This window comes from Petromyzon marinus, chromosome 5, assembly GCF_048934315.1.
Source record: "Petromyzon marinus isolate PM22_M1 ecotype Great Lakes invasive population chromosome 5, UKy_Petmar_22M1.pri1.0, whole genome shotgun sequence".
NCBI lineage: Eukaryota > Metazoa > Chordata > Hyperoartia > Petromyzontiformes > Petromyzontidae > Petromyzon > Petromyzon marinus.
This window is the reverse complement of record NC_133671.1, coordinates 21,962,052-22,022,999: the sequence shown is the minus strand read 5'-3', so window position 1 is coordinate 22,022,999 and position 60,948 is coordinate 21,962,052. Positions and strand designations below refer to the sequence as shown.

The 60,948-nt window shown below is 52.1% G+C and overlaps 1 protein-coding gene across 2 annotated transcripts; it reads right to left on the bottom strand.

Moving 5' to 3' along the window:
• Positions 1 to 2,943: 2,943 nt before the first annotated feature.
• LOC116939262 (sarcoplasmic/endoplasmic reticulum calcium ATPase 2) lies at positions 2,944 to 42,120 on the bottom strand. Of its 2 annotated transcripts, none has more exons than XM_032947459.2 (23): positions 41,345 to 42,120; positions 36,130 to 36,147; positions 34,895 to 34,977; positions 31,828 to 31,932; positions 29,662 to 29,800; positions 24,269 to 24,349; positions 22,341 to 22,426; positions 20,993 to 21,148; positions 19,856 to 20,164; positions 18,610 to 18,698; positions 17,894 to 17,996; positions 16,942 to 17,073; positions 16,260 to 16,385; positions 15,641 to 15,859; positions 14,739 to 14,861; positions 14,164 to 14,376; positions 13,573 to 13,793; positions 12,713 to 12,915; positions 11,058 to 11,143; positions 10,159 to 10,292; positions 9,089 to 9,206; positions 6,200 to 8,623; positions 2,944 to 5,024 (listed from the first exon to the last, which is right to left on the bottom strand). In XM_032947459.2, exons 1-22 carry the CDS (start codon positions 41,460 to 41,462, stop codon positions 8,342 to 8,344), a joined length of 3,144 nt encoding a protein of 1,047 aa, XP_032803350.1. In that variant the 5' UTR covers positions 41,463 to 42,120; the 3' UTR covers positions 2,944 to 5,024; positions 6,200 to 8,341. The 2 variants fall into 2 exon arrangements, with proteins under 2 accessions (XP_032803350.1, XP_032803351.1); XM_032947460.2 differs by having other exon boundaries at positions 8,506 to 8,623.
• Between the last annotated feature and the right edge of the window lie 18,828 nt (positions 42,121 to 60,948).

The following is a 60,948-nucleotide window of genomic DNA, read 5'->3' as shown; positions in this document are numbered from 1 at the left end:
GAGAGCAGAAAAAAGGGTTTAATAGAAAGTTCGGAAGGAGCAGCTGACGGCAGGTGCAGCAAAAACATCGTGATCTATTTCTGTTCTCAATTGAGGTTGCCGCCGTGACCAGCGTGAAGTTTGGTCAAATAACCCCCACGATCTGCGTACAGCGTGGGGAGGGAGACGCGTTCATCCAAAGGTTGCAGTCTTCTTTCGCACGGCTGATGGAGATCCACTTCCATGGTGGAGAAAGATGGCAAGCTACCATTCTTGGATGTTCTGTTTGAGAGGAGACCTGATGGCTCATTGGGGCATTGTCTACAGGAAACCCATCCACAGATTCCTACTTGAAGCCTGATTCCCACCACCACCCAGCTCAAAAGAATTCTTTCATCAAAACGTTATACCACAGGGCTCATTGCATTTCGGACCAACACCACCTGACCAGTGAATTAAAACATGTACACCTGGCCCTCAAGAGAAACGGATACTCTGACCGTACCATTCGCCAAGCTGTTTCTCCCTCCATACAGAAACAACCACTTGATACTCCGGTCAAAACCATCACACTACCATATATAGCAGGCGTTACTAAAAAGATCTCCAAAATTCTAAACAAACAAGATCCTGATCCGGTTCAATACAGTACACAAAATCCGTGACCTGATCCCATCCGTGAAGGATGTCATCCCTGACTTACAGTACCCCGGAGTTTACAAATTGAGTTGTACCTGCGGTGATTGTTATATCGGGGAGACGAAACGACATATCTCCGACCGAATTCGCGAGCACAAATCAGATCTGAAACACGGTAGAACGAATTCATCTGCTGTGGCTGATCATTGTTACAACGCTATGGGTGATCATGAGATTGTCTTCTCCGATACCAAGGTTCTCTGTAAACCTACAGGTTATCACCAGAGATTTGTCCACGAAGCCATTCAGATATACAAACACAGACATAACTTCAACCGAGAGGATGGTTTCAAATTAAGCAACCATTGGAAAGACGTTTTAAATCATACCAAACGTCAACTAATTTCTAACAGCAATTTCAAGTAATGGTATACCAAGCATATTCCTTCCGAACTTTCTATTAAACCCTTTTTTCTACTCTCCCCTGACAGCACATTCTTGCCGATCTTTAACTTTTTCCATTTCTATTGCACACACACAGTGACCCATCCTCCGCACCCTCTACACAAAAACATGCTAATCCCCCAGCTAATTTTCTGACTGTAACACCCTGCTGCTTCAACACTTTAACACTGCTATTTTTGATATGTAAACTCATTTGTCAAGGCGCCCTGCTCCTCCCACCGAGCTTAAAAGACGCTGCGAATCTTAGCAGCGGTCAATGAAGTGCTGTCGTCCCGACAGTTCTGTTCCTTCACCTGAAGGCCACTTGTGTTGTGGCCGAAACGTCGTGATTTTTGTTGTTTTATGTTTTACCTACGCGACTTTACCGAATAGAACCAAAGAGTACGTTTCTGTGCTTAAAGTAAACTGATTAATAAAATGGCGAAGCATTTCAATAGAGGACCGTCCTAAACTAGTCTTGAGACTGAGGATTTATTTTTTAACAAAGGGGATCATTGTAGGACAATCGATGGGCTGCAGTAATTGCCTTGCAACAGCTGTTTTCACAGTAGGGTCGCTTACCAAATCAACACAATCTCGCAAGCTAAGCAACGTTGAGCCTGGATAGTGCTTGCCTGCGTGATTATCACAGACAGCTTATCACGGGGACGCAAGGGCTACGTTGCAGCTGACGGCAGGTGCAGCAAAAACATCGTGATCTATTTCTGTTCTCAATTGAGGTTGCCGCCGTGACCAGCGTGAAGTTTGGTCAAATAACCCCCACGATCTGCGTACAGCGTGGGGAGGGAGACGCGTTCATCCAAAGGTTGCATTTTTCTTTCGCACGGCTGATGGAGATCCACAGCAACAGCTACAATTTCACATTCAGTTGGTGGAGCCAGACAACCTCGTCAGGAGCAGCGGCGTCCTGTATCGCTGTGATGATGTCTCCTTCGTAATCGTTGCGTTGACAAAACGTTTCTGGCCGGGAAGTGACATTTAATTTTTGAGAGTCCTTCGATATTGAGTTTATTTCGCTCGAAGACGATCGATTTCTGGCCCATGAGAGACTTGGTTGGGTATTTAGCTCTCTCCGTCACATCTCGATTCGAGTTCACGTCCCCTTGTCCCAGGTGACGGTGGTGGTCGTGTTCATGGTAACACGAACAGCGTGACACGTGGAGCCGCTGCGACAAGGAACGACCAATAGCGTCAATCCGAACATCGCGCCTCGACTTCAATGCGCTTTACAACAATTATACAATTGTCCACACGCTAATCGCGGCCGAGGTCATGAAGTGTGGTTGTTGTTAAAAGTGGTGTAGCTATGTTGACGGGGATGACAGGTCAGAGTCGTCGAGGGGATGGGAAATTAAAATTGAAGACGAGAGCAGTTTGTGGCCATGCAACCCGAACCTGTGGACTAACGCAGTCTGCGCTCCTTCGACGGAGGAACACCACGACACGACCCCTCGTGAAGCCCTCTCGCCGTGGCCAGCAGCAGACCTTGTTCGAAAAAAAACGAAAAGCTGTGGGCTTTATATGGTTAGATTTTTTTTAAAGTTCCGTTTAATTCGTATATATTTTAAGTGCCTTACTGACCTTTCCGAAACTTTGCGCTCCTATCGTGTATCGTTTGTTGTTGCGACCTGCCCCTTACTGAAGATATGTTTAAAAGAGCTTTATAGCTCATCGGATTCCTCCTCCAGTGTAAAGATTCTGAGATTTATCTCCCGAAACCCAATGCTGCCTTGCCCCCACCCCCAATGTCATCACCACGGACTGGGGCGGTGGCCCACGAGGGCTGGGGGCGAGCCTCTCGCACAAAGGGGGCGCGCGCCGCGCAAACGAAACCCGAAAACACGAGCGGGAGACCATCTCTTGTTTTAACAGTCAGAGGACTGGCGCTTTTATTAATGGTTGTGCGAGTTACAAAACCCAGCATCATCATGAGCAGCAGCAAGCAGCAGGAAGAGGAGGCGGCTCGCAGGAAGAGACACGCGTCTCTCCTTCCCTCCCACCTCGCACAAGGAGGAAACACGTGCTCGCTACTGTACGATACAGTGCCCGGACGCGCACACGTGGACGCGCACGACTTTTAAATCCGCTCGCGACGACGACGACACGCGTGCCGCGTTCAGACGCCTCTTACGAGATCTGCTCTCTGCGATCCCTGCGACTGCGGGAGAACCTGTTACACCTCCCCCGTCGTCCGTGCATTCATCCAGACAACAACCTTTAATCCGTCCATCGCTTCCCCCTCCACCACTGCTCATCGTCAACGCCAACATCTCCTGGGTCACGGGGTTATAAGTTAATCTTCTTATCTGGCGCTTGCATTTTTCTCACCAGAAGGAGTACCAGTCACATAAGGCATGCTGTAATATTACAATATTATTTTATATTATTAATGTTATTTTAAACAAAGATGGAAATTCCATTAAAGTACTGTATACACGCAATGTCTCGACGTCTTTGTAACCAAGGTTGGTGGGCCTGTACACGTGGAGGCGGGGGGGGGAGGAGGTTGGGGGGGGCGCTGCTGCTGAAAACCCGAGGGGGGAGGGGGGGCTCCATCCGAAAAGGACCCCCACCCCTGGTTGGCTCTGCCCCCCAGGATATCCCCCCCCAATGTTGCAGTAGTACCGCTCTCAATATCCATCGCGAAATGGGGCTATGGGTGAACATACAGTATATATAGGGCGGCGTTATGGGACGCCGATTGCGAACGCTGATCATCAACGTTAGACGCCACAAACTCGTTCGTTTGTACACGGGGGGGGGTTACAAATGCGACTGTGTTTGGTAGAGGGGGGGCGCGTTGGTGTGGGGCTGGTGCGGTCGATGGATTCCAAATCAACAGCCAGACGTCTCAACCCACGCAGAACCGCGTTCTCGCCGGAGGGAGAGAAACTACAAATTAAACCACAACACGATTAAACTTAAACCCGAAGCCCCGGGGGGTCCCCGGGTTGTCTCTCCCCTCCCATGTCCCTCGGCGTCGTTCACCGTTGTCGAGTTTCAGCCTCGACGCAGGATCGAGGTGGGGGTGGGGGGCGAAAAATTAGCGCGCCGAATGGTCCTAGAAGCCAATTGTTTATCACCGTTACAGCAAATCACTTTTAGGGGTGCTTTTGTTCTTAAAAATGAAAGTCATGACGATACAATTACGGCACCGCACGGGACTGCAGCGCGTTCGTCGGACTCGATTAGAGCCGCCAGCACCAGCACCAGCGCGACCACCGCCACGTTGAATGGGCTCCTCCTGGTCTGGACGGAGAGGAACAAGCGGTGACGAGCGGCGGCGTCGTCGGTGGTGGTGATGATGATGGTGGAGTTCGACTGATCACACACCCAACGTGGCCACGGCGGTTAAACTCGGGTTTTACGGGGCCCGGGAAGGCGATGGGGTAGTAAGGGGATGCGTGCAGGTGACGCACAGATCGCATGCAGCTTGGGGTTGACGAGGCCATCCGCTCAACCCCCCCCACCTAACCTCGGGGTATTCGCTTCTTTAATAAAATAAAATTCACGCGACCCCACGGGGAATTTGGGGCATTGGCGGCGGCACGAACGGGGAGAGGCCGTGGGGGGGGGGGGCAACGCTACGGTAAGGTCCGTGCACAGTCGAGGGGGGGGGGGTCACGTACTCCGCCCCAGACAGGAGTCTCACACCAACCTACACACCCCCGCCTGTCACGGGACACTCACCTCTACGCCACAAACACGTGGACTCGGCACACCGTCCTACATTGGTCTACCCACTCTCCCGAGACGCACACGGACACGGGACACGCGCGGCTGATATCTTGTTGCGAGGTTCCGCCGCTTTGGTTTTGTGTTTGTTCTTCTAGAACATGCAAGACGCTCGTGACGCGCCTCTCCCCCGCTTTGTTTTACGTACTACTGTTCAAGAGACTGAAGGGCGGACAGGAGAGAGGCCTAAACGTTCGTGTTCATTCCTAGAGAGAGAGAAAGGAACAGAAGGGAGCGGCGTTAGCGACGACGGAGAGCGCGGCTCGGGGCTCCGTGCCCCCGGGGCGCGCGAGCTGCCACGCAGCCCCCTGCCGCTCCGTAAGCCACCGACTACGGCGAATTTAATGCACCGTAACACAACTTCACCACCACTGATGTACGTGCCAATTTTACCCGTGTTTTGTATCACTCTTGTGCAATGCACATTGCATTACTGCGCACGAGACGGGCGATTCTGCCCCAGAGTTCGTAATTTGGCAAGTCACAAGCATGCCCTTCACAGACCCGCACTGGCCATTCGTGGTTGGCGGCATGGTGACATTAACGTGCCAATTTTACCCGTGTTTTGTATCACTCGTGTACAATGCACATTGCATTACTGCGCACGAGACGGGCGATTCTGCCCCAGAGTTCGTAATTTGGCAAGAGTCACAAGCATGCCCTTCACAGACCCGCACTGGCCATTCGTGGTTGGCGGCATGGTGACATTAACCTACCCTCCCCAAACAACCGCGCGCACGCACGGCGTCGCGAGGGCTCTGTATCCAGCAGTGGATTAACGAAAGTTGTTGTGGGGTGCATGTGTGTGTGCGCGTGTGTAAATATGAAAATATATAAACACGCGGCACATTTTAGTAAATGCGTCGCAGAGCACCGACTCGTTTCAGCCACCGCGCCTTGTGCACCCCACCCACGTGCTCCCACCCCATGCCGTGGTGCAGCGTGCTCAGCAGCAGAATAAATAAAAGCGACGTGAGCCCCGGTGCCGCATTCATTACACATCACCGGGATGTGCGTGCAGTGAAACATGCCAGGTACTTTCGCGTTGACGGATTTAATCAAGAAAGTGGTGCTTCTTTGAAAGCGCTTAAGAAAACGAGAGGAGAGAGGCTGTTGCGGAAACTCAAGGCAGCGACGTATTGGGTAAGATTAACATTTTAGAGTCAAATGCAGTTACTGCAAATCATCGGGCCCGGGGTTAAGACCATTCACAAGTCCGCAGGCAAATAGGCCATTAATTATATCTGCAGGTAAAAAAAAACAGAAAAAATCATTCACGGAGGAGAAACCTGTCTGCCAGCGACATGGAATGCATTAGTTAGTGGTGAGAGTGCGCGCGCGCGTCAAGGCTATATAAATAATGTAAAGTAGTTATACTCACTCGTAAAACCCCGGAGAGGGCAGGCGTGAAAACATTAACAGGCAACATGAGGACACACCGCAGGTGATTAATAAAAAGACACGGCAAACGGGGAAACACACGCACACACACACGCACAACGCGTGCGCGGTCGGGCATAGTGGCATGCACGACCCGTACATGTCCGCTACTTACTCTGCCCACCGACGCATCACTTTTACACTGTTAACGCTGTCAAAGTGACACAAGTTTTACACAGAATTAAGAGCGAGCCCACGACTACCATAGCCCATCCCCCTTCCCCCAGGGATGTGGTGGTAGCGGCAGGGGCCCGTGGAATAAGACTGCCTCGGATCACCGCACACACACACGTGGCAAGCAAAACAGGTCGTCGTTCACCAACTGGAATGACTACATCGTGACACGTGGCAAGGCGCCTCTCGCAGCGGCAGGTAACCGTCAAAAAGGTTTAAAAAGAAAAAGAATCCCACCTTAAAAGCAACAAATACACAATGGAGTTTAAATAAAAGGGGAACTGCGTTGCATGCCCACTGAGAGCACTTGGTCCTAACGCGTTAGTGGCGGTGGGTGGTAGTGGTGGTGTTACCTACAACGGGAATGCAGACCGCAAAACAAGGAGAGTAAACTTGAACAAGCACTGGTTTGTAGGTGTGACTGTACATTTACAAGTTTTATTTATTCATTAAACAATATCTGGATCGTTAATCCTGCAACAGCATTTGCGTTATAAACTTTTTTACGGACCAATTCTAAGTTGTCTGCTCAGACAATAAAAAATACATCCGTGTTTTTGTTTTTCAAATAAATACCTTCGTTTTAAAAATCCGTGGAAGAAGTGTGGTTAGAGAGGCAAGGGGGTAAAGGAGAGGGGGGGGACAGCAGCACGAGACGAGAACAAAACACGAACTCTGTGGAGGTGGGGGGCCTTTTTCTGCACACGAAGGTAGATTTTGAGTTTGGGCGGTCGGAGGAGTCTGCTCTTCATCCTCAGCTTTGTAAACGAACACGAGGGAATGAATTCAAGCGAGAGGGGATTACGAGACAGCCAGGACACCACTCTTAGCATGTGCAGGAGAAAACCCCCCTCCGCCCCCTTGTATTAATATATGCGTGCGTGTGTCCACGCGCGCGTGTGCTGGAACGTATGTACGCACACGTGCGTCGCACACACGCACAAACACGCAAACACAACTGATGCTTGGTTTCAAGACTACACTTTTAGCACGTCAAGTCAAACAGTGAACAACACGAGCAGTTAATTGATCAAGCACCTTCACACCATGCAAGATTGGTTCGTTACCTCAATGTCTTTTATAGTTTATGGCATCACAAAAAACGTACAAGCGTTGCCACTTTGAGGCAATGCCAACATGTATTCTAACCGTCTTTCCACTAATTTAGTTTTTTTGTTTAAGATTTAAAATTCACTTAGAATTCTAATAACCTAACTATGAAATTTTCAAAAAAAGGTAAAAACAACTAGGGGCAGTTACGCAAAAAAACCCCTTCCAATGATAATTACACAAACGTGTGCCGGGCCAAAAGGACTGCCGCTGCAAAAAACAAATCATCAAGAATAATGCAATCAATAAACAGGACGTCCCGCGGTTGTGCTCGCAGGCGCTCGTGGGTGGTTCGAGTGGCATTGGTTGGAATTTCTTAAAATGAAAAAAAATATAGACCACGAGTCAACAGAGCTTCGAGAGTTTCTCGAAGGCAGGCGAAGAGGTGCCCGCGGCGCATGGGGGGGGGGGGGGGGGACGCTCCAAGGACGGCGGCTACGGAACGCTGCAATGGAAGGATACCTTCTCCCTCCAGCGCGCAAACTCTCGCGTGACAAATTAGAACCAATAAAGACGTATTTGCATCGTCTCAACACAACCGCCATCGGTGCAGATTCCTCTCTACGTACTCGCACGGGCTTGGGGAGACGGTACAAATCAACGACGCAACCTTGTTTGTCTGCTTGGAGTTGGCAAAACATAAGAATAAACAATTATTTCTTCCAAATCAAAACGATAAACAAGGAAGGGTTTGGCGTGGGAGGGTGGGTGGTCTGGAAATACAGGAAGTGTGCGGCGGCGTGGGGGTGGTGGTGGTGGTTTTAGGTGGGGGGGGGGGGGGGACAAAAACGACGGTAAATCACGCCCAGAACATGCGGTTGATGTTAGTGTCGACGCTGTACAGCCAGACAATGAGTGGTGTAAATATGAGCAGGAACGGCCAGGAGATGCCGTGCGCGTGTGAGCCCAGGTAGACGGGCCCGCCCGCCTTGCCAGGGAAGTGCGGAGACTCGAGCTCTTTACCCTCCAGGTAGTTGCGGGCGATGAACTTGAGTGTCTCGTCAAGCAGGATGACGGGCAGCGAGATCTTCAGCACCACCAGCCACTGCTCCAGATTCAGCGGCGTAATCTGGAAGATGATCTGCGCGCGGAACAAAAAAATGGCACGGGCGTCGGTTGGGTGGCGGCGGGCGGTTGACTGGGCGACGGCTTCCGGTTCGGCACCAATTCAAGTCCCACACTCGACCACAGTGGGAGGGAGGGTGGCTGTCGAGCGTGCAGACGGTCTCACTAGGGTTGCTACCGGTCCTGGTTTTGACAGGATTTGTACTCTACTTGAGGTAGCATGACTGGGAAACCTGCAAGTCTTTTTGGAGCATTAAAATTGCCCGTGTCTGTCAGTTTCTGGCATTGCAAGATATTCTTATTCCCATGAGATGCTGTCAACTCCCTGCCGCTGCTCAATACCTTCCTATTTACTTTGGCCTATAACCGACCGCCTCGATAAAATAAAATATTCTCGAACGTTTCCATGCAGCTGTATAAATCCACATGGTATTACAGTCTCCTGTCGGCGCCGTTAGTGCCAGGGCACGCGAGTACGCACGGGCAGTGGCTCCACGTAGAGGATGAGGAAGTGCAGGGACATGGAGAGGCAGATGGCGCCCAGCAGCCAGATGTTATCCCACGGCGGCATGCGCAGAAGAGACTGGTTCTCCGACAGGCTGCAGGACAAAGAACCCATCATTGGCTTGGTGGGTAAAAAAAACATTTTGGGGGGATATTCGAGCACGCTTTGCCATACTCATCAATGTGCGTTGGTTAAGGCGGGCAGCATACACATTGAAAGGACAGCATAGTACAGTACAACACTGGATTGAGCTGCCCTGGCCCCTGCTGACAACATAGCCCTGGGGCAAAAAAAAACAGGGACAACGAGCACAATTACCACAGTCAATTACTTTTGAAGCTCAGTATGGCCAGTCGTCACACCATGGCGGCTCCGAATATGTAATATATAATTAATAACTTACACATTCCAAGTCATTTCCTGCTTAAGCGAGCAGAGGTGGCGCTAATCTCCCGTTCACAGCCCCGAGCCAGCGGTGGAAGTTCCACATCCCCCACGAGGGCGGGAGAGGGGCAACCATCTCCGTAGGACAACCACTGGCGACTTGCCCACAGTGGCAATGGATGTGAAATGCACGCAATGTCCAACCGCGATGTAGCATGCAGCAAATATATTACACCATTACGCTTGTCCACACAGGAAAGCCTCAGGGTCTCAAGCTTCTTTCAGGAGGATCCTGCCAAGTATTTGCAGTGGGGAGGGGAAGAGGGTGTTGGCGGTGTTGCTTGTGTGTGTGATCCCAATTCAGTGATTTTCAGGTAATTTTTTTCGAGCATTGGGATGTGGTTTGGGCCAATACCGGTTTACTATTGTGTGGTTTGCGTTGAGCTATAGGAGAGGATGAAACTTGAGAGGCCGGAGGTAACACATGGTGCCCAACAGGAGGAGAACATACAAACATTGGGCTTGTTTGACCAATACAAGTTAGTGTGGTTTTTTCTTACATATTTTGATATTAAAACGCAATAGAATGTTATTGGGTAATTTTTCCCAGAACCGGTCTCACACCGCTCCCAACACCGATGGAGACATGCGGCGAGCCCCACCTGTTGAGAGCGTTGCACATCTCGATGGTGACGAGCACGGACAGGGCCATGGTCATGGGGTACGGAGACTCGAACACGTGGCAGTCCAGGCCCTCAAAGTCGGGGTGTTCCGGGGTGCACTGCATGAAGTGGCTCTGCAGGAGAAACAAAAATGAACGTCAAACTTCGTCACTGCGCCAGCGCAGTGTCCGCTGACTCTCGTCGACAGGACAAGTGGCGATCAGGGAGGTCTTGTACACATGACGAACACCTTGAAGCCCAACACAGCACATGGCTAGACTGTACTGAGGAGTTCTCAATCGAGATGAAGCCGTTGTAACGTTGTTTCATTGCGCTGCAATGTGCCTATGGTCACAAGTGTGCCGTTTGCTGCATCAGTCGCCTTTTGCACAATGTTAGCGTTGCAAAATCGTCCTTTCTGCCTCTTATGCTAACGGGTAAAGTGCTGTTCGTGAGCACCTATTAAAGCCAGCGCAGCACATCAGGGTGTGATGCAGCCAGTACCATACCCGGCAGCAACCTTTCCCCAATATTAATGTTTCACACCCACCAGATAATTGACAGCCGAGTTGACCGACAGGAGACCCAGAACAGGTTTAGGTACCAATTGCTAAATGACATTACCTGTGGTTGGGAAATCCAACGCAGGTTGCAGCGTGTACGACTCTGTGATTTACTACACCGCCACTCTCCACACAAACACTCACAGTTCAACGGATCAGGTAGGTAGATGACCTTGATAAATAAGCAGGCTAGATTCCACTAAGACGGGCCCCAATGTAATTTCAAAGGGCAACCTGGGTTTAAATAAACACCTCGACGAATGACACCATGACAAGCAGAACCTCATTGGAACGACCCGACGGAGGGGTGGAAGTTCCGGCTGTGCCTCCCCTTACCAGCTGGTAGAACGTCACACCAGGTCCGTCATCGGCCGCCATGAACCACCAGGCGGCGGCACCGACCGTGGCAGCGCCCACGTAGCCTGAGAGTGGCAGCAATGACACGTGACAGTTGAGGAGTCATTGCAACAGCCTCCCTCCCCCTCCCTTCTTCAGACTCAATAAGTAAACAACAAATTACGACTGCAAGGATTCTTGTCGTGGACCATGTAAGGTTTCGTTGTCGGGCCGTATGGTTCCCCACGTGTTTTCTGGTTGGACAGCGTTGCGTTAAACACAACGTCCGAATCCACGGTACAACCTGTATGCACATCAGGCAAGATCCGAGTTCTGGCCGTGAGATGTGACCAAACATTACGAGTAGGGATCATCTGAAAGTGGTGGTTAAAGGGACCCTGATCACGTGTTGTTGAACACTCGGCACAGTGCATCTGCTCAAGGCAGCGAGGGCTCCAGGAGATTAGTCTTTCTCTTGTGTGTGATGCATGGACAGCAATCTATGAGTCTACATTCAGATTTAACACATAATTTGGTGATACTGCTGTGCTGGCAGTGATGCAAAAGCACAAATAACGAACTTACATTCGCCAATAACACTGTGGGCTGAAAATTACAATATTTAATTGGGGCAATTGCCCATCTTCACAGCACACAGATGTAGAGCAATTATTTAGCAAGAAAATTGATTCAAAGAATGGTGGATTGTACAGAATGCCTGTAAAACTTTCCGATTACACAGCAGTTCACTACACTGTGGTCCATGGTTCGGTCTGTGTTTCCGCAATCATGTGCCATGCTCTCGTTGAATTTCCACTTGTGAAGGTGGTGCTAGAGGTAGATTAAAAGTTGGTGGCTGTTTGGTGGGATCTGGGACTCGTGCCTTGTGGTAACCATCGGAACGTTGGGAGGAGAGAGTGCCTGCTGCTCAGTGCTATGGCCACAGACCTTGATACCGCAAAGGTTGGGTTTCAAATGAACAATATCTACAGGATCCAGCAAGAGGAAGCGATTCCGAGACTGGGATTAAGTGGAATAACCAGCGTGACTGCAATGACCTCTTAAACCCAACTTGCGGCATTTTGGGGAAAATCGATTTTACGATTCACAAACATGCCGAGGCATATTTTGACCTGCGACTAACGAATCCACACACGCAACAACCATTTCACATGGACTGGCGCATTGTTTGTAAGGGTGGTTGAAAGTAATTAAACTAAAGAGAACGCATCAAATACAGAACCCAGAAAATATCTTGTATATACAAACCTGGGTCGATTTCGAGAGGAATGCCAATCTGAGCATACCGAGTGGCCGAGCCAACACCACCCGAGATCCAGGATTCAAATCAAAGCAGCTGCCGCCTGCAATTAAACTGGCTTCTCAAATCGAGCGAGACAGTGGTCTTCGCCCGGATGCCAAGCACTGGGAAAGGTGCTGCCATCTCTACTACGTGGATCGGTGGCAACTGGAATGGATCTCATGGGAGGAAGCGTCTGCCATCTCCACACACGCGAGCCGTCCTCCAACACAACGGGTTGCACTGCTCTGGGAGACAGCCCCAACGGATACTTTGGTCTCGTGGCACGGACAGCCCGTTCATCGAGAGGGAAAAAAAAAATCCTTTTTTTTTTTACAAAACAAGTGCAACGTACATCCGATGGCGAGGTAACGGAAGAAGAGCCAGCCGCTGATGAGGGGCTCCTTGGGGTTGCGGGGAGGCCTCTCCATGATGTCCAGGTCGGGGGGGTTGAATCCGAGTGCGGTGGCCGGGAGCCCGTCCGTCACCAGGTTCACCCACAGCAGCTGCACGGGAATCAGAGCCTCGGGGAAGCCCAGGGCGGCCGTCAGGAAGATGCTAGGGTTATGGGAGGGGAGGGGGTCATCGGTGAGAGGAGGAGTTTAATCTAAAACACTGCACACATTCGCCTTAACCAATGTGCTCGGTGTAGAGTGTACAGGAGAGTCGGAATGATTCCCCACCGCAGCGATGCGACAAAACGTCCTAATTCAGGGTCGCAATTTGATTTAAGAACAATTTTTTTTTAAACAATGTGGAATGTGGCAACTCCTCTAGTGGAGGCAGGTGTGAGGAGAAAACATTGCAACAAAACATGAATTACAAAACAGCGATTCGTTAAAACACATAAAATTGACGCACGTGTTATATTTAATAGGCAATAGCTACAAATCAAAGTTGATTTTGCGCCGTTCCAACGCGAGTTTCAAATGACACTTAAAACTCAAGGTTTCCCTTGCATGATAATTGTTGGGATTGGGCCAGTATTTTTACGAGCATTTCAGCACGTTGCTAAATATCCAGTAGGTGTGTGTGGGTAGCCACGATGTGTGGCGAGCTAGCAAATGTGTGCTGGTAGCCGGTAGGCGAGTAGCCAGCGGTTGTAATTCTGTGAGAAGCCAGTAGCCAGTAGCTGTGAGACCAGCCAGTAGGTGCACCAGTACGCGGTACGCGATACGGAAGTCGGCAGACGTGTGTGGAGGGTGGGTCGCTCACCACACCACCTCGCCCACGTTGGAGGAGATGAGGTAGCGGATGAACTGCTTCATGTTGTTGTAGATGGCGCGCCCCTCTTCCACGGCCGCCACGATGGACGAGAAGTTGTCGTCGGCGAGCACCATCTCGGACGCAGACTTGGCCACGGCCGTGCCGGAGCCCATGGCGATACCGATCTCGGCTTTCTTGAGCGCCGGGGCATCGTTCACGCCGTCGCCAGTCTGGGGACATGAAAAAAAGAGAGCAGACGAACGTTGAAACTTTCGCTTGCAACTCTCGCCAGCGGCGACTGCTGTCCGTAAGGGATGACCACGGTCGCTGGAGGCGCACCCAGGGATGGCGGTGGGAGCTCCCGATCATTCCACCCCTCCCGATGTCCCGGCATCAACAAGTGACCACGATGACTCTTGACCTGGCAGGAATGCAAAATACTCACCACTGCCTCAGGGTCACACCAACATGGACGAATGTCGTGCCCCATTGCTCATTCGAGCAGGGAACAGCTTTAGAAATCCCATCGACAATCTCTGCAATTAGCGAGGTTTCCCAATCAAAAAGGAGGCCCTGGCGCGGAGGGACAGCGCGACTCACCATGGCGGTGATCTCGTCGCAGCTCTGCAGGAACTCCACGATCTTGGACTTGTGCGAGGGCTCAACGCGGGCGAAGCAGCGTGCGCGCTGACAAGCCAACCTCTGCTCCTCCAGTGGGAGGTCATCGAACTCACGGCCCGTGTACGCCTTGTCCTTCACGTCCTCGTCCTCGCCAAAGATACCGATGCGTCTGCAGATCGCCACGGCCGTGCCCTGCACGACGGCCCCACCCCCAATCACATCGCTTAGAGCTCCGTACATGGATATAGTTATTCTGCAGGTTCATAACATGTCAAAAGAAATTCCTCAACTACTTATGCGACTCAAAAGTACACGTTTGTTATTGGCAAGTTACTCAAGACACAATCACACACTTGTTGCAGCCGATGGCAGTTGTTCAATTTATGAATTTCCAAAGAGGCAATGCTGTTTCACGCCTCTCAATTGTTTTGTTTCACCTCCTCGTTAAATAAAACGATTCAACAACTAGAACCAACTTGTTGAGACGATTAACCGCAAGCACCTCGCAGGACAAAAAAACCCAAACCCCGACCCCCGGGTGGTGTTGCCGTCACCTTGTTGTCTCCGGTGATCATGATGACGCGGATTCCGGCCTCGCGGCACAGGATGATGGAGCTGGAAACCTCCTTGCGGGGAGGGTCCAGCATTCCCACGCAGCCCACGAATGTCAGGTCGACCTGCGAGGTGGGAGGGGAACCACGGAAGTGGGGGGGCGGGGGGGCATTGCTTTAATTTCCTTCTAGTAGGTAATATTCCTGGTTACGAGCAAACTGGAGTCGGCCCACGTAATCGGTAGTCACAGCAAGAACGAGGAGGTATACTGGACGTGGTGTGCACCCGGTGTGAAAATATTCTGCCAGTGACCGACCTGGTCAGAGCGTCTGGAAATTAAGGCCTGGCCATGGGCGAATTAAATGGCTCGGCCCAAAAGGCACGCCACAAAGGAGAATGCTACCTTCAGAAACCAACCCCAATCGACAAACTGCAAGCTTCATTGGCGTGACCCCTCAATGCCAATTCCTGTTTTTTTCCCCATTCTTCACCACTGCCAATATCAATCAAGTTTATCTTTTTACAAATTAATATTCTAATTACACTTAAATAATTCCACTTACAATCCATTTGTTTGCTAAGATAAATACACGACAACACGGACACCCCCTCTGTCTGAACCAACCCATTTCTTTCAGCCTCACCCCCCCCATACGCACCATTCTCCCGAATCGACAAAGAGCTTGAAATGGTTAATCGATTTGTCAACTAAACCACCAACCACCCCCCGCCTCCCACCCAACGGCACATGTGGCCAACAGAAGCGAGACTTTATGCGCCTGACTATATTCACGTTCGAATAAATTGAACCAATAAAATCGGTGGAGCGATCGATCATTTGACTGAAAATCAGATGACAGTGCAGCCGCGGGTGTGAACCCCCCCCCCCACCACCACCGCTCACCTCGTAGGAGGCAAACTTGGTGGAGTCGATGAGGTTCATGTCCTCCCTGCGGGGCGGCATGTCGCGCGTCGCCAGCGCCAGGCAGCGCAGGGTGTCGCGGCCCGTGCCGTACTCGCGGATCGTCGCCAGGATCTTCTCCTTCATGCCGGCCGTCATGGGCAGCTTGGTGGTGCCCACGCGCACGTGCGAGCAGCGGTCGATCACTCCCTCGGGGGCACCCTGACGCATGCGCCCCATCGCATCCAGTCAACAACCCTCGCCTTTTCCCTCCGATTCTATTTACACAATTGATTATGCTTCATTATTTACGCGCCTATTTATGCGCTTTGCTAGGCGTTGCGTTTATCGCGTGAACGCATAATGTAGACGTAGATGTAAAATGTTTGTATACGTGTCATTACGCGTTTACTATTGTATGTCCCTGGCCATCCTTGTAAATTAGATGCTCCATTATCAAGGTGAAATAATTTGAATACTAATATCAGAACAATGTAACTTGCCACCTTTGTAAACGGGCCAAAACATTTTTTTATTGCCTTTACGATGGTTACATGGGTGCCTCTTAGGTCGACTTGGCAAACGAACACCATGGTCACTTCGTGACCAGCGCAACAATCACCTTCACAAACATCTTGTTGCCAACGGAGGAGCGCGAGGGCTTGACGGGCGTGCAGTACACAGACATGGACTTGCGGTCGCGGGAGAACTCCAGGGTGAATTCCTTCTTCATCAGTTGCTTGATCACCTGCAGTGGCAGCGTGGGCAGACAGGGAAGGCACAGGGAAGTGGGGGCTCAACCACTGCAGTTGTACGGATGTAGAACTTCTTTCGTACCGTACGTAGCCAAACGTGCTCATCGGAGGTGCGGGGGAAGGACAAACTAAGCACAAAAAGCAGGTCTAAATAAATACATTTTCAGCAGTGGTTCCGTGTGCAGATTGTCAACTGCCACTGGGGGGCACAAAGCTCCGTAGCCTTCTGGCCCCGACGGAGATGTCCACCAATTATGCATTCCTATGGCAGGGATTACTTATTGCATAGGACAATCACGGTTGGCTTCCCCCTACAAAGTGGTACTCCTTTTATCAACCCCAGGAGAAACAATGAGCCGAGTCAACTCCCAACCACGATTTTCTTCCGATTGAGAGCCAAGCCACTTGCTCTTCCACCAAGCCACCAAGAAGTGCAATTAAACAAATCCTCTCCCCCCTCAAGTGGACAACTTGGAGGTGCGTGAAGTATCAATAGGAGGAGCTATCAAAGGGTGGTGGGTGGGGTCCGGAGGAGACGGTGCCACTCACATTGTTGCATGCGTTGGCCCTCTCCACCTTGGACAGGCCGACCAAGTGGGTGTCGAACACGTTCATCTTCTCCACCTGGCAGGTGAGGGCAGTCTCCGTGGCCTCGCCCACCTTCTCGTACACCCCCTTAGCCTGCGGACGCGCACACACACACACACACGTGACATCCCGCCCTCGTCTATCACCATTAAACGCTAGTCGCAATTAACAAGCGTTGTTCTTCCCGCGAAAGCAAAAGCACCGGCGTGGGTGGATCTACGGTCCCCGCGGTTTGGGCCACAGACCGTGGTTTCATCTTACACGGCCAGTGGCCACGCACGAGGCCTCCCACATTCTAAACAGCCACCATGTAATATTTATCCATCACTGAAAGCATCTTCGCCGCATGTCTACTTTGGAACTGCGACCCGACACCAAGGTCGCGTCAGCAAGGGGAAAGCGGGCACATGCCATCGCATCAGTACGGTGCGTGTTAATGCGTGGCATCAATACGGTGCGTGTTAATGTGTGGCATCAGTACAGTGCGTGTTAATGCGTGGCATCAGTATGGTGCGTGTTAATGTGTGGTCCGCCAAATGGTATTTTGAAATTCCCATTCACTCATCGGTAAGGAAAAGGCTACCCCCACCCCTGTAATAGAAAAACACCCAATCTGACATTTTAATAAAGTTGTGTTGCACAATTAAGTGAAGCGAGCAATCCATCAAATTACGCTTCATCCGTCCTCACCATCTAATAAACTGTGGAGAAACTCTTGAGTGGAGTCAATACCAGGTTCAATTAAATCGTGGCTCTACACAAACAGAAGCTATTAATGCCCTAGTTGTGTCAAAAATACACAATACATGGGGGGGGGGGAAAACATTAATGAAATCATTCATTCAACATCGATGCTTTCGGACCCCCGCCTTGAGATGGCGTGCATGTGCGCGCTGCCAGAGGATGCAAGCACCTCGTTGAAGTCGAGCGAGGAGTCGTTGCAGAGCGCGCAGATTGTGGCCAGCTCTATCAGCCCGTCGTACTCTCCGCAGCGGACGAGCTTATCATTCTTATACCTGCAAAACCACCCGTCCGCCACCGGGGACATTAAAGCAAAACCGACCGTCAAAACGAAAACGTTGTGTACGTTTTTTAAAGACAAAGGTTCCATGCGAACAAATACCTAATCTCCGGTTCGGGCAATTTGCCCAACACTCATCGCAGAACCAAGCTTATTAATAAAAAAAAAATCTATTTTAAAAAAAGTATCTATAAGAATATGTTTTAAAACACCGAGGAATTCTAAGCCGCCCACAATCTCAACAACATGTATTATTTTTAATAAATAAACACCCCGCCACTTCTGGGTTAGCCGGTGCGGTCCCACAAAGAACATTGTGTATTTTCTGAGTACACGTGTAATATTTGCAATTGAAATATTGGCATGCTACAAGAATGCTGTAACCGTCGATGAATGGAGGCTGACGTTATCTCAAACCACATCACAATAGAAAACAATTGCAGCCAGGTAGCCAAGTGGATTGAGTTAACCGTGGGTAGCCTGGATACGCCATGGCTACCCAATTAAATCTTGGCAGCCTGTGTTAACTAAGGAGACCCGTGTTAACCGTGGTGGGCCAGGTCATCCGTGGCAAGGTCAGGTCAGCGGTGAGGAGTTGGGGCACCTACACTTCTCCCTCTGGTGCGTAGGTGGAGCCCGTGATGGTGAACTCGTTGAGGCTGCAGTTCTCGCCATCTGCCCGGTCGATGATGAACATCTGCAACGCAATGTTTACACACAGGCCCGGCGGTGAGCGAGGCAGCTCGCGGACCTCGCATCACAAAAACAAGACGGCACAGCCACAATTTCACATTTGTTGCAGTGTGACGTAAGGTTTTCATATTACATTTTCAACCGATTACTCGAGTAGATATACAGAGTTTAATTTAAAAGGTCGAAATTACTTAATAAAATCTATCAAATTTAAGTGGCCTTCTAGCATGGTTGGCTATGTATGGTGCGACAGAAGTTCAACATACGTACGTTAAAGACTTCCAAAAATGTTATCATTTCTCCTTAACAGCATTAGTGTGCTCTGTATATAGTGTATACACACTGTACATGTACAGTATGTACATGTACAGTGTGTATAAACAGTGTTGACAGCTGTCCGTAATTTGATTAAACAAAACACAACCTGCATCTCCCTTTCCCACTCACTGCATCATAAATCTACTCGACATCTGTAAAAAAGAGCTTCATGGGGTAATCGGATTTCTCCAGAATGAATAAAACGTCTCATGAAATGTATGCATTTTTAACCTATGCATGTGTAATGACAGGATGCTACCTGTCAGCCTGAAGGGGTAATCGTGGTAATGGGTATATTACGTAATGCCTAATTATGAGGGGGGCGTATATGAGGTGAAGGTGAAAAGGCGGAGTCAGGCTTGACTGCGCTGGGGTGTATATAAGGGGGACCGAACCAGAGGTTCGGTCCCCCTTATATCGAGAAGTTCAGTGCTGTTGCGGATCCTGGCTGCATCGCTGCTCGCCGTCATCGCTCTTCGTCGTCCGACCACGTGGCCGATCTTCTGCAAGGCTCTCTCATCGTCGCCGTCGCTGCGCTAATCGGACCCCGACGATGGGGTTGCGTGATAGGGTCGGCTATGTGTAGCTGCGTTACATAAATGTATCGCCCAGTGTGTTCCTAATAAATAATAAGCCTTCTACACGACGTGTCTCGGAAGCCGCTCACTACACATGTTTATCTGGGTCAAGAATCTCACTCATGCCTTTGGGATATCAGTGCGATAACTACTACGCCACCACTCATCAACACACGACGACAATACGAGAACAACAATCGTAATCCTTCATTCACCGGGGGCAGCAGCGTCACCGCAGCCGGTGGCCTGTTCGCAATTCGCTCACCCTGCACACGCTCATCTGGTTGGTGGTGAGCGTGCCCGTCTTGTCGGAGCAGATGACCGAGGTGCAGCCGAGCGTCTCCACGGAGGGCAGGCTGCGCACGATGGCATTCTTCTTAGCCATGCGACGCGTGCCCAGCGCCAGGCAAGTGGTGATGACGGCCGGGAGGCCCTCGGGGATGGCGGCCACGGCCAGCGCCACGGCAATCTTGAAGTAGTAGATGGCGCCGCGCATCCACGAGCCGCCGTGTACGGGATCGTTGAAGTGGCCGATGTTGATGATCCACACGGCGATGCAGATCAGTGAGATGACCTGCGGAAGCGTGGAGTGGCACGGACCGACGCGCCGGATAATTTCCACTGCTGTGTGTGTAGCTGGGCCCGATTGGCTCATTAACAAATTAAAATAAAATAAAAATCTGCCTCATTTTCCTTGGCGCCAGTCACTCGGGCCCCCTACCCTTTTAAAAGAGCAGCTGCCTCCTGAAAGTGGGAAACCCACCAAGAAGCCACGCACGGTGTGACGTGGCAGTTGATGACTATAACATCACAAAGGCCTGCCCCATCACCTCCCGTCGAGCAGCACACGTGGGAAAAGGTGACTTTTTTACGTGTTCGTGTGATCTTGTTGAATAATCAAACCAATAATTGATAATCAATTACTAAAATAATCGGATAGCCCAGCTCTACACCGCTGCTGTTAAACGAGAGATGACCAGCATTTGAAAAGGCATGATAACATGTACTCAATCGTTCCAAAAAGATAACCTTCACAAATATAATACCCAAAACTGCCGGGGCTGTTCAAACTCGTTACATTTTTGTTAAGGGCGTGCCCGCTTGACCCGTGTAAGCGGTGGCTTGTACGCGTGGGCGTTCAGCACTTTGCTGCTGTACGGAAAGTGTGCGCGTTGGCGCGATGTTGGTAGTTATCCACGCTGGCGTGGTTAGGGTGGTTTTGCATGTGCCTCTTGAGCACACGGCGTGCGCTAATCGTCAGGCGCGTGGGCGGCATACGCATCTGTGCATTCGTATGGCATGGATCGTGCGCGAACGCTCCTGTGGTTACAACAAAGTACACGTGTGTGCGCGAGCGTGAAGAGGTTCGCACACTCGCAAGCGTGGTGCGTGCGCACGGCACCTTGGATAGCTGCTCGCCAAACTCGTCAAGCTTCTGCTGGAGGGGCGTCTTGTCCTGCTCAGTTGCGGCCATCTCGTCGCGGATCTTGCCAATCTCCGTGTTCACGCCTGTCGCCACCACCACGCCCACCGCCTTGCCTGCCGCGATGTTCGTTCCCTGCATGAGACAAAGCGCGCGCATTTTTTTATTTAACCCGTTGCAAAAAACGCCGGTAACCAGAGCAAGCGTGATAAATTACTTACAGCGCTTTGTCAATCCACTGACGGACGGAAGTCTGCCAATGCTGTGTCGGTCATGGGACTAGTTTGTCCATACTAAAACACGTGTGGTCAGGAAAGGTCAGACATGAAAGGCCAATCAATCTGGTTAACCGATCGATGGCCGGGAGTGTGCTAATTACTGTGCCACTGCTCCACCCCAGTATTAACACCCAAAAGCATCAGTTATGATCCATCCACTGCTGGATAAAAGGATGAACGCCTCCCCCACGCCATCACTATCCCTCTTAATTAGATAAGTTGTCAACAGTACATATTCCCAACTATCACATGAATCCGAGGATTGAACACTGACCAAATTTTTTTTTAACAAAAACTGAAGAGTGCAGAAAGAGGAAGGGTGAGGTGCGTGTCTGGAGTTCCACACACACACAGGAAGATAAATACACGGATCGGATCGCAAAATATGGGACATCACATTGACCGATGACACAAATGCCCCAAAAGTAGTCCTCATAAAAATAAATATTTAGAGTCTCGCATTTGTTGTTTAATGATCCATGGTAGATGATGCCCTCACGATTAGAATTAATGTCACGGAAAAACCAAACATTGGCATGCAACAGTCACATCAGCAACACCGCAGCAGAGGAAATGAGAAGGGGAAAGCGCAGGGGCACGATGATTATGATAATAATAAAGTGTGTGCTTCTTGTGTTATTCTGTTTGCTCTACGGATCACAGCGATGACGACGGGCGTGCTGGATAACGAGGTCACCCGCTCACGCAGCACGACAATGACAGGTGGGGATCAGGTTCCCCCCCTCACTGTATTCTTGAGCAACACTGCAGCTCCACCTGCCCGCCTAACGAGTTGCCAGGGTGATACTAAAAAAAACAATCTTTAGATATAGTTCAATGGAAATGTAGAATGTTTTTTACCAAGATGAAATGTGCAACCCTTGTTCAATACACCGCTGTACAAAAGGCCTATCCCCACCCCACACCGTGTAGATCACAAGCGTTGTTTGACCATACTTCACCACCTGGTAATGAATGAAGCAAACGCATGAGCGACCCATTTTCCATCGCGGGGGCACTGTTGACCAAAGCGGAGAAGTCTGACTTACAGAGAAAAGCATGTTCTTCTTGTCCTGGTTGACCGCTCTGGGGTCTGGTACGGGGTCCGTGTGCTTGATCACCGACACGGACTCGCCTGTGAACAGAGGCCGGGTGAACGCAAAGACAGGTAAGCTCACCGAATGTTCCGGACCTTGTCAAATCTTAGAATATGAGCAGGTCTCCTCATCCTGGTTAGTGCCGAGATCAGTGACCACCAGGGTTTTCCAAACGCCATAGGGCTGTGAATTAACTAAGATATGGCAATGGATTATTGAATAGACCTTTGTGCAGCTTTTAGTGTTACCACCCTCACGTTGCAAATTTAGTGGCGTTTGTCTCGCAAATTAAGCGAAACACCCGTTAAAGCAGTGTTCCTCATTTTATGGATTTTCTTTACCGAGTTAGCTAATACCCCCATCTGTTTGCTTTGCCAGAAAGCAATGTCAGCCATGAAACGGAGCAATCTGGAGAAGGCATTTTACATGTGCACAGCGATTATCCAGAACGCCTTCCGACAGGAGCTACAATTAGAGAAGAACACTTTAAAGAAACTGAAACCTTGCCTGGAATACCAGAAGCAGTTGTTAGCTCCGGCAACCGAGCAGGAATCTCTGTAGTTACCGAAGCCTCTTTTTGAGAAACACAAGGAGGCTGAGGGTGACACGGAAATTGTAACGGAATGCTCCATTGAATCTGCTAACCTTCTGTTCACTAAATTTCCAAATAAAGAACAAAGTACTGAAAGAGATCAGTCTCTTGCAACCATCGGACACAACAGCTGCAAGGCGATGCAAGAATCATGGTACGGATGTTTCCGAAGCTCCAATATATGGGGGCCAGCTATAGCCCGACAAAAAAAAATCACAGGTTTCTGATGTGGTGGCCCTCCACAATATTTTACTGGGGAACTCTGCCTTGCTTAATGGACTCGGTCAAACATCCCAATGTAGCAGGACCTTCCTGAATTACCCCGAGACTCGCCAAGGCTTTTGTGGGTAAATAGCTGGCATTATTGTACTTGGTATACGAGATGCATGGCCCATTCATTCACCGTAACTGGACACCACCAGAGCGTTAAGAGCTGCTCACGAGTGCTGCCTGCATTAGGGATGAGCACTTCAATTACAGAGAAGTGAGAAGCAAAAGGGATTATTTTTTTAAACATTATTTTAGAAGTGCTTGCCATGTACACTACATTTTTAAAGATCTCATTTGTATGCCCTACATTTAAAAAGGAACCTTGCCGAAATAGGTTTTAAAATCGGATGATTTCAATTCACTTTCATCTTACTCGGCTCACTGGGCAAACGAGTGTCAATTTGACACCATCAACACTGTAGTCCCATTTCCTCAAGATGTAAATCATGTCGCCGGCGTTAATAATAGCTCGCAGAACAAAACGTTCTCTTGCCAGGTTGCATCGTTAGCGATGCCAACTAAGTGACAGAGCCGCCACTGTACCCGTACGCACACTCAGCACGCCGCGTGAGCGAGTGTGGGCCTCGTGCCGACAGGCACATGGCAAAGGGCCCCGCGAAGCCACGCGAGCATCGCAGCGCCGATCCTCGCGCGGCAAACTGTAGACGTCTCGTGTCGCCATCTTGCAGCGCCGGATGACACAAACCCCAAGCTGCCCCCTTTCCGAAAAGTACCACCGGCTACTTGAACGAACCCAAACTTGGTCATGGAAACGGGGAAAAAAAATGTATGCTAAAAACGGTTCTTAAACTCACTCGCCAGCAGCGCCTCCAGATCGCATCCACAATACAACCGTGCCTTTTAACGGTCCATTAAATAAATCTTTTCCAAGGAAACGTTCCGTCGGTTTTCAGCTGCGCACTGGGGTTGCACTCGTGTCTGCTTCCTTTTGCCTCCACGCAATCACAAACATTATCTTCTTCCTTATGAAACAACCACCCCCCCCTCCACCATTCACCGGTGAGGATGGACTGGTCGACCCTCAGGGTGGTGGACTTGATGGACGTGAGCCTGATGTCGGCTGGCACTTTATCTCCCACTGCAAGACAAGGGAGAAGACGCAGGACGACAGATGCACACATTATCATCAGGATCACCGCGCACCGGGTAAATTATCAGGCACGTGAGCAGTTAATGGGTGCACATGGCCACGAGCGGACATTTCGACTCTTTAAGCTTTAAACGCTGCCTTTTTTTTTTTAAACAATCGGTCACAGGTCCCCGAGAGACCTCGAAGGCAGCGTGGGGAGAAGCGTGGCAGCAGAGTCGTGCGTCAGAGGGCCAACGGGGGAGGGTGCCCCCTAAAATCCGTGCCACCAAATAAGGACAAGCTATGAGCGCTGGGACCCAAGGCTGGCAAGGGGGGACGTGGACACACACGACCGTAGAAGCCTGCCAAACAGCTGGTCTCCACAGCTCAATCAGTAGCGGTGGGGAACTTCGTCAACTCGAGCCAATAACGGAGCGCGAGCTGCACGGAGCGGACACGCGCGGGGGGGGTCAAAGCAAACGCCCGCCGTATTTACCGGCGCTTGCACGCGTCACGTCAACCCGGTGCGAGAAACACAATCCCCTTTTTTCGGAACCGCCGGTCCGTAAATTTACAGCGTACCACGAAGAGCGCCCGTAAAACACGCTCACGGAGTTTGGACTGTTTACAAGTCCTTCTGAGAATGTTTTTCAAGAAATGCCTTTGTTTATCAGCAACATTAATACCGGGACCAAGAGATACGATCATGTTTGAACGAAGTGAACGACTTCAGCCGGCTCCAGGCAAGCAAGGCTATTTGAAGTTCCTCGACCCGAGAAAGGCCCGGCCATGTGGCCGGGAGGCGCCATGCACACCACTGGTTGCATTCAGATTTGATTACGACGAAAGTTGCCATGCGGCCATGATAACGGCGTTCTAAAGGAGGGACCGGGGTGGGGGCAGGTGATAGAGGACTGACAAAACCAAACGCTCACCGGGTAATTTTAACTCTGTTGTGATGCTCAGACGATGCAATCACCATGGCGCTAATTCAGTACACTTTATCCCAACGACCAATGTTATTTCGAAATGCGACGCCACGTTGGGAACACAGTGCCTCACTTATTAAAGCGGAGAATTCCCACTATTCCCACCCTACCCCACCACAGGAGGGAACATCGTGTCCGCGGGCCCCGGCGGCGCAAGGAAGGGGCCGCGGGCAGCGCTCGGCTGGTGCGCTGGGGGCCTCGTGTTCACATGCCGTGCGTGCGTGTCCCCCCACTCGGGCACCCCCCAAAAAAAAAGATCGCCGGGCCAAGGTCACTTTGATGGTATTAGACGAAACGCCGACAATGGGAAAACCTACATCACCACACCACCAAGCTCCTTACCCAGGCTTCAGAGTGTAAAAAAATAAAAGTAATTATTTTAGAAAGCAAGCACAGGAAATTGAAAGATCGGTTTGTTAAAAATGAAAGAAAACCGCAAAAGAGGTACACGAAGGCCCCTCCCCTCCCCCCCTTGTGCCCCGCGACCGCCGAACGCGAGCGAGGTCGTAAATCACGCAGTGGCATCCCAGCCAATATCCAAAAGCGTTTTTTGGGAAAGCACTTGGTGGCGATGTAATGTTTAGACAGCAATTGCAGTAATATAACACCGCATTAACATTCACTATTGTCAATTGATATCCATATACACCCACACACAGAGCCGTTGGTGCGCATCCTCATTATGCAGATTTACTTTTTTACGAGGGGCTTACGTTTATGACGGGTCATGAGAGTTTTTTACCGAGCACAGGGTTAGCTTGCCGCTGTACGTAGGAGGGGGCCCACTGGCAAGTGCGATAACGCGTTCTTAAACCACTGTTCTAACACGGTTTGACTCGGGCTGTCAAGCTCTTTTTAAGTGTCCCCAGTCACGCCGGGCAAAGTCCTAACAGCTTACGCCAAAACAAATGGCGCGGCTATCACTACCCCCCTCCCCCTCGCCTGCCACTCATCCCCATTGCAAATGCAATCCGGTCCCCCGGGGCAAAGTAAGTGACAAGAGACAATTGCCAGAGAGAACCGTTACCATTCTCTGGCCTCGCCACGGCATTTTATAAGCGAGGCTGCCGGGCAAGCAAGACAGGAACATGTGCTTGTGTACGTGCGTGCGCGACAGTATGCAAGAGTGTCAATTTGGGGGGGGGGGGCGGCAGTGGTGGTGGTAGCGGGGGGGGGGAATTGCAGGGTGGGAACGCAATCAGCAGAGTGCTCTCACGCCTGCCGTCCATCTTCCCTACATGGCCAGCTATCTCGCGGGCCGCGCACTCTTCAGCCAGCGTAGGGACCCCGCCGCGGGACACGCGCCGTCGCCGCGCGCGTACGCACACCCAGCCGCCAGCAGCGCCGAGAGGAAGCATTCTCCGTTGAAGGCAGTCGGGCCACAACACAATCTAGATATTATAATGCATTGAGAGCAAGACTGCAGTGCAGCAAAAATCCGTCGTCCTGCTGCAATGTAATTCCCCAACGTCTAAGCACCACACCGCCATCCTGCGCTGCCCGGTGAAGTGGAGTCAAAAACCTTCATGATCTACATATATATAGTGTGGAGGCCATCAAATTGCTACGGGCTGTACATGTGCAATAGTTTAATGTAATTTGCGTCTGCATGGCAAGAATATGCTGTTTAACTGACAATAACAAAAGATACATTTTTGCATGCCGAGAAAGGGACCATTGCCATGATATATTTTTTCTTTGAAGGCAAATCGTATAACATTGTTATGACATATTGATCAATGTGTCACTTGATCATTGTTATTCAATGTGTATTTTTTTGTTTTTTATATGTGATTGTGCTCACGTCTTGAGCAAATAATTTGCATAGTAAGTGTAGAGTAACATTTTTAAAAAATCCTCATCGACAGTTTCCCAAAACTAGTATTGAATGTCATTTGATTTGGCACACAAAAACCAATGCAACTGTCCTCATCTCTGCGTGCAAGACTCGACTGTATTTCCAGCATGAGAGAGATATATGAGCTTTAAATATTAGAATTGCATTAAAGGCAGCTTGCCAAATACGTAGAGAGAATGTTTCACGTGTAATATGATGGAGAAGAAATGGTCATGTGGCCTTACAACGGCAATTATTCTTACATTTTAAAAATGACATTGAAATGCTCGAGTACGTGCCCTTAGGTGTCCAAAGGAATGACAAGGCCACTAATGAAACGTTAAAGCACACACGTATTAGGTGACGATCGTTTATAAATAATCAAGCACTCGTGTTCATTTGGTTATCATCATTAGAGCTTAAGACCCTACAAAGCCTCAATAGGAGCCGATTAATAACTTACACAATCACATGGGACTCATAATAAAGGCTTGTTTACACTTTATACACACGCACTCCCCTATGTGCACACACATAACCACTTCCAAACACACACACGCGCCAGGAACCCAACCTCAGGTTATTTTTACGAATGGCAGGAGCAGGTGGGCAGGAGGCACTCGACACTTTCACAAGCCGCAGGAATCAATCGGCTCTCCTCCCACCACACGCCTGCCAGGGGTGGCCAACTTTTCCACGGCTTGGGGAGACCAGTGGGGGCAGTGGGGGGTGTCATCTCCTCCTTAATCCCCAAGGACCGACAGCTATGTTGCAGTTTACTTTTAAAAGAAGCCGACGTCTCCTCGAGTCGTAAATCCTCATCTATACTTGGAGCTGCGCAGAGATGCGCCCGATCTAACGCCAGAATACCAACCAGCAGCACGAAAACAAATACAGCACGTCGTGGATTTACAGCTGGTCATGCATAACGGCCCGGCGCAGCACCTGCTGTACTTGAACTCTGATACAATACAAATGTTTGCCACCACGCGTCCCATTCGTCTGTTTTTTTACCCTTAACACTGCAGCTCCTGCAGCGCGTTAGTCAATCTCGACAACGGCAATCGTGTAATGTTACAAATTGTTGAGGGCTGCCAACAAGTTTTGGTTTTTTGTTCTGCCTCGAATCATCGTGGGCGTGACACGGGTTTCAATTTGTAGCAGTACTAAAGGGTGGGGGGGGTCTTCATCCAGCAGTGGATTGACAAGCGAGTGAAAAATCACCATTTTTAAAATTCAACCTCATCAGCCTGTGTACAAAACATTGGGTGGGGGTGGGGGGGAATGCATCCAGCGACAATTCGAAGGACAGGCAGCCAAGTCGGCCGTAGGGAGGTGGTGCAGCAGCAGCTCCCCGTGAATTTTTCCCCACACCGATTTTTCACCGCCTGCATCTAAAAAAATATTCAATCGCCCCGATTGAAAACGCGAGAGCGCATTTACGGCGGCGCACAATAGCGACGAAGCTGCCGCTTTGCAACGTCTGGTAATGCAGGGTGATCAATAGCATTGATTAAACACTCTGCCCCGGTCCACAGATGCACTGCAAGAAAATTGAAAGAGCTCCCCCCCCCCCCCCCCCCCCGCTCTGCATGCAAAAGCTATCAGTCACGTCAGCAGACTACTCACACCCACTCCTCGCTTGAACCCAGGAGAGTACGAGCGAACACGAGGGGCGTGATTAATGCTCATGTCAGGAGAATATTTATTTTATAGCAAGAATTTCAAATCTCCTTGACAGAAGGGGGGCCACACTTTTTCACGCATTACAGGTTTACCCCAATATCGGCGCTAAATTAAAACGCTCGCACCTTCGCGAGGCACAGCTTCTGGTATATCGCAATGCTTCAATTTGGTTCCGGTAGCAAAAGCTCCGAGCGGATTAAAGACATGTCCCCTAGCTACGCAGCCGCCCCCCCCCCCGCCCCCCCCCCGAGAACCCATACACTAACGACTCGAGTGCCGTGCATCTACGTTGCCATGCGTCATACTCAGCGTTGTGACCAAGCGTCCGTTCCGGGGGGGTGGGGGGAGGAAAAATAAAATCTGCAAACATTGACGTGGAAGCACGGTGGTGCACACGTGTGATCCAACAATTGGAGGCAAGGGTTGGTGGATCGCGTGTAGATTTTTTAACTCGCAAACCTGTTAGACTGTAGGTACTACAGTAACTTGGTTCGTAAACCCATCTGTGGGTGCTAGAGAGTAGAATCCCATTGTAGGCCTGAATTTGCTTTGGGAACTCCAGTTTCCTTTCACACACAAAGCACTCCTAAACAAGGAAATGGCCAAACATCCCAATGTAGGACCCCCACCTGAAAAAAAGCCTTCAGAACTTTTCTGGATAAATAAATGCCACGGGATAGCGGACCCACGTTTCCCCGCACCGCACGCTCGACGCAAGGTTACAAAGCGTGCAGACAGACGCACACGCGACCCACCAGCCACCCGCACCCCCCCACATTTTGCAGTTGCCACCACGTGTGACCACCCACCTGCCACCTCGACAATGTCTCCGGGCACGATCTCACGGGCCTTGATCCTCTGCACGGACGTCCTGTCCTGCCGGTACACCTTGCCCATCTCCGGCTCGTACTCCTTGAGCGCTTCGATCGCATTTTCCGCATTTCTCTCCTGTGGACGTTACACACGGGCAACATCACCAGCGACAACTGTGAGGTAATCTGTCGTCAATTACACAGATGTACTTATTATAGCAGAGCGTACTGCGTCAGCATATTTCGGAATTCTGAGTTCTCACTAGGCCATTGTAACTCGGAGAGCGCCAAATTACAATTCTAAAAATAAGCAGCCGGCCGCCGGGTTATAATTACCTGGCGCCAGCTACTCCTGCACGTCATGTGTGCGCCACAGCAGCAAAGGCATAGTGACGTGGACAAACCGACGCCTAAAGCACACACGGCGAGATCAATATTTGTCCTCGTGCAAGAGGACGTACGATAGCTGCCGCATCAGTACCGGTTATTTTTGTACTCCAAGACCGGGAGCAAGCACACGGCCGTACGTTTGATTGGGCACCAACGGCAGGAACGCCACGAGGTACGCACACGGAGCGCTGCTGGCAAAGAAAAGGCCAGCAGAGCTTTTATAACTTTTGGTAGAAGACTGTGCGTGGAACTGAATAATTCTGTAAATGAAAAACATATAACAAGCTGGGCAGCGCATCAGTGGGAGGGGGCTTATAAATGCTCTGCATCAGCACAGCGCCGACAGTAGGATGGGCGGCCGACTGTCGCACCGTATGATGCTCAGTGATGGGCATTAATGGCTTTAAGAGGCCACAAGCAGCACACATTTCATCGTATATTTAGCAGTGCACGAAAAAGATTGCTTCCTCGTGAGCGACAAACTTTTAAGCTAAATACTGCCGAGACTACAGCGACCCATTGAAAACCACGCAAACAACACGAGTCGAGGTACATGATTACACAGTTCATGTACATCAAACACGAGGATGGTTATTTTTCCGAGCAATTTCCCACGCGAAACGAGCTAAGCCGAGCACCCCGCTTCCCTACACGGACTAAGAAACGACAGATGAGCTTAATGCACGACTGTTATTTTTGGCCCCTTTTCCGCAATTCTAAAAAGGCGCAACCACCCCAGCGCGTACGCTAAATAACAATAATTGCTACCCCCTGCCGTTTCCGAGGAAACGGCTGCCCTGCCCTGCCAAGCACGAAGGCCTGTCGCCCTCTACTTGCCGCATCATTGACACGAGCCAGGAATGTCAAAAGGCTTCAGAACTCCTACCCCCGGTTGTTGTTGTGGCACCACCGGACCAGCGCGAAGCCACGCTTGCGACGAGGCTGCAGGTTGCCACCAACAGACGCAAAATGTTTCTTTTACGCGCTCCAACTAAGGTTGAATGCGTTAACTTGTTCACTCTTTTCCGTCTGTCCGTCCGCCCAGAATGCGTGGTTAACAATAACTCTCGTAAAGATGATCCAATATCAACATTTCCGTCCAAGTTGTGTTGCTATTGGGGACTTTCAGGATATGAAAACTGGTCAAACGAAGCAAAGGATTGCCCCAAAATGTTTCAATAATAATGAACATGTCTTTTCGGCCAAGGCGACGACCTCACGCGTCACGCCTGCGCCACGCCCTCGTTCCTGATGTCATCACGCGCAACGACGCTTCGGGACGTCGCGTGCCGTGCAGCATCATCTCATTGGTAGAACAGAAGGTAACATTATTAATCGCTAACGGAATACTTGCGAGGGCAAAACGCACGTTGGAAAGCATGGTGCAATTTTTTCGTGTTGTTTTACAGCTGCCGATGGCCGTGCATCAGAGCCCGGCTTAAACGTCCGCTGCCGTGCCGGACCGTCCGCACAGTAGCTTCACGGAGCGGTGCCGTGCCAAGCCTGCTCCACTGGTGCCGCTCCCATACCGAATTAACCCCCGTAAAATAAACACTCGCGTGCCCTGCGGAAGGGACGTATATTTAGGCTCACAACATTTTTCCATGACATTGTACGAGGAGCCGCAACGCAAAAATAAAAAATGCACAAGTTGGAGCCAAGTTCGCGTGTACTCGTGTTGGCCGGCGGAGGTCATGCACAGGGGCAGCGGCGTTACGTAAACCGGAGTCGTCGACGCGAGTTCACCGCGTTCCGACGAGGAGAGACGAGTACCTGCCAGACTCCGACGACGGCGTTGGCGATGAGGATGAGGAGGATGACGAAGGGCTCGACAAAAGCCGTGATGGTTTCCTCGCCTTCTTCGAACCACGCGAGCACCTAAAGCGACCGACGCCACAGCGAACATCACGCATCAGTGCGCAGGAGGACAACGCAACAGCACGATGCGGATTTATATCGAGTCTAAAATGTTACCACATCCCTGCACAGAGACAGCATGCAGGGTGTTTATACATGGCAGTCAGTTATAGGCAGGGACAAAAACAGGCCTTAAAGTGTGGACTACGAACTGTGGTGGCAAGGCTATGCCACAAATGGCTGCGGAAAGGGAGTTCCAGCAGCAGTACAATGTGCTTTAACAACAACACAAAGCAACATATCACAGGATCAACCCAAATCATGCATGACACAGTAGGCCTTTAAAATGTCACTCCTCCAGCAAATTAACATTTTTCCTAATTCAGGGTCACCAGTCTATTAAAGAATCGACCATTATTAGTATCAACTTTACACAGTGAGAAAAAAAGAGAAACAATATCAGCTGTCGCTTCTCAATGCAGTTAAGTCCCAAATTGTCGAGTTTTGTTAGAATCTTTTAGCCTAACCGTAGCAAAAATAAAATTTGCGTGAATTTTGCATCGATCGTAAATACTCGACACGCACGTTTCAACGCACGCACCGCGTGAACGACGCTATATTTTGCTTGGTTAACCCATGCGTCATTACATGCCCGGAACTAAATGCGAGACTCTCACGGTCGGGTATTGTGGAATACGTGCACTGTCCACACAAATACATGCAAATACAAACTCCCCTTCATGCATGAGACAGTACTCGCACGTGGAATAATATTGCGCCTGTGGAGTTGATAAAGTATTGTGAAACCAAGTTTTCAATAAGGGCTTGATTATTTGGTCAGTGTGAATGCAAGTGTTTTGGCATTAATTATCTTGAATTAAACATTCACACATCCTTGACCTCGTAATAAGCTCATTTCACAACCATAATATTTCTGTTGGGACAATTTACATCTGCTTTTGCTCACGATGTTCTTCTGGACGGTTTTATTAGTAATCGTTTATGTCTGTGCATCTCCGCTGTAATTACTTTTAATCCAGTTCTTCCCAGACAGAGACATTTAGCCTCAACGGACTCTCACGAGGTTGTACATGAAGCACACGAGCGCTCGCACGCAAAACAGCTGTAAGGGAAGCTCATTCCAGACACTCCGACTAATAGGACTTATAAGAGCACAAAAAGCATTTACCACTTCCGAAACTACAAAGTTGTGGAAACACACGAAACAGAAATGTAATACAACACTCCAGCTTAGTGGATCCTTTTTTTTGTTTGGCACGAGATAACAAAAAGGGGGTTGATGATTACTGTATACATATGTAATCCACATATTTAATTATTTAAACTTGTTATGTAATGATTGTTTGTGTAAGCATACTATGCAACTTTTTCTGCTTGGCCTTGGCATGTCTTGTGCAAAAGGGAAGTAGCCCCCACCCCCCCCCCACCACAAGAACCAACACCCACACCACCCACAAGAACCAAGTTAATAAGTACGTTTGCAACTTTCACTCATTGTACACAGTAACTAGCTGGGCTTCTGACCACTTTACACGTGAAAAGGACTTGTCCGTCCACAGTACAAAAGCACAAGCTGCCAGCATCCTGGAGCAACTTCATTCCCCCTGCACACCCACCCTGCCAACCATGCACATTAATCCCCCAAACCTAACAGCCCCCCCCCCCCCTCTTCACGCATCACCTCTTGCCCGTCCCACACATCACCCTCCGTCGGTAAGTAACAGCTGCAGGCCAGGGTGAGCGAGCGGGCTAGCAAGTGCTGCCATGCCTCCATTTCCCATGTGTCCTCCTCGCGTCAAGTTTGGCATGAGCGGCATGGACACCCGAGCCCACAGTTTGTACAACGCTTGGCCGTCTACATAAGCAGGGATCAACGGGTTCGACCCGGGCACTCGCCCATTACCCCCGGCGCGCATCTGTCCATCACTGCCCATCCGCCGCTCAAACCATATCAAGAGACAGCAGCCGGGCGGCGCGTCATTGCCTGCCCTTTGTGTCCGCGCGCCACGTGAGAAAGGATAACGCACAACTGTACATGCTGCAGTGCCCGTGTCGTCGATATGAATGACCGCAGAGAAGAAGCCAATGATTTTTGCCGTGGATGCGCCTAAGAACTGGCCCATTTAGTCTTGCCGCTCACGAGCGTACACTCGTACACCACCTACGCGCTCACTTGCGCGCATTCATCTATAAATAGCGTAGACTCGATGTACGTTTGCAATTTTGAATGGTTCGGCAGAAAGGAATTACTGTTGAAAACTACAAGTAGCAATAATATATATAATAATATCACCACTTTAAGAGGGTTCACGAACGTCACCAGCGCGCTTTTTCCAAAACAGCGACGCGAGAACAGCAGGCAGTGGTCGCCTTTTAAACTCCAGATCAATACCTTTGGACAGCAACACTTGCCACAAGAGTCTTTTAAAGCCCACCACTGTGGATCAAGGACAGTTATAAATATGTCTAGCTGTATGAAGGTCAATGTCCTAATATGGTTTGGAACTTTTAAGTGAGCGGAGGGTTGCAAGCCAAACGCCGCCACCAATTCTGCCAGAAGCACCCCGGCACTCGCAGTCCCCCGCTCGCTGCGGTTCAAAGTTCAGCGCAAAAAAAAAAGACACAAAAGCGACGAACCTGGAACAGCAGCTGCTGAACGAGGGGGACGAGTGAGCAATTGACAGGTGGTTGTGTAACAATAACCACATCAAAAGCGCGACTCAAAATGGCAACCGTACATGCCTCCGGTGCGTCGTGCCAAGGGCGTCCTCACAGTGAGTGCGAGGTGAGGGTAGACACGTGCCAAACGTCACACACTCCGACCGTGCTGTTCTTAGATTGGCAAATAGCTCCACCCCCACACCTGGTCCTGTAGCATCACGGGCCGTACTTCAGGGTTGGACTAATCCCACCAACGCACTTTCGATAACCACCCACACCGCCAGTGCCCAAAAATACTCACAAAGGATATGCAGGCCGCCAGAAGCAAGATTCTGACCAGGAGGTCCTCAAACTGCTCCATCACGAGTTCCCAGAGGGACTTGCCTGTCAGGGCAAACCAACATCACAATCACATCAGCGTGCGATTCCGCACGCGGGGCCACCGCACATGCACTCCGCATCTCAAAAGAAAATGCAACTGCGGGCGATCGCGTGGGCGAGCGGCAGTACGTTTGCAGAGGTTCCCAATTCGTGCCCTGTGGTCACTCTGGTTAAAGCTGCGAGTCGTGTTAACCAGTCCGCTTCACGGTGAACATTCAAGATTCTGTGATGTTATTAATAAAAACGGCAATATGCCACAGTGTCACGGTTAGAATTTTAATTATTAACTCGCAAATTACTTAACTGGGTAAAACCAAAGAGTTACATTACCCCCCACAGGAAGACCATACTTATATGCAAAACGTCACACCTTTGCGAGGGCCTTGCTCTGTAATGGTGCGAATACCAAAATGTACTAAAGGACTATGACTACAATTATCCAAAACATGTAGGCTTTCGCGACCAATATCATCCATAATACAGGTTTTTTGGCTTATTGCATGGCTCACCAGTCCGAAGTGAATGCCCAGTAAAATATGAATATTGGTTATGGCCAGCCCAGACTTCGGCGTATGTACATACTTGCCTGGTGTGTGCCAAGCTGCACAGCAGTAAATGCTATAGTTATGCTATTTACGCGATGTAACCCAAAAAAAAACCTGCATTATGGACAATTACACAAAGTTACCCCGCAGGCTGGATTTAAGAGTCTTGCGAGTGAAAACGTATTTGGCATGTTCAAATGCAGTTGATTTAACACCATGGGAAAAGTAGCCCAAGTAGAGCATCGCATCAACCCATTAACATCGAACGTTCACATGCAGGAAGGGCCGTTGTAGTAGCTGGACTTATAACAAAGATGCTGATAAAAATATACAGGGAACATCAGTCTAAAAGGGCGAGTAATTAAATTATCCTTGCAGACCTCAAGCAATTGCTTTTTTTCTATGTATACTGTACGTCGATGACTCGGCATTAATTATTGTAAGAGCTTCTTCGTCCATTATAGCAAGACGGTATAATGTACGCACATTACCTACGCGAGCACGCAACACAGTGGGCAGCGGATAGTAATTCTATTTCGCTTGCAATTGTGATTTGCAAATATACAATGTGTACGCTCCGCGAGGTAATCACGCAGTATGCGGTAATTACCTTCTTCCGCTGGTAGCTCTGTTTCCACGACAAGTTTCCGACGAGCACATGGGAGAGAGAGGGGGAAAAGGGGCACACTTTAGTCAATTTGTAAGAACCAGACAACACTATGGCATTCTGCCATAAACCAGACTCACCGCGTGGGGGTTCAGAAGACTGACAGGGCCCTGACAAGACCCCAGGTTGCCTTGTGGACACAAAACACGTTCATGCAGATTAAACTAAACACAGGTGCTTGATGTGGCCTAGCAGCATGCACCTCTTTAGCAGCTACGGGTCACAGTGCTGAAGGGTTCCATTCAAGTGGCTGCAAGAGACTCGGGATATACAAGGCTCAAATGGCCAACCACTAAAGTTGTCGTGATCATCATCTGATATCGCCCACATTTTGTAATGTCACTCAATGCGTAAAGCAGGCATTAGGAGGCCTCCACCAGTGATGGACCCATGTGGAATGCTGGACCCATGAGGTAATGTACACAGTCGCTTAACGCTGGACGCAAGTAATAACGTGCACAGCCACTTACTGATGAACACGCAGCTTAAAGGTCAAGGGCAGGCTCGGCCTCCATCTCTGAGAGCTCTTAATGCTGCGGTTCATGTAAATTTCCAGCGCTTGGCTAATGCAGTAAACCGAGGCCAATGAATGATGTACACATCAAGCTGCAGACACGCTAAATGCACGGTGTACACATGCAGCCCTTTGTCACTCCACTGCTGGATGAAGGCCTCCCCATGCCGTGTGGGTGTGGTTGGGATTTTAATTGACGATACTTTGTACATTTACGTGGTATGCGCAGTACCATAAGTAAAGTGGTACGTCGCTAATTCTTGTGTGCCATGTATACAGTAAGGGATTTACAGTGAGCCATGCTTAGTGCATGCTTATTGCATGGCTCACCAGTCCGAAGTGTATGCCCAGTAAAAGGTGAATATTGTTTATGGCCGGCCCAGACTACGACATAGGTACACGTGTGTGCCCAGAGTGTGCCAATTTGTACCGCAGCAAATGCTAAAGTTTATGCTCAAAACATTGCTAAGCAACAAGATCTGTCCAGTAAGTTATCCTGTGCAGCGTAGTGATTATCTAAATAATTGATGCAGTAAGTAATATACGTGCACAGTGTATTGGCTCAAGTCACGCACAGGCACGGTTTTGTGGTGTGGGCTTAATGGGTGTTCAGAGTTTTGGGGTAGTAGTGTCAAGCGTGAGGAGGTGTACATACATAGGTGCAGAGTGATGAGAGCAGTGAAGAGGTATGAAGTGGTGTGAGCAGTGAGGTGGTGTGGGGAGTGAGGCGGTATGGGGAGTGAGGTGGTGTGGGGAGTGAGGTGGTGTGAGCAGTGAGGTGGTGTAGGGAGTGAGGTGGTGTGAGCAGTGAGGTGGTGTGGGGAGTGAGGTGGTGTGAGCAGTGAGGTGGTGTGGGGAGTGAGGCGGTATGGGGAGTGAGGTGGTGTGGGGAGTGAGGTGGTGTGAGCAGTGAGGTGGTGTAGGGAGTGAGGTGGTGTGAGCAGTGAGGTGGTGTGGGGAGTGAGGTGGTGTGAGCAGTGAGGTGGTGTGGGGAGTGAGGCGGTATGGGGAGTGAGGTGGTGTGGGGAGTGAGGTGGTGTGGGGAGTGAGGTGGTGTGAGCAGTGAGGTGGTGTGGGGAGTGAGGTGGTGTGAGCAGTGAGGTGGTGTGAGCAGTGAGGTGGTGTGAGCAGTGAGGTGGTGTGAGCAGTGAGGTGGTGTGAGCAGTGAGGTGGTGTGAGCAGTGAGGTGGTGTGAGCAGTGAGGTGGTGTGGGGAGTGAGGTGGTGTGGGGAGTGAGGTGGTGTGGGGAGTGAGGTGGTGTGGGGAGTGAGGTGGTGTGGGGAGTGAGGTGGTGTGGGGAGTGAGGTGGTGTGGGGAGTGAGGTGGTGTGAGCAGTGAGGTGGTGTGAGCAGTGAGGTGGTGTGAGCAGTGAGGTGGTGTCAAGGTGAGGTGGTGTGAGCAGTGAGGTGGTGTGGGAGTGAGGTGGTGTGGGGAGTGAGGTGGTGTGGGGAGTGAGGTGGTGTGAGCAGTGAGGTGGTGTGAGCAGTGAGGTGGTGTCAAGGTGAGGTGGTGTGAGCAGTGAGGTGGTGTGGGAGTGAGGTGGTGTGGGGAGTGAGGTGGTGTGGGGAGTGAGGTGGTGTGGGGAGTGAGGTGGTGTGGGGAGTGAGGTGGTGTGGGGAGTGAGGTGGTGTGGGGAGTGAGGTGGTGTGGGGAGTGAGGTGGTGTCGGGAGTGAGGTGGTGTGGGGAGTGAGGTGGTGTGAGCAGTGAGGTGGTGTGAGCAGTGAGGTGGTGTGAGCAGTGAGGTGGTGTGGGGAGTGAGGTGGTGTGAGCAGTGAGGTGGTGTGAGCAGTGAGGTGGTGTCAAGGTGAGGTGGTGTGAGCAGTGAGGTGGTGTGGGAGTGAGGTGGTGTGGGGAGTGAGGTGGTGTGAGCAGTGAGGTGGTGTGGGAGTGAGGTGGTGTGGGGAGTGAGGTGGTGTGGGGAGTGAGGTGGTGTGAGCAGTGAGGTGGTGTGAGCAGTGAGGTGGTGTCAAGGTGAGGTGGTGTGAGCAGTGAGGTGGTGTGAGCAGTGAGGTGGTGTGAGCAGTGAGGTGGTGTCAAGGTGAGGTGGTGTGAGCAGTGAGGTGGTGTGAGCAGTGAGGTGATGTGAGCAGTGAGGTGGTGTCAAGGTGAGGTGGTGTCAAGGTGAGGTGGTGTGAGCAGTGAGGTGGTGTGAGCAGTGAGGTGGTGTGAGCAGTGAGGTGGTGTCAAGGTGAGGTGTTGTCAAGGTGAGGTGGTGTGAGCAGTGAGGTGGTGTGAGCAGTGAGGTGGTATGGGCGTTGGGTGCGAGGAAGAGGTGTCAAGCGGTGGTGTGGGGAGTGGATCGTGCGGCTTGTAAATGGGTTAAGAGCTGATGAGGAACAATGGGGCACATGAAGACAGGCGAGCTGTGATCGAAGAGGTGTTGTGATGTGTTAGATGAAGTGAGTTGAGGTTTCAACAATGAGGTGCCGTTGAGAGTTATTAGGGAGCGAGGGGCGATTTGGTGAGGTGAGGGAAGGCGATGCGGAGGTGAGTAAAGAGGTATGGGGTAGTGAGATGAGGGATGGTGTAAGATGCTATAAGTGAAGCGAGTGAGGTGGCGAGGGGAGTGAGGTGGTGACGAGGTGAGTGAGGAGGTGAGCGAGGTGGTGAGGGGAGCGAGGCGGTGGTGAGGGAAGTGAGGTGACGCGGTGAGTGAGGTGGTGGTGAGGCGAGGTGGTGAGGTGAGTGAGGAGGTAGCGAGATGGTGAGGTGAGCGATGAGGTGTGCGAGGTGGTGAGGCGGTGATGAGGGGAGTTAGGTGACGAGGTGAGTGAGATGGCGAGGGGAGTGAGGTGGTGGTGAGGCGAGGTGGTGAGCTAAGTGAGGTGAGCGAGGAGGTGAGGTGAGCGAGGTGGTGAGGGGAGTGAGATGGCGCGGGGAGTGAGGTGGTGGTGAGGGGAGTGAGATGGCGAGGGGAGTGAGGTGGTGGTGATGCGAGGTATGAGGGAAGTGAGGTGGTGGTTGAGGTGAGTGAGGTGGTGAGGGGAGTGAGGTGGTGGTGAGGCGAGGTATGAGGGGAGTGAGGTGGTGGTGAGGGGAGTGAGGTGGTGGTGAGGTGAGTGAGGTGAGTGTGGTGAGTGAGGTGAGTGTGGTGGTGAGGTGAGTGAGGTGGCGAGGCGCCGGTTCGGCCATTATGCGAATGAATTGGCAGCGCCGCATACACTTCCCAGCGCGGATCCGCGCGCCGCGCCGCACGGCCGACGCCAATTCGTCGCCCGCCGTCACGTGGGGTCCGAGGCGACCAATGAAACTCAGAGCAGAGCACTCGTTATGCCAAACCGTAGTGGGAACTCTAATGGCTGCGCCGGGCGTACACGAGGGAGGACGATACGGGGGAGGCCAGGGAGGGTTCGGGGCCCTGGGGACGACGAGACGCGAGGGCCCATTGAGGGACACACGGGAATCCAGAAAGGGACGGCCGCTCCAAGAGGAATTACACGGGGACCCCACCCAGGAAGACGGGAGACAAAGGGGGTCGGGTGAGGGGGGGGGAACGTTTGAGTCTGAGCGGCACTACGGGGGTGGGGGGCTGGCTCCGGATTCGTGGCGGGAGACAATGACATTCCTGACACTTCCATGTGGTTTTTTGCCCCTCTGAGGCACAAGGCGACAACAAAAGCTCCCCATCGGGGTCGGGGACGTAGACGAAGACCGAGAGGGCGTCCTCCGCGTAAGATAATTTCAGGGGGTCTTGGAAGGGGCGCGAGGTCGGCAGTGAATGGGAGAGCAGAGAGCCATAACTGACTGAGCAGGGTCCCCCCCCCAACCCGCAGGGATAGAGAGAGATGTGGGGGGGGGGGGTCTCCGACAGGCCCTGTCAACGAGGTTTTAGTAATTTAGTGGCTCGTGACACGAGACACCGCCGAGTGGTTATTTTCTCCCTCGCCGCGGCGCACAGATTCACACGGCGACACCGAGAGAGACGCATTACACACCGACACATTACCCCCCCCCCCCCACAACGTGAGCGACTCGTGAGACAAAGCCGCGCTACTCGACACGCGGCATATTTCTGTAACCGGCCACCCGTGTTGAAGACCGGTGACGAAGGGCGGAAGCCGGGGCCCCAGGGGGTAAGGGACCTGGGAGAGATTTGGGTTTGGACAGGGTCCACCAGCACAGACCGGGACCCAGATTTAACAAGGGGGAGGCTCGGCCAGTCGGCAGGGATATACGAGGGGTACAAAGTCCGAAATTGATGGATTGTGACAAGACCGTGACCAACGCTGGAGATATTTGGTAACCCAACAGTTCACGAACGTTCCAGCAAGTCTACCATTGCGGTCCTGGCAGAGACATGTGCGGCTTTGCGGAACAAGCGAGAACACAGCGCGGCTGGAATGAGGGTCCCATTCATCCGCCGAGATTGGGATTTCCATGGGGGAAAAGTGGACCCCAACCCAATGGGGATACAAATGGGGGGTTTGGACAGCGTCTATCACAGATACTCTGAAAGGGAAAAAAACACATGAATCAATGGCGGGAGAAAAGGGAACCATCCAAGATCTTCGGGGGTGGATCTACTGGGGGTACAGGGGAATACTGGAGGCCCACTGAGAACACAGGACGATCCAGTGGGGATTGAGGGAACCACTGCGGATATAGAGGATCCGCCGGGGATTCCAGGCGAGTCGCACACTCACCGTTCGGCCCGTACTTGTCCCGCGCCCTCTTGACCTGGTCGGGGCTCAGGCCGGTGCTTTCGTTGACGCCAAAGAAGGTGAACACCTCCTCCACGGTCTTGCCGTGCCCGTTCTCCATGGTGAGGGGTTCCGTGTGCGCGGCCCCGGGGTCGCGGCTTCTATCTCAAGTCTCTCTGCTGGCCGACTGGCTCGGTGTCTCTCTCTCGTCTCTCTGTATGTGGCCGTCTGTCTCGCCTCCGCTTCTCTCTCTCTCTGGCTGGACGCGGCTACACGTGGACTCCTCTTCGTGACCCCGTGTGAGATTCTCTTCGCTCTCTCTCTCAGGGTTAACGATTACGAACACCACTGTTAGCTACCCCCCACCTCGCCGCCCACCTCCTCCTCTGCTGCTGCTGTTGTTACAATTACCGTGACAATAAAAAAACGACAGGTTTACTGGATAGATTTCAATTACCGCACGCCACTGCCAGCCAAACCTCGCCAGCCGCTGGTCTCTCGCTCTCTGCCGCCGGCCGCTAGAGGGGACGACGCCGCCGATGACGACGATGACGGCGCAGGGCGAGGTGCGCGTCCTCGGCTTAGGAACGGCGACACCGCAGCGCGGCGACAGCGCTTGGCAAGCTTAGAGCGGGCGGGGAGCGAAGGAGCCGCTGCTGGTGCTGTTGCTGCTGCAGCTGCTGCGGGACGATGAAGGAGGATGTGGTGGTGGTGGTGGTGGACGCGAGGCGTCACGCGGCGGGCGGGCGGGGTGGAGGAGGAGGAGGCCGCGCTGAGCTCCGCTAGTTATGCCTGGCGCCCACAGCGGCCGCCCGAATGTGGAAGCTCGCGATTGGTAGAGGAGGCCGTCACGTGGGGGTCACGTCAGCAACCATTAGGGGGGGTGCAGAAGGGGGGGGGGCAGTGGCCCCTCCCCCACAACTCCCCCCCTCCCTTCTGCTAAACCCCCACCCCACCAGCCCATTGTAGGTTTACTGGAATGTAAGACGCACCGGAATATAAGACGCACCCACAACGTGTGACCAGATTTGTCTCGTATTCTTTGGGTATTTCCTGATGACGACCGCTTGCGTTGCGATCGAAACGTCGTAGTTTTTGGTTATTTTCTTTGAACCTATCTACGTGACTTCACCGAATGACCCAACGAATATGAATACCTGCAGTCACAAAAGCCTCAAGTCAGATTTGTCTCGCTATGTTGGGTGCGTCTTATAATGAGGAAGAACGGCGACACGTGTGAGGTGCGTCTTACTTTCCGGATTTAGAGAACGTGCTGCGTGGAAATGAAGTGACGCGTAATCTGGTCACATGCACACCGAAGCACCTACCGGATCACAAGACGCATCTCCAACTGTTTTTTTTTATAATCCATAAAATACGGCAATAAACTGTTGGGGGTCCGTGCTGTTCATCATCACCAGCTACATTTGGAATCATCAGCAGCCATGGCCAATCCACTGCTGGATGAAGGCCTCCTCAAACCGTCGCCACCATTGATGTTAGCGACCACCTATTCAGCATTACGAGCAGGGGCGACTGGCGGAGAGCACATCTATCTCTCTGGACGCGCCCGCTGTGGTCAGATCTCAGAAGCCCAGCAGAGCTGAGCCTGGCTTGTGCTTGGATGGGAGACTGCCTGGGTCACCCAGGAGGGCTGAGCCTGCATGGTGCTTGGATGGGAGGCTGCCTGGGTCACCCAGGAGGGCTGGGCCTGCATCGTGCTTGGATGGGAGACTGTCTGGGTCACCCAGGAGGGCTGGGCCTGCATCGTGCTTGGATGGGAGGCTGCCTGGGTCACCCAGCAGGGCTGGGCCTGGCTTGTGCTTGGATGGGAGGCTGCCTGGGTCACCCAGGAGGGCTGGGCCTGCATCGTGCTTGGATGGGAGGCTGCCTGGGTCACCCAGGAGGGCTGAGCCTGCATGGTGCTTGGATGGGAGGCTGCCTGGGTCACCCAGGAGGGCTGGGCCTGCATCGTGCTTGGATGGGAGGCTGCCTGGGTCACCCAGGAGGGCTGGGCCTGCATCGTGCTTGGATGGGAGGCTGCCTGGGTCACCCAGCAGGGCTGGGCCTGCATCGTGCTTGGATGGGAGGCTGCCTGGGTCACCCAGGAGGGCTGAGCCTGGCTTGTGCTTGGATGGGAGGCTGCCTGGGTCACCCAGGAGGGCTGGGTCTGCATCGTGCTTGGTCTCCTCCCACCTGAGGCTCAGCTCTCATTTCATGCAATTGGCCAAACATCTCCCCAACTGAGTATAGCAGGATTCTTCTGTGAAAAGAGACTTCAGACTCAGTGAAACTTTCCGTGATAAACAAAGGAAACGCTTATCGTAGTATTATTACCTTGTACCTACGACAGTATTATTATTATTACCTTGTACCTACTACACCCCTCGGCTGCATGCCCCGGGCTGTCCCACGTGAGTGTTAAACTGAAGAAGTTCACAGCCAACAGTGATGTAACTGCAGTGTTGGCTAACGAATCGCAGTACCGAAGCTTCAACTTGCTATCAGCAAGATAAGAGTTATTTGTACCGACAAGATAACGATTACTGGTTCTTAAAGCGTTTCAGCCAGGGCTTAATATTGCATCACCAATACTACCCCCACTGCTGCCTCGACTCACAAAGACAAAGATCTTCCGGCCTTAACAGACTATGTACTGTATCTATGTATATTGAACTTCTTTCGCACCGTACGTATCCGACCGTGCTCATCGGAGGTGCGACCATTGGGGCAAGTGCTGTTAGCGAGCATCTATGAAAGCCTGAACGGCACACGAGGGGGTGGGTGGCCAACACCATGTCCGGCCGCCTCTATCTCCCTAGTGGTGATGTATACACACCGCACCAGGTACTCATTTAAGGCTGAGTCAACCTAGGAGGAGGCCCAGGACCGGTTCTGATAGCCGTCACTAGTGTTGGCCGTGAGCGGGAATCGAACTCGGGTCGTAGCACAGCGCGCTAACCGCCACCCTACCTCGACCAACACCACTACCTCCACTGCCGTCATTACCACCACCATGACTAACATCACTGCAACCACCATCAGCAGCACCACCATCATTACCACCGCCACTAGCACCACCATATCCACCACCGGTACTGCCACTTCCATCACAACAACCGCCACTGCAACTACTGCCACCACTTCCACTTTCCACGATCACCACCACCAACGCGACCAGCGCCGCTACCACCTAGGCCATCGTGGCAGGTGCCCCGTGGTTTCCCAGGGCCTCGTGCGCTGTTTTGGGGACCTGGAGGGATGTTCTGGGGGCCCCGTGGTGTAAATGGGACCCATTAATGTATTTTTGTCCTGAGTCCAGAGACGTGTGTGTGTCTCTCTCTGTGGACCACAGCCACCATCACCCTAATCATGGCCCCCTCTCTTTCCAACCACTACCCCCTCCCCAGACATGTGTCACAGTGAGAAAAAAATGCAACACGTGCACACACTAATGGGGTGAGTGGGATCCCTAAATCCCCACTGCATGGGATCACAAGTCCCAAAAGTACCACTGGGAAGAGTTGTCTCTTAATAGCCGTTTTGAGGCGAATGGGCGGGGGGGTAGTCTCAGAAGCCCTATTTGGGTGAGCGTGGGTGCCAAAAGCCCTATTGGGATGAGTGGGGTGTCAATAGCCCAATTGGGGTGGTTTGAGGGGGATCTCACAAGCCCAGTTCAGTTGAGTGGGGAACACAACATAACTAATGGATTGAGTGAGGTCCCAAAAACCCGATTGGGGTAAGTGGGGCCCCAAAATCCCCAGCACCGTTCTTGCTCGCTGAGCCCACGTGATGCTCAGCAGCAGCAGCACGCGCGCACCACGTGTCGCTACCATGTCCACACCGCACGGCTCCTTAGGAATGTCATGAGATGGCCGTCGTATTCCAGCCCAGAATTAAAACAAAAAAATCCAATTCAGGAGAAAGACAGAGATGTGACCGGGTGGATTGTAGGGTTTATAATGGCCGTGTCAGATACGGCAAGCCGGTACTGCTGAGAGGTCTCGGTTGGAACCCGTGTTTGAGCCTTCCATGACTAAACCGGATTTCTAAATTCTAGATTCGAAGTTTCCGTGACTGCAAGGATTCATACTCTTTGTTTTTTTCGGACACACTTAAGCGGTGTGCTTTCGCTACGTTGTCCCCACCTTAAGAAGGACGCTTGTGTTGCGCCCGAAACGTCGTGATTTAATTTATTTTAATTTTTTACCTACGTGACTTTACCGAAAAAAAACAGAGTACAAATTTCTCAAGCCCAGTGAGTTGATGGTCGCAGACCGGTCACCAACGACTGCACACACAGCTACATTTGTTTTTCACGTGATTCACATTATTTCAGATTCCAGAATTGTTACTATTTTAACATGCAGCGACAACTCTTTTGCAGGGCATATTTGTTTCGCAAGCTGAGAACTCGAGAGTCAATCGTGGCCTGGGTCATCAAAGTGACGAAGGCAAAACAAAGCGCCGAGGAATCGGAGCAAAAGCAACAGCGTCAGCTGAGTAGACGCTGCAAAAACACGAATGAAGGTGAAGTAATACACTCCGTGTAGGCCGAGTGGGCCCGGGCAGATCGCTTCCAGAGCGATCGTCGCACAATTACGAACATAAGTTACATTCATACCGAAACAGATGTCGGGTGGCTACTGCACCAATACGTAAACTGATGAGGACGCGTGACTATTGCGGGTGACGTCGTGAAGAATCGACAGCTCGGCGTCGACTTGAGGCTTTGACGCTGAGATGAGGGCAGATTATGGGTCAGATAGGACAACTCTCCTCCCCTGCCTGCCCCCCACCTACCCAGGGATGGGGGCCGGGGCATCAGTCCCCAGTGTTGTAGGGTCAGAGAGAGTAATGCAGGTGTGGAGGGGAAGGTGTTTATTTGGAGAATCAGGGACATGCAGAGGAGCTGGCTAATGGCCCCTTGCATGTGAACCCATTCCAAAACAAATGCCCTTGCTCTTAATCACAGAGACACGACACAAAGACACACGGCAAAGACACCCACACAAGCCCCCCCCCCGCCCCCCCTCAAAGATATCGAACTTAGGTGGCAGGTTTTGTAGACCAGCGCGCTAACCACCGCGCCACCGCTCTCAAACGTACAAAGCAATATATCCGTCGCACAGCAGAATCCGACTGTTGGGGGCAAGTGCTGTTAGCAGAGTAGCATCTATGAAGGCCGGCACTGTGGCACACGAGGGGGTGGGTGGCCAGCACCACGTACCGTATGTGCATATAAACACACAAACATGTGCACACGTTATTTTTTCTGATACTGCGTTGGCAGCGGCGCACAGGCACAATGAACAAGTGACTCGACACATTCGTCAGCAACACTGTGCGTCTTCAAAGGAAAAGCAATGGCCCTTCTTCATAGGGCACGCGCACAGACACATTGACAAAGACACCACACGTGCACGCGCTTGATGGACACATGCACAGACACCCGTACACACGTACTGGATACACACGTTAAACAATACAAATATACACGCAGACACGTGCACACAGACGTACACATATACAGAGAAGGACATAAAGACACAGATAAAGACATGTGCACACACACAGACATGTACACACACACATGCACGTGTGTGTGTGTAGTGTAGCGGCTAGCGCACTGCGCTACGAACCTGGGTTCGATTCCCGCTCACGGCCAACATTAGTGGCGATTCTCTCTAAACGGGTCCTTGGCTTCCCCTAGGCCGCCTCAGCCTCAAATGAGTACCTGGTGCCGTGTGTAAACATATCGCCACTGGGGAGACAAAGGCGGCCGGGCGTGGTGCTGGCCACCCACCCCCTCGTGTGCCGTACCGGCCTTCATATGTGCTACTCGCTTACAGCACTTGTCCCAAGAATCTGCTGAGGCTACGCGGGGGCTCTTTGTCTTAGTGCTACAAAAGGCATCGAGCAGCGCGGAATGTTTATGCGCCGTCCCACGAGTTGACGCTAAGTTTGGGAAATTCTCCTTTCGTGTCTGGTGCCGCCGCTGCGATGGAACAATGTTCCATCAGTGTCACATTGAGATCGCGAGGGCCCTTCGCGGTTATAACCCAAACCCTCCGCTTCTTGCAGCGTTTGAAGTTAAAAGTCCCCCACCTTGCAAGATGAAACGAATTATTTTGGTCGCACTGCTGCGTTGGCAGGGGTGCACAAGCGGTCAACGCGCACCACCCCAACACCTCTGGCCTCTCCTGTGTGCTGTGCAGAAGGGCCATTGCTCGAAACGTCGCCTGTTCTATTATTATTGACGGACGTGTTGATTATTATTATATATTTGTAAATGTTCATTTGCAACACCGTGCGCACGTGTTCCAGTAATTGCTGTAATTCCTTAATGCGTGTCGACATTATTTAGGCAAGGTAGGAACGCGTCCGTTTCAACCACTCAGCTTTCACTTCCTCATCACCGCTATACCAACAAGCTCTGTCCGTAACGGCTAGGCCCTATAACCCTAAATATGATCCCATATGAACCAAGCTTCGGTTGTAGGGATCTGCTCTGATCGAAAGCCGGCCAAGTTGATCAATCAGTGTCGCGCACACAAAACTTGGAGATGGACATTCAGAGCCGAAGGGGACCCTTGTACTTATCGCATTATAAACGATGGCAAACAGGGCTCTGACCTGAGCAGGTCCACTGATAATTTAACCCTGGCGAAGACGGAGAGCACGCGTCGGAAATCGCTACATCATCCACGCGTGTGCATGGTTTTTCTCACCGGTTTAATGTCTCCCGTAGGGGGAGGACTTCGGTACTCATTTGTGGTAGCCGGGTCGCTTCCGAAAAATAAGATAATACTTCCGTGGGCTTTGTCTCCTGGTAGGATGGGGATGGTTTAGTTGTATTTGTAAGTGATTTTATTTGTAAATGTTTTGGTGATTTGTTTACCTTTCGTCTACTTTGCACTACGATCATGTCTTTTTTGTATTGTTTGTTGTAACGTTCTTATCCGCCCCTACTTGACATCTGTGAGCTTTATAGCTCATCGGATTCCTCTTGCAGTACAAATACTGATTCTGATGCTCGGTGGGTGGTAGGGGCGGGTGACTCAGGGGTGGTGGTGGGGGAGAGGTATGGAAAGATGTCTCCTTATATCACGACTTTCTCCGCCCATACATTATTGACGATTAGAAGACTTATATCAGACGAATGCTCGTGACCCCCGCGTTGTAACGATGAGTACATTCAAATCTTCCATCACGTGCATTTTTTTAATGTTTGTTTTACAAAATGATGACGATTCAAGAACCGTGAGTCGCTGAAAGTTTTGAAAATATGTCGCACCAGACCGCGTGTTTTTTTAATTCTCAAGATTCAGTGGGGGCAGCGAGAAGGGGCTGGGTTGGATTCTGGACTCGGGGCCTCTCTGTGTGGAGTTTTTGCGTTCTCTCTCCCTGCTGTGCATTGGTTTACGTCGGGTTCTCCAGCAGCCTCCCATAGCTGAAAAAAAATCTCCATCCAATTTCACTGATGTTGGCCAAACATCCCACTGCTGAATCACACAGAGCAGCAACATCGCCCCATACTGCGAAAACATGGCAGGACCCTCCTGAATAACGAGTCTTGAGACTCCGTGAGGTTTTCCTGGGTAAACAATCGGAGTCACAACAACAACAACGACAACAACGTGTCAATATCAAATGCCCCGGGATCCAATCTCACCCAACGTCGCCTGCCGGTCGTTGTTACATTTCATGATAATTGCTTTTTCTGTTTAGTGCGGGATCCTTCCGTCCGCACCTCCGATTAGCCACGGTTGGTTACATAAGGTGCGAAAGAAGTTCAACATACGGCACATATACATACGTCTTGAAGACCCTCAGAGTAGCGGGAGAAACCGCCCAAGGCGTCTTGCCTGGCTGCCTCGATCGAGTTTGCGCCGCTCAACCGCACACATGCGTGAGACCCCCGTCACCGACCTTGCTACGTATGAGGCCTCGGGTTCGATCCCGGACCCTTTTGTCGTACATTCGGAGTTCGCGTGATTTCCCTCCCTCTCTCTCCCCGCGGTGATCGCGTGGATTTTTTTCCCCCCGGTTTCGTCCACATTTAGAAACATTTAGAAACACGCGTTTAGATTATTTGGCTGCTGATATACATTCCCACGTGGAATGATGATATCAGCCACTTCGATGCGTGACCAGATCGCCTCTGAAAAAGCGCTAATAACTCAGTGTGCTTTACCTGGTAAATAAAACGAGTTAGTTTTAGGCTGAAACAAGGCAAATGAGCAGACAATATGCCTCCTCCTCCACATATCTGTCCCTTCACAGAAAAATAATAACAAATTTTGCATACACATCCCATCAGCCATGCTGCCTTCTGTGAGTGCATAATTTCAGCAGCATTGATTGGTTCAACGCCAGCCAACTCCCGACTGCTGGGATTGTACCGAAGTGCGCTTCCAATTGCGGGATGGCCCTCGACACAAAGACCAACAAAGATCCCCCGTATAGCCTTAACAGACTGTTCGGGCAAGTGCTGTTAGCGAGCACCTATGAAGGCCGGTACAGCGCACGAGGGGGTGGGTAGCCAGCACCACGCCCGGCCGCCTTTGCCTCCTCAGTGGCAATCTTTACACACCGCACCAGGTACTCATTTGAGGCTGAGTCGACCTAGGGGATGCCCACGACCTTTTCAGATAATCGTCACTTGTGTTGGCCGTGAGCGGGAATCGAACTCGGGTGGCCAGGTTCGTAGCCGTGCCGGCCTTCAAAAATTGACCACGAAACCACGAATATATACACACAACAACCGCCAATCGCCACTAAGTGGCGGTGACGTCACCACGACGCTTGTGCCAGGTCATGTGCACCTTGAGGCCACGTGAAGTGTCGAACGCCCGCTGGCAGAAGGTCACGGGGCAGACCCAAGTGCCACGGGTCGACTGACTGAGATGACTGGCTGATGCATCACCTGTGCCCCCTACTGTGCCAACCTGCTGTGTTTTAGCCACCCGGCGCTCCGCTCGTTGTTGTGAGCGTCGCTCCTCCGCCCTCCGTTGTTGTTGGAGGGCGACTGCCTCCAACTGCCCAGTAGCGTCCTTCACGAGCCTCCTCCACAGAGGCCGATTTTGACACCGCTGGTACCAGTCATCGGCAAGTCCACTCAGCTCCACGTCCTCCTGTACCACATCACTCCATCTCTTCTCTAGCCCTTGCCGAGCCCGTTTAGCCCCCTCGATCCAGCCGAACAAAAGCTGTTTCGGCATGCAGTGGCTGGGCATGCGGGCTACATGACCCAGCCAACGCAGCCTTGACTGCCGGAGGAGCTTACCGATGGGACCTTGCCCAGATCTTTAAAGGATTTGTGAGCTTATATACACACACACACATATATACACACACATATACCCTGCACCTGTAACCCAGTGAGAGACACGTCTCTGTTAGCAATTGAGACGCCTGAGAATTTGCAATCCGAGCGGCAGCCGCGTGGGTCCGGACGGTGCTGGGCCGAGTCAGGTCGGAGCCAGCTCAGTTCCACGTCCCCCCTCCCCCCACCACTCCCCCATCCCAGGCCGGGTTGGGTTCATCCCCCGCGGGACCCGGCGCAGGTGCGAGCGAGCGACCACATGGGCGTCTGGTGCCAGGTCACACCTCCCCCTCTCGATGGGACAAGCGGCGCTGTTTGGGACATTGAGTCCTCCCTTCGTGACGTGGTGGTATTGCCCCCCTCCCCCATCAAGAGGGGTGGGGGGGAGCGGTGGACGGGGGGAATGACTTTTTTCAATTTTGTGGAAACAGCACGTGGGCTCCTGCACACGGGGTCCAGACGGTCGGGGTCAAAGAGAGGCCGCCTCAGTCGCAGGTCATCACAGTCCATCACGGACCCATCACAGCCCAGCAGAGTCCATCACAACCCATCACAGCCCAGCAGAGTCCATCACGACCCATCACAGCCCAGCAGAGTCCATCACGACCCATCACAGCCCAGCAGAGGCCATCACGGACCCATCATAGCCCAGCAGAGTCCATCAAGGACCCATCATAGCCCAGCAAAGTCCATCACGGACCCATCACAGCCCAGCAGAGTCCATCACGGACCCATCACAGCCCAGCAGAGTCCATCACCGACCCATCACAGCCCAGCAGAGTCCATCACGGACCAGCATAGGCCATCACGGACCCATCATAGCCCAGCAGAGTCCATCACAGACAACCACAGTTCATAAATACCCCATTTGAAGACCACCACAGAACCATCAAAGTCCAAATCCACAATCGCAGACTATCGCACATCATCCCAGCTCATGCACAGCGCATCGGGGCCCTTCAACGTCTATTGTAGCCCACTGGAGATCATCACAACCGCACAAACCACCGCTGGCCGTCATAAATCGTCACAGCCCGCAAAGAACATCCACAAACAATCAGCGCCCTTCACAAACCATGAAGCCCATTCGAGAACATTACAACCCCATCACCATCACACCTCATCATAGCCCCATCACACCTAATCATAGCCCCATCACACCTCATCATAGCCCCATCACACCTCATCATAGTCCCATCATACCTCATCATAGCCCCATCACCATCACAGCTCATCATAACCCCATCACAGCTCATCACATCTCCATCGCCATCACACCTCATTACAGCTCCATAGCCATCACACCTCATCATAGACCCATCACTGCCCCATCACTGCCCATCACGACCTAACAAGGCCAACGTTTACACACAAGTAGCGCCGTCTCATTTCTAATTAGAAATGCGACAACTGCTGTTGCTGATGTGCATAGACTACACACAGGCAAACGTGTACACCCACACACAGCATGGATATACACGTACACTAAGACAAGACAAAGACTCTCCGTATTGCCTTAATAGGGGCAAGTGCTGTTAGCGAGTACCTATGAAGGCCGGCACGGCACACGAGGGGGTGGGTGGCCAGCAACCACGCCCAGCCGCCTTTGTCTCCCTAGTGGCGATGTTTACACACCACACCAGGTACTCATTTGAGGCTGAGTCGACCAAAGGGGACGCCCAGGACCAGTTCAAATAATCGTCACTGGTGTTGGCTGTGAGCGGAAATCGAACCCGGGTCGCCAGGTTTGTAGCGCAGCGCGCTAACCGCTACACCACCGCTCCCCACAGACCCACTCACGCACTTATCGGTGGGGTGGGTGAGAGATGGCAGCAGGAGGCAATCGCGGTGGTGGTGCAGCGGGAAAGGGGGGGGGGGGTAGATGAGGAGTGAGTAAGTGTACGGTGCAGCATTGCCTGCGCGCGCGCAGAGAGAACAATAGCCGAGAGAACAATTGCAGGGCGGTGACTCGGGAGTGGGGGGGGCGCGGGGGGGGCAGGGACCCTTCTCTTGGCTGGGGTCTCCTCCGACCCCAGAAAGCGGCGGCAGGGAACGTGCCCTCAAATCCGCGGCGCTCGGCTCCAGCATCCCTGCTGAGGTTGTCTAATTAGCCGTCTGCGGCTTGGTAAATGAGATTCGTTAATTAATTCATCATCATCACCGCCGCCATCAACAGCAACAACATCGGCTCCTGTTTCGTGAAAATGGCTTCTCATCGCGAGCTTATGTCTGCAGTTCATCGCGTTAAATATAATCATCAAACACCCCCCGTGTCGTGCACATTAAGCATCGTAATTATAATTTGCATAAATACATCATCATTATTATTCCTGGAGCATTATTAACTTCCTGTGTTGTTCAGGCTAATTGTCATCATTATCATCATCTGCGTTCCTGGGGCAGCGGTGGAGCACCGCGATTGGTGCACCGCGCTACGAATCCCGAGACCAGAGTTCAATTCCCGTTCACGACCAACATCAGCGTCAAGAGATAGCTGAGCCACGCCCACCCCACCCCCGCACCCCTAACCCTTTACTAACCCTTCACTAACCAGCACTGACCGGCGTGGTGAAGTAAAACCAAACAACCCCCATGTTAGACATTGCGTCGGGGGAGGCTTTCATCCAGAAGTGAATTGACATCATCATTCCCCGAGTAATTCACGTTACACTTCATCACTATCAGTCCATGAGTCATTCGATGTCATCATTTTCACCATCATCATCCCTTGTGCCATTTACGTCACCAGGTCTGGCCTCACAAACCCAGGTCTGGTATATCCGTGAGACTGCCTCCCTCCCTCTCGCTCACCGTCGGGGGATGGTAGGGGGGGAGAGGGGGCACAGGGGAGTTGCACCACGCGGACTCGTTCTGCCAGCCCGTAATGGATGTGGGGGGGGGGGGGATTTGTAGAGTTTAGGCGAGGTTGGGAGAGTTTTAGAGAGAGATTGGGAGAGTTTGGGAGAGTTTGAGAGAAACTTGGATAGTTTGAGAGCGATTTGGGGCATTTGAAAGCAATTGTGAGAGTTTGAGAGAGATTGGGAGAGTTTGAGACAGACTGGGATCGTTTGAGAGAGATTGGGGGAGTTTGAGAGAGACTGGGATCGTTTGAGAGAGATTGGGGGAGATTTGGAGAGACTGGGATCGTTTGAGAGAGATTGGGAGAGTTTGAGAGAGACTGGGATCGTTTTAGAGAGATTGGGAGAGTTTGAGAGAGACTGGGATCGTTTGAGAGAGATTTGGAGAGTTTGGGAGAGACTGGGATCGTTTGAGAGAGATTGGGGGAGTTTTGGAGAGACTGGGATCGTTTGAGAGAGATTGGGAGAGTTTGAGAGAGACTGGGATCGTTTGAGAGAGATTGGGAGAGTTTGAGAGAGACTGGGAGAGTTTGAGAGAGATTGGGAGAGTCTGAGAGATATTGGGAGAGTTTGAAATAGAGAGAGAAGTTTGGGAGAGATTGGGAGAGTTTGACAGAGACTGGGAGAGATTGAGAGAATGGAATAGTTTGGGAGAGACTGGGAGAGTTTGACAGATACTGGGAGAATTTGGGGAAGATTGGGAGAGACTGGGAGAGGTGGAGGAGCCTCGCGGAGTGTGGAGAAGTGCGTTGTGGGGGAGGGGGGGTGTTTGAGAATGTTCAGGGCAGTTGGGGAAGACTGCCGGCGTTTGGGAGAGTTTCGGAGATATAAAGACGCGCGTGAAGGGGGGAAGTGGTGCTTGGGCAACCTGGATAAGCTTAGGACTCTGGAAGAGTGTGAGAGAATTTCAGTTCTGGGGGAGTCTGGTCGAGAGAGTGAGACGTTTTTGGTTCGAGACTGGGTGACGCGTGAAGGAGTTTGAGACGTTGGGAAAGGAGCGTGGAGAGGTGTGGGGGGTCTCGTGGCGGAGAGCGTGGGAGAGTTCCGGGTGGGCTGAGGCCGAGGTTTGGGGGAGATTGGGAGAGACGCGCAGACGACACAAACCTCAGCTCGGCGGCTTTGAACGTCACTCGCCGCGGAGGCCGCCAGCCCTGGGTTCGACACCTCCTGGAGGGGGGGGGGGGACATCGCCGTTGGCAGCAGCACGAGGGTCATCACCCTCCCCCCACCCCCGTATGACGTCACAACGATGCGTGATGAACGCAAGTGAATAATTGGGGGTCACGCGGCAGTCCTCGCGCTGAACGCTGAAGAGCGAAGAACGGTCGGGTTCAGAGCCACAGGTGGACGTGTGGTTCGGGCCAGGGCTGGTGCTAGGGGCTGGTTCGCTCCTGTGGTTCGGGCCAGGGCTGGTGCTAGGGGCTGGTTCGCTCGTGTACTTCGGGCCAGGGCTGGTGCTAGGGGCTGGTTCGCTCGTGTTGTTCGGGCAAGGGCTGGTGCTAGGGGCTGGTTCGCTCGTGTGGTTCGGGTTTTTGCCAGGGCTGGTGCTAGGGGCTGGTTCGCTCCTGTGGTTCGGGTTCGGGTTCGGGCCAGGGCTGGTGCTAGGGGCTGGTTCGCTCCTGTGGTTCGCACTTCCCATTAGCACGGTTGGCTCCGTCCGTTGCGAGATAAGTTCAACATACATACATAGAGTGGATAGCTGGTGCGTACTTACAGGACTCTAATTCCGTCACTGCGAGGTCTCTCCCAGGCATCTCTACTCAATGTCCTGTGCTTTGATTTATATTTACAGTACTCTATATATGTACAGTACACTGTACTATATTTTCCTTTCAGCAGTTCCGGGATTATGAGCGTCTGCGATCGGGTGGAATCTGTCACGGGAAGGGTTTTGTCCACTCACCACTGCGCCCGGGACCCGTGTATCACAATCTCAGGATCGACAGATGTAGCAGCGGCTTGGGGAGGAGGCCTTCATCCAGCCGTGGATTGACCCTGGCTGTCGACGATGATGATGATGGCACGTTCATCCTGTTGGCTAGTTGAGTGATGTTCGTGGTAGGACGCATACACTGCCGTCAGTATCGATTTACCAAACAACGGCTCATAGAATAAACGGCGCTCACTGCAACAGAATGAAGTGACCCCCCTCCCCTCATCAACCCCCCCCCCCTCCGGTAAATGGGGGCCTTAGCGGCCCTAACCCCACGGGGGAGCGCGGCAGGGAGCGCGGGGAGTTTGTAACGAGCGGGAAGAGAGGAGGAGGATGGAGGAGGAGGGAGGATGGAAGAGGAGGAGGATGGAGGAGATGGGGGAGCTGTAGGATGAAGTGGGGTCGGGACGAGGTGCTGGGAGGGGTGGGTGGGGGCTACATGGTACGGGGGGTGAAGGGGGGAGGGGCTGTCCGGGGCTATTTTCGAGCAGCACGAGGCGCAACGGGCGATGCAGTCGCCAAATTTGGTGCTTTATGCGGCGGAGTGGATAGAAGGCGGGGGGGAGGCGCGGGGTGGGTCCGGGGGGGATCACAGAGAATGGGGAGCGAATGTCCAGGGGGCACCAGGCCGCTGCTGCTGCTGCGGTGCGTGGGAGAGGTTGGGGGGAGAGATGATGGAGAGAGTCGGGCGTGGGGGAGAGACGTCACTGTTGTGTGATTCCCAGCGGTTCTTCCGTAAGCTCCGTGGCCCAGCGAGGGGACAGGTCTCGGTGCGTCCACGGGAGGCTGTGCGCTTCATGCAGCGACACTCACGCGATGCGTGTTGAACACTCTCGCTCTCTGGCTCGCTCTCTCTTGCTCTCTTTTTTACGATCAGAGGAAACAAGAGGATGCTCGGTGTCGTCGGCACTTTGCTTCGTTCATCATTTAGTTTTTTTATGCTTTGCTTCATGTAACCCCCCCCCCCCTTTTTCTAAATGAAAGATTTCACAATATATTTCACGCTCTGCTCTCCTTACACCTTCCCTCTCTCTCTACCCCCCCCCTCACTCTCTACCCCCTCTCTCTACCCCCCCCCCCCTCTCTCTACCCCCTCTCTCCCTACTCCATGTCTATGTTCCCCCTATGTTTTCTATGTAATATTTGTAATGTTATTATTTAAAAAAAATACTTTTTTAATATTTATTTTTCTTACAAGTGCTGCATCTGCACCCAGCCCTTCTCGCAGGCCTACGGCCTCTCGCTCTCTCGCACTCGCTCGCACTCGCGCGCGCCAACTCTGCGACCCAGGAGATGGACCATATAATTATCAACCTCATCCACCACGCCTGGATGTCAGGACGCGTCGGTTCATCGACGATTCAAAACGATCACATTTTTGTTTGTATTTATATATTCACGAAACACGAACGACGCATCGAATCGTGCGCACGAAAAGCGCTTTCAGGTTGCCCAGTCGATTGCGTGCAACCGGTTGAGAACCCAAATGACGAGGACCAACGTCTCTTGGGTGACTTGGGTCACCCAAGAGACTTTGGTGACCCAAGTGACTTGGGTGACTCCCGTACCGCGTGACTTGGGTCACCAAAAATGACGATATATGTATCGATTATGACAATTTATGTATCGATTATTTACTATTTTTGCGGTGTATTCTCTACGCTCACGTTCCATGGAGGCTTTAACGGGACACACAGGAGCTGTGCCCACACACAAAACAATAATCTTTAAAAAAACCTAATCGAATCGCGGCTCAAATTGGTGATAATTCATCGAGTCGATAGGAGTGGTCGTCCAACGCCCGGTAGCCACCGTAGGTTGGGATCATTTCCACCCCGCGCCCCCTCCCCCGGGCGAGTTCCCAATGAGCGCGCCGCGGTGTCGTCGACTTGGAGTCAGAATATTCACGTCGCCGCGTCCCCACGACCACAGGAAAGCACGCGCGGCGCGCCCCCATGCCGGGTCCCGTGCCGCCCTCTCCTCCTCCCTCTTCCACGCCGGGAGCCACCACCCCTAATTAAGTTGTCGCTCCGAGCGAGCGGCGCGCGGTGGTTGTGGAAGCCACGGAGGAGTTGTGGAGTACGACGGAGGGAGGGAGGGGCAGCCAAGCGTGCATCCATCCCTTCTATCTCCCCGCTGTACCCCCCCTCACCACTGCCATCAAAGCCACAGCAGCATCAGCCAGAGTGAGGGCAAGGGAGCAGATCCCCTGTGATGACGATCATGATGGCAATGACGGCGCTGCTGCTCCTACTGATGATGACCGTGGTGGTGGCAGTAACAATTCTGCTGCTGCTGATGACAATAACAATGTTTTTACTTATTATTATGAATACGATTACTGATGGTGCTGCTGCTGCTGATGTTGCTTGGTGCGTCTGCTGATACTCGCGATGACTATGTTGATAATAACAGTGATGATGTTGATAAGAACAGTGATTGTCGTTGGTGCTTTGCCGACACAGTGGGGGGTGGAGTGTGGGGGGGTCCTCCGACTTTACAGCCCTCGCCCCTAGTCCCCACTGCCCCTCCCCCTCTTTTAGCCCCCCCCTCTCCTTCACCCCCCTCCCTCTGGTTAAATGCAGCACAATCCGTCCTGAGCACCGCGACCTTGACCCTCACGCGGCAGAAAGTTCGAGTTGGACTCGGGTCCATGGAGCACCACCGTCGTCACGGTTGGCCTGATGAGCCGCGCTGGAGGTGTTTCTGGCCGTGCCGGCCTGAATAGGAGCTCGCAAACAGCACCCCGACTTTCACCGTCTACGTAGAGCTACACGGAGGGACACGTGTTTTGCACGTGGGTGGGGAGCGGTGGTGCAGCGGTTACCGCGCGAGACGTTGTGCGCCCATCACATGCCGAGTTCGATTCCCGACCACGGCTAACATCGCCACGGGCGTGACATCCAGAAACCCGCCCCTGCGTCGTGTAGACACACGCGCAGTGTGGGGTGGATACAAAGTAGCACGGAGCGTGATGGTGGCCACACACGCGCACGCCTCGTGCGGCCGTGCGTGGCCTTAATAGGTGCTCGCTAACAGCACTCTGTCCTGCCTCCGCGGGGATTTTTGTCTCCGTGAAGAAGATGAATGGGCGGCGATCTGCGCCGTTTATTTTGGAACTCGGTGCCTCTCGCGTCGGGGAATGACGTAATGGGTGGAGGAGTGAGGGAGGGAGCGCATTCCCCCCCCCCCCCCCCTGTTGAGCCGTGACGCGCCAGCCGCGTTGCAATGGAACTATCGCACGGGTCAAAGGGTCAAAGTCGGGAGGGTGGCCGGGCTTGCTCCGACACACAATGACCGTGTCCGAGTAAGATGCCGCAACACCTCCCGGGTGTCCCGGGGGTTTTAGCCGCGCGATCCGCGACTAAAACCGGCTTCTGGAGTCCAGCGAGTTGAAGGTTTGAACCTTGCCCGTCGAAGACTCGCATCATCCATGCATCTAAGTCGGCTCGAGCTTGCCGTAAACCACGTGGCTTCAGTGTGAATCCCTCCCCTCTCTCCCCACCGCCCGCCCGCTGTGAAGACAGCCGCTGATCCTCCTCTGTGCAGATCGCTTCTGCTACTCGCTCCTTCTTCCTTCTCTTTCCCCCTCTTCCCTCCCCTCTCATCATCTCCTTCTCATCATCATCATCACCTTCTCATTATCACCCTCTCATCATCACCACCCTCTCATCCCCGACATCTTGGACCGGTTTTACCTCCTCCCTCCCCTCCTCTTCCCCTTCTCTCCTCCTCGCTTTGCCCGTCCTGGGGACTTCCGTCCCGGCCCCCCTCCCCACCTCTGCCTTTCCTTTCCCCGCGCACTACTTCCATCACTCGACGGCCCTTCCCGCCGTGTGGGTGGCCACGGGTCAGACGTCTCGTGGACTCGCCTACTCAAACGACATCAGTCAATGTGTAACTACGCCTTCTTCTTGGTGTAACGACGTGTCAATTGGACAAATTACCCGCGGATAAAAAGCATTGTAAAGTTAACGAACGTCATAAATCTTACACCGGAGTAATATGATTCTTGACGGCTAGCTCTCGTCACTTAATAATGATGAGACTAAATAAGACAAAGACCCCCCTTATAGCCTCATGCTGGGGGTCACGGTGGCGAGGTGTTAACTACCTCACCTGGTGTACAGGAGTTCGTGGGTTCGATCCCGAACCCTGAAGCCTGCTGCTGTATGTTTGGAGTCTGCGTGTTCTGTAGGGGTCGCGTTTAGAATCGCCACGCGCTCAGAGTACTTGGCCGCTACGAATGTCGGCATGACGAGCCACTTCCTTTAACCATCATTTGTGGCCAGGTCGCAGCTCAGTGGGCCTTACCTGGTGAAATAAAATGTCAAAAAATGTTAGAACAAGGGCTGTTAGCATGATGGGAGCGATGTTGGCCATAATAATAACCGGCCGTCTTTGTCTCTCCAGTGGCGATGTGTGCACACCGCACCAGGTACTCATTTGAGGCTGCGTGTTACCCCCCAGGCCCACAACATCTCAAAAAACATTGGTGCCAATAATCTTCCAGCAGATCACAAACCAAGTAACTGTCGCAAAGCCGACTCGGTGATCGAGTTCTCACCTGGTTGGCACTAACAGACAAAGACACAGGCACACACACACAGACAAAACAAACAAAGACAAAGATCCCCCGTATAGCCTTAACAGACGGTTGGGACAAGTGCTGTTAGCGAGTAGCAGCTATGAGGGCCGGCACGGCACACGAATGGGTGGGTGGCCAGCACCACGCCCGGCCGCCTTTATCTCCCTTGTGGCGATGTATACACACCGCACCAGGTACTCATTTGAGGCTGAGTCGACCTAGGAGAGGCCTAGGACCGGTTCAGATAATCGTCACTGCTGTGGGTGGCCGTGAATGGGAAATCATTTGACAGCGCGCTAACCGCTGCACCACCGCTCCCCACAAAGACAAAGATCCCCCGTATAGCCTTAACAGATTATTGGGGCAAGCGCTGTTAGCGAGCACCTATGAAGGCCAGTACGGCACACGAGGGGGTGGGTGGCCAACACCACGCCCGGCCGCCTTTGTCTCCCTAGTGGCGATGTTTACGCATCGCACCGGGATCTCATTTGAGGCTGAGTCGACCTAGGGGAGGCCCAGGACCGGTTCAGATAATCGTCACCGGTGTTGGCCGTGAGCGGGAATGGAACTCGGGACGCTGGGGTTCGGTGCGCAGCGGTAGCGCTAATTGCTGTGCCACCGCTCCCCACTCACAGTCACTCGCCCACTCACAGTCACTCACCCACTCACAGTCACTCACCCACTCACAGTCACTCACCCACTCACAGTCACTCACCCACTCACAGTCACTCACCCACTCACAGTCACTCACCCACTCACAGTCACTCACCCACTCACAGTCACTCACCCACTCACAGTCACTCACTCACTCACAGTCACTCACCCACTCACAGTCACTCACCCACTCACAGTCACTCACCCACTCACAGTCACTCACCCACTCACAGTCACTCACCCACT

What these genes read in the sequence shown, in the direction of transcription:
- LOC116939262 (XM_032947459.2), bottom strand. Translation starts at nt 41,462, where the DNA reads ATGGAGAACGGGCACGGCAAGACCGTGGAGGAGGTGTTCACCTTCTTT. An exon ending in TACGCACCAGAGGGAGAAGT is followed by an intron (nt 17,997 to 18,609) that starts GTAGGTGCCCCA and finishes GTGGTTTTGCAG; the next exon opens with GTATAAGAATGATAAGCTCG. An exon ending in TGATCACCGGAGACAACAAG is followed by an intron (nt 14,377 to 14,738) that starts GTGACGGCAACA and finishes GCCGTCGTGCAG; the next exon opens with GGCACGGCCGTGGCGATCTG.